Source organism: Eschscholzia californica, unplaced genomic scaffold, assembly GCF_041429995.1.
Source record: "Eschscholzia californica isolate CP2 unplaced genomic scaffold, dmEscCali1.0.p SCAF_6, whole genome shotgun sequence".
NCBI classification, from domain to species: domain Eukaryota; kingdom Viridiplantae; phylum Streptophyta; class Magnoliopsida; order Ranunculales; family Papaveraceae; genus Eschscholzia; species Eschscholzia californica.
In genome coordinates, this window is record NW_028238483.1 from 9,877,730 (window position 1) to 9,949,818 (window position 72,089).

At 40.0% G+C, this 72,089-nt stretch overlaps 1 protein-coding gene and 1 non-coding gene across 2 annotated transcripts; both read right to left on the reverse strand.

The window, feature by feature from the left end:
* Positions 1-24,626: 24,626 nt before the first annotated feature.
* LOC147531640 (choline monooxygenase, putative (CMO-like)) lies at positions 24,627-30,269 on the reverse strand. Its single transcript, XM_086648169.1, has 10 exons — positions 29,706-30,269; positions 28,034-28,079; positions 27,729-27,864; positions 27,202-27,276; positions 26,895-27,107; positions 26,273-26,368; positions 25,763-25,884; positions 25,557-25,650; positions 25,051-25,101; positions 24,627-24,954 (listed from the first exon to the last, which is right to left on the reverse strand). Exons 1-10 carry the CDS (start codon positions 30,025-30,027, stop codon positions 24,817-24,819), a joined length of 1,293 nt encoding a protein of 430 aa, XP_086504295.1. The 5' UTR covers positions 30,028-30,269; the 3' UTR covers positions 24,627-24,816.
* A 29,126-nt stretch (positions 30,270-59,395) lies between these two features.
* On the reverse strand, positions 59,396-59,502 carry LOC147531641 (small nucleolar RNA R71). Its single transcript, XR_015228482.1, has one exon. It is a non-coding gene; the product is annotated as a small nucleolar RNA R71 (small nucleolar RNA).
* Positions 59,503-72,089: the final 12,587 nt, after the last annotated feature.

The following is a 72,089-nucleotide window of genomic DNA, read 5'->3' on the forward strand; positions in this document are numbered from 1 at the left end:
CTGAGTGGTTTAGATCGGGATTTGGGCTTGAAGCAGGAGGTGACAGAGGTCTACTACGACAACCAGAGTGCTATTCATTTGACCAAAAATTAAATGTACCACGAGAGAACTAAACACATTGACGTTAGATATCACTTTATCAAGGACGTGATTGAACAAGGGAAGATCAATATGAATGTTATGCCCAATCGGGGTTAATGTTAAGAATACGAGTAATCCAAGAGTTTTACAGTCAATAGATGTACAGGGTGAAATATTTACCAAATACGCTGACGTGCTCACTGCTTCAGCCCAGAATACCTCCGGCAGCCATGCATTCAAAAGCATACAACGAGCTCGTTCCAATAAAGTTCTGTTCATACGTTCCGCCACCCCATTCTGCTGTGGGGTCTTTCTGACCGTATGGTGTCTCACTATCCCTTCGTCTACACAGAACCTATTAAACTCGTTTCCGCAAAATTCCATGCCATTGTCAACCTCAAGCGTTTGATCAATTTTCCAGTCTACTTCTCGATCAAGGTCTTCCACTGTTTGAACTTGACGAATGCCTCATCTCTGCGTTTCAGTATGTAGACCCATACTTTCTTAGAAAAATCATCTATCAAGGTTAGCATGTATCTACCCCCAATATGTGAGCTGACCCGAGAGGGACCCCCAAAGATCTGAATGGATGTAATCCAGAGTACCTTTGGTATTATGAAACGCTGTACTGAACTTTACCCGACATTGCTTCGCGAAGACACAATGTTCACAGAATTCCAGTTTTCCAACCTTCTGCCCACAGAGTAGACCCTGCTTGCGCAGTATAGCCATCCCCCTTTCACTCATATGCCCTAACCGCATATGCCATAGCTTGGTAGTCTCAACTTTCTTGTCTGATGATGACACCGCTACAGATCCGGTAACTATGTTACCCTGCAACACATATAGACTATTCTTTTTCAACCCCTTCATAACTGTAAGACTCCCCCTAGAAACCCGAAGAACACCACCTTCACTAACATATTTGCAACCATTATCATCCAGAGTTCCCAAAGAGATTAGATTCCTCTTCAAATCTGGAACATGTCTTATGTCTATTATAGTCCTCACAACACCATCGTGCATCTTGATCTGAATAGTACCAATTCCAACCACCATACAAGGAGCGTCGTTTCCCATTAGCACCTTACCGCCATTAATGACTGTGTAAGTGGAAAACCATTTCTTATGAGGACATACATGGAATGTACTGCTGATGTCAAAAATTGGCTCCCGGTTAAATCAGCATGGAAGAGGGAGTTGATGCATGACAACCTCCGTTATGATGGTATATTCTGTTTGGAGAGGAGAGATTCCTCTGTTCAGCTCTGGTTCTCTGTTCAGCTCTGGTTCTCTGCTCAGCTCTGGTTCTCTGCTCAGCTTCTCATCTCCTTGCTCCTTGCTCCAGCTCCTGACTCCTTGCTCCAACTACTGATTCCTTGCTCTTGTTCCTCTGTTCCCGAGGGGGAAAACCTGTAAAGGGTTCGAAAACCGCTCCGACGCTCAAGATAGTCAGGGTGCTCTTTGCAGTAAAAGAATGAGTGTTGATCGATCCTTTTGGGGGGGCGAGTTATGAGAACTCTGAGTATGGGGTGATCTTTTCTGGATTGAAGAGATCGTGTCCTGTCAAGGACGAAGTGGGGGGCCCTTTTATAGGCGAAGTTATGCCGACTGTGATTAGTGGTGGTGGTGAGGCGGTGGTCGTCAAACCGTAAGGGAAGTTACCTCTTTCGCGTATCTAGGGTTTCTCTTCGAGTCTATCCTAGATCTTTGATAAGTGAAAGTTCTTAAGTTCAAGGATACTTTGTATATATCTTGCCGGAGTGATAGACTTTAAAGGAGAAGTTTCTTCTTCTGGATACGTGGAGTCCAATCGGGCTTAAACACTTCAAGATGTGAAGCCGACTGAGATCTTTCTAGAAAATCCGGGATTAAGTCATTAGGTCGCGCAGCGCTGATATATCCCCAGACCCAGTTCTGGGCGTAAGATATGGGCCGAACCCGTGGACACCCCCTTATTTCTTTTAAGATCCCAGGGCTGATCTATTCATGCCAAGGGCGTTTAGTGCAGAGCTGATTTCTTCTGGCCGACCTCCTAGTTAGGGGAACGTATGTGGACCATTGTCAGTCAACTGCCGGTGGAACTAGTCAACATTGTCAATGCGGACTCTAGATGGACAGTGAGAATGAGGAAAGGGTGGGGCGAATGAAATGATGTAATTTGATTTCTTTGCTGTTTTATTTAGTTTTATATCATTGTATTCGGTTTGGGCTTCTCCCGCTTATCATTATAAAAAAAAAAACGTATGTGGACCATCAGGTGTTTAGTTGTGCTGCTGCCTTAAGCCGAGTTGTTCCAAGAGACTTTAGGTCTGATCTTGACTCTTAAAAACGTTAGTCAACGTCTGGACATTTTATGCATCATCATGAGTCCCGCCACTCCTTAGTTGAAAGTAAAGAGACTAAGGAGTAAAAGTAACTCGTGTGTGCTTTATTTGAAGGCCTGAAGTCGAGAGTATTACCTGTCCCAGAGCTGTATCGAGAAACTCTTTGGGTCTTACCTTGACCAGGGCTGGTTGGTGGAGCTCAGTATTGTGCTGATGCTCCAGAGTTGATTGGTATCTGCTAAGTGGAGATCCTTTCTCATGAAGCGCCGTTTTTGCCAGAGCCATCCCAGCTATATCTAGACATGTGGTTTGTTCCCCCGAGACAAGTTTCGTCTTCTGCTGGAGTAATTAATCTTTTCCATGCGTGATTTTTTTTTGACGTTATTGACTTGATTCTCTGATCATGTATCGCCGGCGCTGATCTTTTGGGTTACTTCACACGGTAACCTATTTCATCATGCGTGGACGCGTGGAGCGTCGCGACTAGCTAACGAAACACGTCCCCTACAACCCTGCTAAGATTTCATTGGTAATCGTTGTCCTCGAGACGTTCACTTCTCCTTCGTTATTATTCTGCTGACTATTTTTCGAGGTATGTTTGGTCCTCGCTTTTAATGGTCTTTCTTCATTCCCCGAGGGGTTCTTTGGCTATAAATAGCTTGCTTTGGCCTTTCGACTCTTTATCACCAAAAGTTTGAAAGGCGATTTGTGAGATATCCCTCTTCTGACGTTGCTCTACCACTTCCTTTTGCCTTCTTCAAGGATTCGAGATGAGGCCTCTGTTTGAGTTCATACCAAGTGCCTGCTTTGATGGATGCTTCTTCATAATGACCGTGATAAAGGATGGGTTTCTTCATAATGGTCGTGATAACCTCCCGTGCCATTTTGTTTGAAACCGAAGGGGGGTAAGAATTGCCAGTACTGCCTCCGACTTAGGTGTTCAGGACAAGGTGATGACGGCGAGGGGGTTATTTTTTCCCTCGGTTGTCTTTTTGCCTTGACTGCATCTCTGAATGGTGATTTCTGGTGGTCTTTGCTCTTTTTTCTCTTCCTGAATTTCGTGACGGCTCCTCTGGCCGTTCGAGTTCTTGAGTTTGTTTTCCTTTCCCTCGACAGTTGGGGGTGTTTTTTTGCAATTTCTTCTGTAATGGATCTGAATGGTCGTACTCTTCTTGATGTAGTTTGATTGCAATTTCTTCTCTGATAGACTCGAATGATTGTACTCTTCTTGATGTACCTTGATGTTCTTTGCAAAATTCCTAGTCTTACTAATGCATTCCTAGTCTTACTACACATGCTCCGAATGATCGCACCTGCAAGAGAAATAATTTCAGACCAAGTCTAGCAAACCCGTAGGCGAAAACGGAAATCAAATCGGAATTCGGATGAGTAAATTATAGCGAGTCAAAGTACGGGTCAAAATTGGTGGACCAAGAGTCAACTGGGCCACATTCGGACACAGCAGGAGTACACCTAGCTTTATCACGGCCATCATCATCTTCCTTCCTCTTCTCTGTTTCTAAAAAAAACAGAGTAGCCGACTTCCAAAAGCAAAAACCGAGACCGACAATGGCAACAACCGACTCGAAGATGAAGAAAAAAAGGAAAGAAGGAGAAGAAGCCGACTCATTCAAACCCTATAAAAAGAGTTAAAACCGAGAGGAAGAAATATCTCTCCATCCACCATTAAAGACGAGAGCTAGAGTGAGAAAGTGAGTGAAAGAGTTTTTTTTTGTTTTCTTTTTCTTCTTCTGTCATCCTTCTCTTTTTGAGAGAGAGGGGAATAGATTGAGAGAATTAAAGAGAGAGAGAATTACTGTTTTCTGTAGAGAGAGAAAGATTGAAATCATTTTATAAAACCGAGTTTGAATCATCTTTTTATTCTCATTCTTTTTCTGATTCTGTTAGAGAGAGAAATAGAAAGTTATTGGTTTGTACAGAGAGAGTTTAGAGTGAGAAAAAAAGAGATTATATTCTGTTAGAGAGAGAAAGTCGAGAGGTTGAAGAAGACTCTGTTTAAATTGCGCGAGAAAATAACTTTCCTTCCTGGAAAATTATTTTCCTTAAGGGTCTGTTTGGCTGCACAGAGTGAAATTTCAAGAAAAAAGGTATTTTCTTCTCCAATTCTTTTCCTTTCTTTAATGTTATTATTTTCCTTCTCTTTAATCATTATTATGCTCTCATCCATCATGAGTAACTAACTTTCCCGATCTAAAGTTAAGGTTAAGCTTTAGTTTTATGTGATTTTCTGATTTAATTACTTTTAAGTACTTAAATACTTGGATTTCTTCGTGTATCTTTTACGATAACCCCTTTCATTAGTTATTCTTATGTTTGATGGTTCATATTTAGGCTTTAGGTTTTTAATGTATCATGCTTACGTTTGACATCTAATAGTTAGAGTACCCGTGATTTTACGTATCGAAATTGAAAGTTTTAAAGTAAGTGTTCTGAAAAGTCAAAATCATCCAAGGTTGGTTATTCTTCCTTGAGTTATATAATAAGAAGATTTGAATTGCATAAGTTAGAAGTCATACTTGCTAAAGTGGATCCTGAAACCCTAGATTTTCTCTTCTCATAAGTTTCCCGATTATCAACTTTTTATTGTTTCTGTTTTAGTTATTTTACTTTTAAGACTATCTTTAAAAGAGGAAATTGCCATAGATACAAGTTTTAGAATAGATTATACTTAGTCCCTGAGGATTCGATTCCGATTTTACCGAGTTTTTACTACTTGACGCCCGTATACTTGCGGGTGTACCTTTTTGGACTCATCAAGTTTTTGGCGCCGCTGCCGGGGACTAATATCAATTTGTTCTACTCTTGTTTCTATTTTCAGTAATTTTTACTCTTTGAATTCTTTGACTTGCTTCTCAATTTTTGTCTGCAGAACACTAAGGATCAAAAGAGGAGGTGCAACAAGAAGGACTCAAAAGGAATTTTTCTAATACATATAAAAAACAAAAACTGAATCACTTAAGGGAGGTAATTTTTCTGATCACCCACGAATCTCCTGTAAGTGGGTAATTGTGTGAATTTGTTTGCCTCATTGTTTTGCCGAACTGTTTAGTGTAAGCATTTTTAGTAAGGGCACAAAACCCAATTACAAGATAGGAGTTCGGATTTCATCACCGTTCTCTTGCCAATTTAGGAAACAACATTCACGATCCTAAGCCTCGTTAATAATTAAAATCTGATTTAGACAGCAACCCTAGGGTATCGAGCTCATAGGACCTTCAAAAACAACTCGGGAACTCGATTTTTATCTAGGCATTCTCATAGGAAAGTGTGTGAGCAATTCTTGTCAAAAAGGCCGCCTCGAGAAGAGGAATCGTTTGCCAAAGGAAGACGGCTATCACAACGTTCATCGTTGGCTGTCTTCTTGGAGAATTGTTTACCGACTACTCTAATCGAGTAACCTTTATAACAGTGAGAGTTTAAGTGTTGTGGCGAAATAGGAGTTGTCTAGATTATTAGGCAAATCTGACAAGCCATTCACTAAATCTATATCTAATAACTTGTTGCTAGATTCTGTTTAGGTTGCTTGGTGGAGTCAGCTTGATTGTGTTTGTTTCCTTAGGATCTTCGTAGTGATTCCGTGGTTTTCAAGAAAAAAAAAGAAAAAAAACAGTCTATTTGTTTCCGTGGTCATTGGTCTCTAGTTTATGCCCGATAGATATCGTGATCAGAGAGGTCGTTTCATTAGTAGAGAAACCCATTTAAGTCTTCTAGAAAAACCCTCTGTGAGTGACAATATGGGTGAGAATCTGAACCAAGAACGGGAAGGAACCCAACCTATGACACTCAAGGATTACATGAACCCCACTAGAACGTGTCAGCCATCATGTATACGGTTGCCTCAGGCTACAACTCACTTCGAGTTAAAGCCGAGCATAATCCAAATGCTTCCTATCTTCCGTGGGGTTGAGAACGAGAATCCCTACTACCATATTAGGGATTTCGAAGAAATTTGTGGGACCATGAACTTCCAAAATATGTCTCCTGAAGTCCTGAGACTTAGGTTGTTCCCTTTCTCTTTGAAAGAGAAAGCAAAATCATGGTTGTACGCCTTACAACCTCACTCCATTATTACATGGGAAGAATTAAGCAGTTCGTTCCTTCTAAAATTCTTCCCTAAGCATAAAACTACCTTTTTAAGGCAAAGTCTTAATAGTTTAATGCAACAAGAAGGAGAATCTCTCTATAAATATCTTGAGAGATTTAAAGAACTTGTACTTCAATGTCCTCACCATGGGTTCGATCAAATGAGGTTAGTCTAGATTCTTTATGACGGACTAAACTATCCCACTACATCCATGGTCGAGTCATTCTGTGGTGGTAGCTTTACCCATAAGCCTGCCGATGAGTGCATGGCGTTTCTAGAAGATCTAGCTGAGAAATCCCAGCAATGGGAAACTTCCAGAGGACCCCCCCACTAGGACAAATCCTACTCCAAATCGAGGTGGCGTCTATAGAGTAGATGATTCAGAACTAAAACTGTCCACCCTAACCAAGAGGATAGAAGCCCTAGATCTTGGTCAGCCTAAAGCATTTAGGGAAGATCCCACTCAAGCCATGAGTGTTGGAAATGAACCCATTTCACGTCTGTGCTCCTTCTGTGGAGACCCATCTCATACAGGGGACAAGTGTCCCCTCTTCTGTGTTTCTGTTGAAAGAGAACAAGCTAATGCCCTTTATCAAAACTTTAGGCAAGAAAATCATCAGAAGTTTGACCCTTATTCAAACACTTACAATCCGGGATGGAGAAATCACCCTAATTTCTCATGGTCCAAAAATCAATATCAAGGTCAAAACCAGAGTCAGCCTAGCAGTTCTATGAACCCACCTGGTTTCAATGCTCCTAGGAATCCTTATGATCAAAATCAGGGCCAACCGAGTACCCAATACACTTCTCAGAATAAGGAATCTCTAGAGGAGACCGTGAATAAACTAGTTAAGACCCAAACAGAATTTATGCAAAAGACCACCCAGTCTATAGCTAGTTTAGAAACTCGGGTAGGTCAACTTGCAGAAGCTCTCAGCCAGAGAGAAAAAGGTATGTTTCCTAGTCAGCTTGAGCAAAATCCAAAAGGTACTCTAGGAAAACAATCAATAGGACAAGCTAATGCAGTAACCACCCTTACAAGTGGTAGGGTAGTTGACAATAAGGTAGAAGTGCCAGAAAATAGAGAATCAGATCCTGAAACCTCCTCCTTACCAACCAACATCCCTAGGGGAGAACTTGAGAAGGCCCCTGAGCCTGAGAACCCACCTGTGGTACCTGAGCCCTATGTCCCTAAAGCCCCGTATCCTCAACGACTGGTAGAGTCAAAGAAGAAGTCTCAGTTTGAGGAAATAATGGAATTATTAAAACAGGTTAGCATTAACATTCCATTACTAGATGCAATTAAACAAGTCCCAGCTTACGCTAAGTTTCTAAAAGACTTATGTACTAGGAAGCGTAAGATGAATGTGCATAAGAAAGTTTTCCTCACTGAGAAGGTTAGTTCAATCATTCAAGATAATATCCCACCAAAGTACAAGGACCCAGGAAGCCCTACACTACCTTGCACCATAGGAAATTTTAAAGTAGAACGTGCTTTACTAAATCTAGGTGCCAGCGTCAACATTCTTCCTTACTCCGTGTATTTACAGTTGGGATTAGGAGAAATCAAACCAACCCCTATGGTTCTTCAGTTAGCAGATCGCTCTATTAGACACCCACGTGGCGTTGTTGACGATGTTCTGATTAAGGTTGGGGAATTCATATTCCCTGTTGACTTCATTATCCTAGACACAGAACCTGTCCATAATTTTAATAGTCAAATCCTAGTGATACTAGGTCGGCCATTTTTAGCTACACCAAATGCTGTCATATATTGTAGAAGTGGTCTTCTAAGGTTGTCATTTGGAAATATGACTGTAGAGATGAACATTTTTAAAGTTGGACTTTACCCTGATGATGAAAACGAGTTTAATGAGTTGAACTTGATAGACTTATTAGTTCAGGATGCACTACCGACCACTCTGGTAAGGGACCCATTAGAGACTTTGTTAGAGTTGTCGGGTTTAGATATTGATGATGAGGGTAGTAGTAATGAGATAGATACTGCACTAGAGTCAGAGCCAATTGTTTGGCCAGCCACAGAGATACCACTTAAGTCTATTGCTGATTCTGAGATGACACTCGAGCCACTTCTAGAGGAACCAAGAGTTGAGTCTGTAGTATCTCCTGTGACTAAATCTTCTGCTCAACTAGCCCATGATATTATGTTGGAACAAAATGAATGGGAAGATGAACTATGGCTAAGGGAAATGAGTGACGACTCACTCGATGTAGGTGAAGCCTTAGAGTTCTTTAAGGACACTGATGACCCAATAATGAGAGAAATTTTAGAAGGTCTGTCTGAATCTTTACCTGAGTTAAAACCTAGGGAGCATGGACCCGTAGTGGCTAGTTCGATGGAAAAGCCCAATGATCCCATTTTAGAAACTCCCAATTTGAGTATAGATCCAAGTCTTATGGAGAGTCCTATAGGTTGTTTTGCAAACTTAGTGATTTTACAATCATCTAAGTTTGGGGATGGTATCTTCACCCTGAAAGTCTCTCTTGTTTTGTCATACTATTTCATAGAGGAGAATTTAGGCCTCACTGGTGATTTTGTATTCTGGGTTGATCCTCAAGTTTTTCGATTATTATTTTATGGAGAGTCAGTAACCCCTTATCCAGTAGGTTTTCATTAGCTTTTCTTCAAAATCCTCATCGTCTGGCTGAAGACGTTAAACTTAGCGCTTTTCGGGAGGAAACCCAAATATAGGACATTCGAATCTGGTAATATCTTTCCCTCATTTTATTATTTTTTCATAGTCTTCAGAACATTGAGGACAATGTTTGGTTTAAGTTTGGGGATGGGGATTGAATTTTTGTCCTTTCGTTTCAAAAATTAAAAAGGGTCAAATTTTTAATCTAGTTATTTTTGCTTGTTAATAGTTTAAAGTCTAGTTGGTTAGACTGCCTGCTTGCTAAGGGTTTGTTCATAAAAGTCGAGTCTTGAAATTTTCTGTGCACCAGCCATGTGAGTGTTAGATAGGTGAAGAGTAGACACTTCTGAGAAAACCTGATTAATCATTAGTGGAGACTTAACCCATGTGAGAATCTGAGCCTTTCTTTTAGCTTTGAGTGATCTCTACAGCATTAATTCTGAGTAGAATGAAGAGCTACTGAACCTCGTAATACTAAAAAGAACTCAGATGATCTCCTGAGTTTAAATTTCACAACCACTAAGGGTGTCATCAGGAATGCAAACCTTTCTCTTGTAGTCTGAGAAACTTGATAACCGTGTCAACTAGAGGAAAATAAGAACTCATCCATCAGTTAGAATTCTGAGAATAAGGCATGAAATTGAAAATAAAGAAAATTGAACTCGAGGAGGAAGTAGTCAAGTCAAAATCAAAATCAAAATCAAGGTCAAAGGCAAAGTCAAAGCAAAAAAAAAACAAAAAAAAAACAAAAAGTGGCTATCCCTTGAAGAAATAAAAAGAAGAGAAAAGTGTTTATTTGATTTCAGTAATTATCCCTTGAAAAAGTTCTTGAAGATTTGAAGAAGTCGAGTTCTCAGGAGTTCTAGTTCATCTTTATCGTCTGTTGACCTCTAGGAAATACGGTTAAGAAGTAGATCAGGTGAGAAGAGTAGGTTAGCTTCCCCATCCCGTATTAGTGGTTGTTTCCTTTCTATGAGATCAGTCGTCCATCAATAGTTCTAGTCCAGCTTTTGTAATGTGTTGAGTTTTCTTTCATACTCATACTCACACATTGAGTGAACCAATTCTGAGTGATTTAAATTTTTGAGTGTATGACCGTGAGGCAGCAGCCGACGCGAAATGTATTGAGACGGTAATCGAGGTCTTGTCTGTTCAGAACCGAAATGATATTCACAATGGCTGGTCACGTGCACTTAGAGTCTTGATTACTAGTAATGGATTTTTAGCTTTCGGACGGTTTGATTGACTTAGATTGCATTTCTATTAGCCTTCAAAAACCTCTTGGATAAACAAGTCCGGATCATGTATTTTTACACCCTTCTTGATTTTTGAAATGTTGAATTTTGTGGGTAGATTCACTGCAAACCCTCACGAGACCACACTCGTCCTCTAGGGGTAACTTAGGGGTTTAACGGCTTATTGCACGTGCTAAGTATAATCGTGATTCCCTAAGAAAGTGGTGAACTAAGTTTAGTTTTATTTTTCTGTTTTGCTCGAGGACTAGCAAAATCGAAGTTTGGGGATGTTGATGAGACATGAAAATGTCCCATCTGATTCTCTTAATTTGGACAAGTTAGTCTATCCAGGGCAGTTACTCTCATGAATTACTCCTTTTTCTACTCAGGTACCTTTTTCAGAGTTATGTGTGCAAAACAGATAAAAGTCAGAGAAAATGCAGACTAGGGGTATTTTGGTCATTTGTTGATTCGGATTTCATGGGCAAGATTAGTGTTTGGATGGATAGTAGAGTCCAAGACAAACCCGTAGGCGAAAACGGAAGTCAAATCGGAGTTCGGATGAGTAAATTATAGCGAGTCAAAGTTCGGGTCAAAATTGGTGGACCAAGAGTCAAGCGGGCCACATTCGGGCACATAAGGAGTACACCTAGCTTTATCTCGGCCATCATCATCTTCCTTCCTCTTCTCTGTTTCTAAAAAAACAGAGTAGCCGACTTCCAAAAACAAAAACCGAGTCCGACAATGGCAACAACCGACTCGAAGATGAAGAAAAAAAGGAAAGAAAGAGAAGAAGCCGACTCATTCAAACCCTATAAAAAGAGTTAAAACCGAGAGGAAGAGATATCTCTCCATCCACCATTAAAGCCGAGAGCTAGAGAGAGAAAGTGAGTGAAAGAGTTTTTTTGTTTTCTTTTTCTTCTTCTGTCATCTTTCTCTTTTTGAGAGAGAGAGGAATAGATTGAGAGAGTTAAAGAGAGAGAGAATTACTGTTTTCTGTAAAGAGATAAAGATTGAAATCAATTTATAAAACCGAGTTTGAATCATCTTTTCCTTCTCATTCTTTTTCTGATTCTATTAGAGAGAGAAAGAGAAAGTTATTGGTTTGTACAGAGAGAGTTTAGAGTGAGAAAAAGAGAGATTATATTCTGTTAGAGAGAGAAAGTCGAGAGGTTGAAGAAGACTCTGTTTGGATTGCGCGAGAAAATAATTTTCCTTCCTGGAAAATTATTTTCCTTAAGGGTCTGTTTGGTTGCACAGAGTGAAATTTCAAGAAAAAAGGTGTTTTCTTCTCCAATTCTTTTCCTTTCTTTAATTTTAATTATTATTTTCCTTCTCTTTAATCATAATTATGCTCTCATCCATCACGAGTAACTAACTTTCCCGATCTAGGGTTAAGGTTAAGCTTTAGTTTTATGTGATTTTCTGATTTAATTACTTTTATGTACTTAAATACTTGGATTTCTTCGCGTATCTTTTACGATAACCCCTTTCATTAGTTATACTTATGTTTGATGGTTCATATTTAGGCTTTAGGTTTTTAATGTTTCATGCTTACGTTTGACATCTAATAGTTAATGTACCCGTGATTTTACGTATCGAAATTGAAAGTTTTAAAGTAAGTGTTCTGAAAAGTCAAAATCATCCGAGGTTGGTTATTCTTCCTTGAGTTATATAATAAGAAGATTTGAATTGCATAAGTTAGAAGTCATATTGCTAAAGTGGATCCTGAAACCCTAGATTCCCTCTTCTCATAAGTTTCCCGATTATCAACTTTTTATTGTTTCTGTTTTAGTTATTTTACTTTTAAGACTATCTTTAAAAGTGGAAATTGCCATAGATACAAGTTTTAGAATAGATTATACTTAGTCCCTGAGGATTCGATTCCGGTTTTACCCAGTTTTTACTACTTGACGCCCGTATACTTGCGGGTGTACCTTTTTGGACTCATCAAGTTTTTGGCGCCGTTGCCGGGGACTAATATCAATTTGTTCTACTCCTTTTTCTTAAAGTAGTTCCTGAAAACAAGAAAGAGTCAGAAATTGCGAAGATACTAGCGATAGTTATTACATTGAGGACAGTGTTCGGTTTAAGTTTGGGGATGGGGATGGAATTTTTGTCCTTTCATTTCAAAAATTAAAAAGGGTCAAATTTTTAATCTAGTTATTTTTGCTTGTTAATAGTTATAAAGTCTAGTTGGTTAGACTGCCTGCTTGCTAAGGGTTTGTTCATAAAAGTCGAGTCTTGAAATTGTCTGTGCACCAGCCATGTGAGTGTTAGATAGGTGAAGAGTAGACACTTCTGAGAAAACCTGATTAATCATTAGTGGAGACTTAACCCATGTGAGAATCTGAGCCTTTCTTTTAGCTTTGAGTGATCTCTTCTGCATTAATTCTGAGTAGAATGAAGAGCTACTCAACCTCGTAATACTAAAAAGAACTCAGATGATCTCCTGAGTTTAAATTTCACAACCACTAGGGGTGTCATCAGGAATGCAAACCTTTCTCTTGTAGTCTGAGAAACTTGATAACCGTGTCAACTAGAGGAAAATAGGAACTCATCCATCAGTTAGAATTCTGAGAATAAGGCATGAAATTGAAAATAAAGAAAATTGAACTCGAGGAGGAAGTAGTCAAGTCAAAATCAAAATCAAAATCAAGGTCAAAGGCAAAGTCAAAGTCAAAGAAAAAAACAAAAAAAAAACAAAAAAAAACAAAAAGTGCTATCCCTTGAAGAAAGAAAAAGAAGAGAAAAGTGTTTATTTGATTTCAGTAATTATTCCTTGAAAAAGTTCTTGAAGATTTGAAGAAGTCGAGTTCTCAAGAGTTCTAGTTCATCTTTATCGTCTGTTGACCTCTAGGAAACACGGTTAAAAAGTAGATCAGGTGAGAAGAGTAGGTTAGCTTCCCCATCCCGTATTAGTGGTTGTTTCCTTTCTATGAGATAAGTCGTCCATCAAAACTTCTAGTCCAGCTTTTGTAATGTGTTGAGTTTTCTTTCATACTCATACTCACACATTGAGTGAACAATTTTTTGAGTGATTTAAATTTTTGACTGTATGACCGTGAGGCAGCAGTCGAGGCGAAATGTATTAAGACGGTAATCGAGGTCTTGTCTGTTCACAACCGAAATGATATTCACAATGGCTGGTCACGTGCACTTAGAGTCTTGATTACTAGTGAATGGATTTTTAGCTTTCGGATGGTTTGATTGACTTAGATTGCATTTCTATTAGCCTTCAAAAATCTCTTGGATAAACAAGTCAGGATCATGTATTTTTACACCCTTCTTGATTTTTGAAATGTTGAATTTTGTGGGTAGATTCACTGCAAACCCTCACGAGACCACACTCGTCCTCTATGGGTAACTTAGAAGTTTAACGGCTTGTTGCACGTGCTAAGTGCAATCGTGATTCCCTACGAAAGTGGTGAATTAGGTTTAGTTTTATTTTTCTGTTTTGCTCGAGGACTAGCAAAATCTAAGTTTGGGGTGTTGATGAGACATGAAAATGTCCCATCTGAGTCTCTTAATATAGAAAAGTTAGTCTATTTAGGGCAGTTACTCTCATGAATTATTCCTTTTTCTACTCAGGTACCTTTTTCAGAGTTATGTGTGCAAAACAGATAAAAGTCGGAGAAAATGCAGACTAGGGGTATTTTGGTCATTTGTTGATTCTGATTTCATGGCCAAGATTAGTGTTTGGATGGATAGTAGAGTCCAAGATAAACCCGTAGGTGAAAACGGAAGTCAAATCGGAGTTCGGATGAGTAAATTATAGCGAGTCAAAGTACGGGTCAAAATTGGTGGACCAAGAGTCAAGCGGGCCACATTCGGGCACAACAGGAGTACACCTAGCTTTATCTCGGCCATCATCATCTTCCTTCCTCTTCTCTGTTTCTAAAAAAACAGAGTAGCCGACTTCCAAAAACAAAAACCGAGACCGACAATGGCAACAACCGACTCGAAGATGAAGAAAAGAAGGAGAAGAAGCCGACTCATTCAAACCGAGAGGAAGAGATATCTCTCCATCCACCATTAAAGCAGAGAGCTAGAGAGAGAAAGTGAGTGAAAGAGTTTTTTTTGTTTTCTTTTTCTTCTTCTGTCATCCTTCTCTTTTTGAGAGAGGGAGGAATAGATTGAGAGAGTTAAAGAGAGAGAATTACTGTTTTCTGTAGAGAGAGAAAGATTGAAATCAATTCATAAAACCGAGTTTGAATCATCTTTTCCTTCTCATTCTTTTTCTGATTCTGTTAGAGAGAGAAAGAGAAAGTTATTGGCTTGTACAGAGAGAGTTTAAAGTGAGAAAAAGAGAGATTATATTCTGTTAGAGAGGGAAAGTCGAGAGGTCGAAGAAGACTCTGTTTGGATTGCGCGAGAAAATAATTTTCCTTCCTGGAAAATTATTTTCCTTAAGGGTCTGTTTGGCTGCACAAAGTGAAATTTCAAGAAAAAAGGTGTTTTCTTCTCCAATTCTTTTCCTTTCTTTAATGTTATTATTTTCCTTCTCTTTAATCATTATTATGCTCTCATCCATCATGAGTAACTAACTTTCCCAATCTAGGGTTAAGGTTAAGCTTTAGTTTTATGTGATTTTCTGATTTAATTACTTTTAAGTACTTGAATACTTGGATTTCTTCGCGTATCTTTTACGATAACCCCTTTCATTAGTTATACTTAGGGGTGTTCGTTGGTTCGGTATCCGGTATTTTGGAGTCATCCGTTACCAAACCACTCATGGTTTGGTTAGTGATTTTTCAAACCCTTACCAAACCGGTCAGAGTTTGGTTCATTTACTAACCAAACCATCATAAGCGGTTTGGATACTACTGGATACCAAACCATCCATAAAACACAATTTGTTCTCCATGAAAATCGGCGAATCGAGTTACTTTATTTATACATTGACGTATAAAATCAAGACAACACTCCTGAAAAACCTGGAGAAACAATCAAACTAACATAATGCATCGAAAAAACATTTGAAACATGAAAGACATGTGCAGGTCACTTGCCGAAATATTATATAGTAGCTAGTAACATTAATGATACATGAATTGTTTTAATCTAATACTAGCTAGTAACATTATATTGTAGTAGTGGTGTTGTTTTGTATGGGTAGTAGTTATTCTTATTTATAGCAACTTGATGAAAGATATGTATTTGTATGAAATTATAGAGATATGATAGATGTATTTTAGAAAAAATTATGTAAATATATAATTATATATTTTAATTGAACTTGGCTGGTTCGGTTTGGTTTTAATGGTTCCTAAAAAGTGCATCCACTTACCGAACCAAACCAGTTGGTTTTTGGAAATCTACAACCGTACCATACCACTCGTTGTTTGGTTTGGTTTGAAAACCGACTGGACCGGTTTGGATTGGTTTGGTTTGATTGGTTCGGTCTATTTTTGCACACCCCTAGTTATACTTATGTTTGATGGTTCATATTTAGGCTTTAGGTCTTTAATGTATCATGCTTACGTTTGATACCTAATAGTTAGAGTACCCGTGATTTTGCGTATCGAAATTAAAAGTTTTAAAGTAAGTGTTCTGAAAAGTCAAAATCATCCGAGGTTGGTTATTCTTCCTTGAGTTATATAATAAGAAGATTTGAATTGCATAAGTTAGAAGTCATACTTGCTAAAGTGGATCCTGAAACCCTAGTTTCCCTCTTCTCATAAGTTTCCCGATTATCAACTTTTTATTGTTTCTGTTTTAGTTATTTTACTTTTAAGACTATCTTTAAAAGAGGAAATTGCCATAGATACAAGTTTTAGAATAGATTATACTTAGTCCCTGAGGATTCAATTCCGGTTTTACCGAGTTTTTACTACTTGACGGTCGTATACTTGCGGGTGTACCTTTTAGGACTCATCACAAAGACTTCTCCTTATACCTCCGGTCACCTTCGCCAGGGCGGTAGTTTAACTAGGACTTCTCCTTGGGGATCCTCAGGGACCACGTTTTACTCGAGTAAAGAGTTTAAGTTTAACTAGGACTTCTCCTTGCGAGGCCTCGGATCGTAGCCGTAGCTACCTCATTTGCCGGCTTGAGCCGATCAGTTTGACTAAGACTTCTCATTGGGACCTTGGTGAAGGGTCAATTTTACTCGAGCAAAGTTCAGTTTAACTAGAACTGCTCCTTAGGGTCCTTGGGCGTTGCCGTAGCTACAGAGGCTGTCATGTCCCTGGTCGTGGCTTTCGCTAGCAGACTTGTTTTTAAATTAGGGCCCTTGGTCGTTCCTCTCGCTACCAAGGTTACCTTTAGGCGCCAACAACCCTTGGCTCAAGTGGTAAGAGGTAAGTCTTCCAACTTAAAGGTCAAGGGTTCGAGGCACACGCTTACCAATTCAAAAAAAAAAAGGTTACCTTTAGGTCCCCTGGTCGTGGCTTTCGCTATCAGGGTTACTTGCTCGATTCAGAGCGAGATGAGTTTAACTAGGACTCCTCCTTTGGGTTTCAGAGCTGGAGGTGGTTTACTAGTAAAAGCTTCTAAGTTTGCTAGGACGTAGTCAGACTCTTTATGGGTTCCTTATTTAGCATAGCGTCTTATATAAGTAAATCTATGTCTCAACTCCCTAAGTCTGGCCCATCGTTCCAGGGATGAGTGAGGATGTGCCCCAATGCATTCTCTAACCTGTAAGTGTCGGGTCTTACGACCTCTACTATCTTATAGAGCCCTTCCCATGTGAGAAAGACTTTGGCCGCTGATGGCTTCTGGGTGAATTTAGAGTTCCTCCATACCATGTCTCCGACGTCGAACTTTCTTATTCTCATGTGGGACCTATGTTGTTTGGTCATAGTGTCTTTGAAGGCAAGGTTCTGCAGCTCTGCTCGATCTCGGACCTCGTCGACCAAGTCTAGATGCTCTAACATTAGCTGTTCATTGGTTTCGGGATCGAAGTGTCTTACCCTTAGACTTGGCTTGCCTATTTCTATGGGTAGTACGGCGTCCCTGCCGTACACCATTCGAAAAGGCGTCTACCCCGTTGCCCTCCGTGGTGTGATGCGATATGTCCACAGTACGTCGGGGAGTTCGTCTACCCAGTTTTTGTTTTCATGGCGTTTGGTTTTAATGTATTTGACCAGAGTTTAGTTGGTTACCTCAACTTGTCCGTTTCCAGCAGGGTGTGCGGGGCTAACGTAAGCCGACTTGATTCCGTACTCTGCCAGAAATTGCTTCATAGCGTCATTGTTGAATTGAGGTCCGTTATCCATGACCAGGATCCTCGGGACTCCAAACCTGGTTATTATGTTCGTCCATAATATACTAACGATCTCTTGCGTGCGAGTCCTGGTTAATCTTACTGCTTCCGCCCACTTGGTGAAGTAATCCACCATGATTAGTAACATTTTCTTTCCTCCCGTGCCAGTTGTGAATGGTCCCACCAAAGTCGATTCCCCATTGTGCGAAGGGGCAGGGGCTTACGATAGGTGTCAGTTCTGTGGGATGCAAGCGATAATCGTTAGCGTATACCTGGCATGGCGTGCAATGTTTGGTATGGTTTAGGCAATCTTCCAACATCCCTGGCCAATAATACCCGACCAAGGTCAGCTGTCTGTTCAGTGTTCTTGGGCCTGCATGGTTCCCGGCTGCTCCTGCGCGCATCTCCTTCATGACGTATTCTTGTTCGTCCTTTGCTAGGCAACGCCGCAGAGGGTGAATCAGTGATTTTCGATACAGCAGTCCCCCCAGTAAGGTATACCTTGCAGCATTCCTGCGTATTCTTCGGGCCTCTCTAGCGTCTTCAGGTAGTTTCTGAGTCAGTAGGTATTCCCCCCTGGTTTATCCTGATTGCCATAATTTCATGTGCTCTGTCGATGCTCCTTTCCTCTAGAGTGTGAAATATTACTCCGGGGATCGTGGTTTGACCGCTAATCATCTTTGACAACGCGTCAGCCAGAGTGTTTTCCTCCCGGGTTATCCGGGTGATGGTGAACTTCTCAAAGAGCCCGATCAGTTCTTTTACCTTCTTTAAATATTTAATCATGTCCATACCTTTTGCCTCGTAGTCGTCGTTGACATGGTTGACCACCAATTGAGAGTCGTTGAAGACCTTGACGCCCGCAGCTCTGGCCTTCAGAGCTAGCTTAAGCCCCGCCAGCAGAGCTTCATATTCAGCTTCGTTGTTTGTTACCGCGAACTTAAACGAGGTGGTCTGGAACGTGTTTTCTTTCTCTGGGTTGATCAGTACCACCCCTGCTCCTTTTTTGGCTTCGCTTGAAGCTCCGTCTACAAAAAGAGTCCAGATCTGCTCTGGCTTAAGACTGGTTGCCGCGATGGAACATTCTGTTACAAAATCTGCCAGCGCTTGGCCCTTTGTCTCTGTTCGAGGCTCGTACCTGATGTCGAATTCACTCAGTTCTACTGCCCACTTCGTTAATCGCCCTGAGAGATCCATTTTCTGTAATATGTTCCTAAGTGGTTGATCTGTCTGGACAACAATGGTATGAGCCTGGAAGTATGGACGCAGCTTTCTCGCGGCCAACACAAGTGCATAAGCCAACTTTTCTATGGTCGGGTAATTCAGTTCTGCCCCGCTCAACACTTCGCTCACGAAGTATACCGGTTGCATTAATCCTTCTATTGTTTTGATCAGTACTGGTGAGGCTGCTTCTCCGGAGGTCGCGAGATAAACGATGAGTTCGTCTCCCGGGCTTGGGCTGACCAGTAGTGGCAGCTTCATAAGATGTGCCTTCAGTTCCTGAAACGCCTTCTCTGCTTCGTTCGTCCAGGCGAAATCAGGTATCTTTCGGAGAGTATTAAAGAAAGGGAGAGCCTTGTCCCCCATCTTGCTGAAGAACCTGGAGAGTGACGCTAATCTTCCTCTGTGGCTCACCATGAACCCTAGGAACTTTCCCGTCGTTACACCGAATGCGCACTTTTCGGGGTTTAGTTTCATGTTGTAAGTTTGGAGTTTGTCGAAGGCGATCTTGAGATTGGGTCTCTGCGAATTTTGCTCTTCACGATCATGTCATCTACATAACACTCGACCGTTTTCCCGAGCTGATCCCCAAATATTCCGTTGACTAAACGCTGGTATGTGGCTCCGGCATTCTTGAGACCGAAGGGCATTTGCTGATAGCAGTTCAAACCTCGATATGTTAGGAACGCAGTCTTCTCCTGGTCTGCCCAGTGCATGGGGATCTGATGGTACCCTGCAAAGCCGTCCATGAAGCTAAGCAGTTCATGGCCAGCTGTGGAGTCCACCAGCTGATCTATGGACGGCAGCGGGAAGCTATATCTTTTGGGCAAGCCTTGTTCAGGTCGGTGAAGTCTATACACATTCTCCACGTTCCATTCTTCTTTTTTACCAGAACCACGTTAGCCAACCATTCTGGGTATCGAGCTTCCCTAATTACTCCCGACGCTAGGAGTTTTTCGACTTGTTCGGCTATTTCAGCCTGCTTGTCTGCTGAGAAATTCTTTTTCTTTTGTTTTACTGGCTTGCTTCCTTCTCTGGTGTTCAGTTTGTGGGTGATGATCCCGAGGTCTATCCCGGGTACCTCATCAGTTCCGAAGGCAAAGACGTGGCGATGTGCCCTGAGGAAGGTGGTCAGCTTTGCCCTCTCGTTTTCGTTTAGGGTGCTTCCGACGTGGGTTACTTCGTTGGCCTTCTCCCCGATCTGCACGGGCATTGTCAGGTCTGATGTCCTCTCTTCTTCCTCTTTGATTTGTTCTTCCGCCGCTGCTTCGCCCCTGGTTGCCTGTTTTTCCAGAAGAAGCTCTTCTGGTGTGGGGTCGGTGACCGCTTCAGGTTCCGACATCGTGCTTTCCTGTGTGATATGGTTAGTTCTGAAAAAACGTTGAGTAAGGTACGGGTTACCGAATTTGATGATTTCCTGGAGAGATCCCCTCCTTCTAGCGCCAAATGTTGATGTCGAAAATTGGCTCCCGGTTAAATCAGCATGGAAAAGGGAGTTGATGCATGACAGCCTCCGTTATGATGGTATATTCTATTTGGAGAGGAAAGATTCCTCTGTTCAGCTCTGGTTCTCTGCTCTGCTCCTCTGCTCTGCTTCTCTGCTCCTTGCTCCAGCTCCTGATTCCTTGTTCCTATTCGTCTGTTCCCGAGGGGGAAAACCTGCAAAGGGTTCAAAAATCGCTCCGACGCTCAAGACAGTCAGGGTGCTCTTTGCAGTAAAAGAATGAGTGTTGATCAATCCTTTTGGGGGGCGAGTTATGAGAATTCTGAGTATGGGGTGATCTTTTCTGGAGTGAAGAGATCGTGTCCTGTGAAGGACGAAGTGGGGGGCCTTTTATAGGAGAAGTTAGGCCGACTGTGATTAGTAGCAGTGGCCGTCAAACCGTAAGGGAAGTTACCTCTTTCGCGTATCTAGGGTTTCTCTTTGAGTCTATCCCGGATTTTTGATAAGTGAAAATTCCTAAGTTCAAGGATACTTTGTATATAACTTGCCGGAGTGATAGACTTTAAAGGAGAAGTTTCTTCTTCTAGATACGTGGAGTCCAATCGGGCTTAAACACTTCAAAATGTGAAGCCGACTGAGATCTTTCTAGAATATCCGAGATTAAGTCATTAAGTCGCGCATTGCTGATATCTCCCCAGTTCTGGGCGTAAGATATGGGTTGAACCCGTGGAGACCCCCTTATTCCTTTTAAGATCCCAGGGTTGATCTATTCATCCCAAGGGCGGTTAGTACAGAGCTGATTTCTTCTGGCCGACCTCCCAGTTAGGGGAACGTATGGAGGACCATCAGGTGTTTAGCTGTCCTGCTGCCTTAAGCCGAGGTGTTCCAAGAGACTTTAGGTCTGATCTTGACTCTTCAGACGTTAGTCAACGTCTGGACATTTTATGCATCATCATGTACAACCAGTATCCAAAATCCACCTATCTTCTGCGAAGCAGGCATTGATCGCCAGAACCATAGCTTCATCACATTCTTCAATGATTGCCAAGACACTGCCATCATCTTCTTCGATGACTGCTGCCTCTGCTGGCTTCTTTCTAAGCTCAGGGCAATTCCTTTTGAAGTGCCCTTCCTTCTTACAATTAAAGCATTTGTACTTCATTTAGACCGAGAATGGCCCTTCCTATCGACCACACGCTGCGACCTTCCCTTTACCACCAAACCATCACCTGAGCTGCTTTCTTCCATTGACCTCCGTCTCAACTCCTTCGAATTCAATGCTGCTTTAACATCCTCAAAGGTTGTAGTTGTTTTTCCAGACATAAAAGAATCAACAAAGCTCTCATATGATGGTGGCAGGGATGCAAGCAATAGTACTGCCTTATCTTCTTCCTCGAATTTGACATCTATGTTTGTCAAATCTAAGAATACTCGGTTGAGTTCATCCATATGGTCTTTCAAAGATTCTCCTTCTGACATCTGTAAACTAAATAATTTCTTGTTTAGATACAAACGATTAGTTAGAGATTTCGTCATATACCTTGTCTCCAGCTTACTCCATAGCCCATCGGTTGTAGTTTCCGTCGCTACTTCCTGCAAGACCTCATTGCTCAAACAGAGTAGAACCTGACCATGAGCTCTCTCCACGAGATCTTCCTTCTTTGCTTCTGAAAGTGATTCAACGAGTGCAGTATTCCCATTCAACGTCTTCAACAGACCCTGTTGAACTAATACTGCTCGCATCTTAATCTTCCAAAGATTAAAATCGTTACTTCCATCGAACTTCTCTATCTCGTATTTCGCCATCACAGAGACCTCAAAGCCACAGCTCTGATACTAGTTTGTTATGCCCAATCGGGGTTAATGTGAAGAATACGAGTAATCCAAGACAAGCAATAAGAATAGTAAAGAACAATCAAGAACATAATACAGAGATTTACGTGGTTCGGTTGGTGAGACCTACTCCACGGCGACAACGGCGCGATGATTTCCACTATGATAAGCAAACAAGTTTACACAAGAGATTCGTGAGATTATGTCTACTGATATCTCCTTAGAGTTTAGTTTATATAGCCACTAAACCCTAATCCCACCGCCCCACCGACTCTCTACAACCGACATCATACACAGATAACACTAATCACCGACATAAGCCTAGCTTCCGCATCCCAGCTCTGTCTCGGAGTCCAGCTCTCTCTCACAGCCTTGCTTCGCATACCAGCTCTGTCTCAGTAATCAGCTCTGCTAACGGGTAAGCGGGTTGGCGGGTCGTAAACCTGGTTCGATACCAATCCATATTCGAGTCACTTCTAACAATGAAGAAGGTTTTTATATGGTAGAGAATCCAGCGGATATGCTGACCAAGGCAGTTACAACTTTCAAGTTTAAGCATTGCTTAGACTTGATTGGGTTTTCCAGATGTTAGCCCTAGCAGGGTTGGAGCGACGATGGCTCAGATGCGCTGAGCTATGATGGTGGAGATCTAAGTCAAGGGGAGCATATTCAAGTCAAGGTGGAGAATTGAAAGAAGTGACTCGAATATGGATTGGTATCGAACCCGGTTACGACCCGCCAACCTGCTTACAAGGCAATGGTAATTGCCTGCCGAGACTTCGGTCTTGGCGCCGAATTTTGGACCCGTTAGCGAAGCTGATTACTGAGACAGAGTTGGTATGCGAAGCAAGGCTGTGAGGCAGAGCTGGACTCCGAGACAGAGCTGGGATGCGGAAGCTAGGCTTATGTCGGTGATTAGTGTTATCTGTGTATAATGTCGGTTGTAGGAGAGTCGGTTGTAGAGAGTCGGTGAGGCGGTGGGATTAGGGTTTAGTGACTATATAAATTAAACCCTAAGGAGATATCATTAGCACAATCTAACGAATCTCTTGTGTAAACTTGTTTGCTTATCATAGTGGAAATCATCGCGCTGTTGTCGCCTTGGAGTAGGTCTCACCAACCGAACCACGTAAATCTCTGTGTTCTATTCTTAATTGTTCTTTACTATTCCTATTGCTTGTCTTGGATTACTCATGTTGATCACATTCAACCCCGATCACCATAACAGAAAGGGTGGGGCTAATGAAATGATGTAATTTTGATTTCTTTGCTGTTTTTTGGTTTCTTATTTATTTGTATTCGGTTCGGGCTTCTCCCGCTTATCATTATAAAAAAAACAATATTCAAACGTTATAACACAACATTGTGTGAACCAATTATGTAAGGAAAGCTATAGTTATTAAAGGGGTGATTGGATACGGTTGGAACAATCAAAACTAAGTTTGTCAATGAATATCCGAATATTCGACATCCGATCCGCATCCGCATTCGAAGTTTAAAAAAATATCCGAAATTTCGGATATCGGATAGGAATTTGGATATTCCTTATCTGATATCTGCTTATCGGATACGGATACACTAATATTCGATTCGATAAATATTCGTATCCGATAAGTAATATAAAAAATAATAAAAATTTAAATTTATTCATAATAATATATAAAATGTATGGTTAAGATTTATTATTTACATCTAATGATTAAAAATTTAAAAGAAAAAATTTGAAATTTTGTTAAAGTTTCGGATATCGAATATTATCCGATATCCCGTTAATATTATCTGATTCGGATATTGATTTATAATATCCGTCGGATAATTATCGGATACGGATATTCGGATAGCTTATCAGATTCGGATATGTCTATATCTGATCTGATAAGCTACAGTTTACAGGCCTAATCAAAACTTCACCAACCTGCCATTCCACTCCCCAAGCCAACCATTTTGTCTTTAGTACACGGCACTAGGCGGTAAGGTGGGGAGTAGGATATAGGGTAACTGTATCACGGTTGATTACTTTATCGACAACTGATTCGCTGAAAATTTTGTTTGTTTCGTCTCATGAGCATGACTGATATTATGAAGAGCTTTGCCCCAAATTGAACCTTCGGTGTTGACCGAAGTTCAATTTGTAAGAGGGTAATAGCGGTGATATCTGTGTGAAGGAGAGATTAGAAAGTTTCTACTTTGCGAATATCTTGTTTTCCTTTTTGTATACTCATACTTGTAAACTCTTGACGATATAGGAGGTATCAGATTATTCCCCTCACCCGAAACTTATTATTATTGATCTCTTTACTTAACGAATCGAGTCAGATAGTGGTGTCAATGGCTAGGTCGCCTTTGCCAACGCTAGTAGTGGACTCTCGAGCCACTTCCCAGCTATCTGGATGTAGGCTACCACAATTGTGGCATAGACCGTAAAGATTTTCACATTTGTGACATTGCTATAATTTTTAGTTTTAATTGAACTTAGGATGGAAGTCGGAATCATTTAAAAATCGGAACATACAACATTTAAAAAAGATAGTTAAAATACCCAAACCAGAATATATCCATTTACACCTTTACAAAGTCAAAGGAGTTCATAAACCATGACATAGTTTGCTGCCACCACAACAGGGGCATAACCTAACCCACAATACACAGCTAGTAGCAGGAACGTTTCTATATAAACACACATACACATATATATAGTTAAGGAGATCATTTGTTGAGGTTCTCATAAAGCATGCAATGGAAATGATGCATGGCTTTCTCCACAGATGGAGCGTACCTGCCACTGGAATATGCTGGGGACTCAAGTCCCTTTTGGACACCTTCACATAATGTTATGTCTTCAATCTACAAAATCATATTTTTCCCCCCTTCTTAGAGTTGCATTAGATACATATACGAATTAATACTGAATATAAAGGAGCATACGGAATAGTTTTTTACCTGAACTCTTTCACTTTCTTCTAAGCTTTGATTGATAAAAGATTTGTCATCCTGAATGTGCAGATTAACAACGGAAGCTCAGAAAAACTGTATAGATATAATGAGCAACTAAGTAATTTGGGATAAAGATTAACTCGCGTTTAGCTTGGGTAGACACCAGATAGGCAGACAGTTAATATAACTTAAGGAAAGAGATGCCCGAAATAGTTTATAAACAAGCACCAAAAGGTTCAATATTGTCGGTTCAGTAAAGAGGATTAAGATAATTGTTTCTCGGGTCAAACTAAAGGTCCTACTGTTATAGTTGAGTGTATACACTATAAAACATTGCCAAAGAATGAGAATAAAACTTAAGAGTCAAATTTTACTAATGCGATCTTTGGTACGAAAGTCAGACGTAGAACTCCATCATGTGACAAGTCAACATGTGAGGCTGCGAGTAACTTCACACTTAATACCAAAAACTGAAATAGAAAGTTGTACCTACAATACAGGGGTTTTATTACCTTAAGAGAAGCATCAAGGAAGTAATCAAATACGACCTGACATTTACTGGGTCCCAATGGAATAACTAGATTAGTATCCATCCATGGGCCATACCTGCAGGGAATCCACATATCTCCATATATCAAAAAAGTGAAAGTTTAAACCAAAAAATAATGAGAAAAACAGAGAAACCAGACACTAACAAATCTTTCAATCGAGTGAGTACCTATTAATCATGAAGTTTGGGTAGATGAAAGCATATATAGCTTTTGATCCAAGTCGATCGAAATCATCTCCTCCTTCATTTGTACCACTTCCACATTCTTGAATACTAACCTTATCAAATATCTGTTTCATCAACAAAAGTGTACCAAATAATGCACGATTGATTATAGAATATACTAACAATTGTTCTAAGAAGTACTCTTTGCAGAAACAGATCATGGTCCAGAAAGGTATCAACGTACTTATTATATATTGGACCATGACTAACACCCTTGTGCACATAAAGGGGTATAGACACCATCATATCAGGGTCATTTCACGGTGATATGCGATATATATTGAGATATGAATGACGACAGATCTGCCACAAGGATTCGCGAGAAGGTGTGCATTGTAGGTGTAATGCTATCATTTTCCTTATGTAATATGAGTTACGTTACAGAAATTATGATTTTATAAAGAGGACAATTGATAAACTAAATTACTAAAAAAGTGAGAGCAGTGAACACACTGTGGTGGAGTAGGAGTCCAGCTTAAGACCCAAAGCAAGACCAGGATGAGCATAAGGCACATGATAACCGCCATCTAAATAGTTGTCACAGAAAACCTGCAAAGGACATGGATCAAAAGATACTAGTACTCAAAACAAAGCTCAGCAAATCGAAGTATATATATCTATTATATAAAACAGAAGGGAAAACGATGACTGGGACAAACATCCTTTTTTAATAAAGGATATTGTCTAGAAGCCCTTCTCAAATTTTAAGATATAGTCCTTCGTAGAAATATAGTTACCTATTTAAAAAACAATAATCCTTTCCTTCTAAGAAATAAAAATTTTAATTTAAGAAAAAAAGAAACAAAATCAATTTCAAGAGTTAAAAAAAGAAATTAAAATCTCTCTCTCTCTCTCTCAATAAAATAATAATTAGTTTAAGAGAAAAGAAACAAAAAAACAATACAAAAAAATAATAACTAATAAAAATCTCTCTCTCTCAATAAAATATAACAATAAATTTCGTAACATTTGATGTCCGTGCCCTGGGGCACGGGATATACCCTAGTATATATATATATTTGTCATTTGAAAGGGAGTAGATGCATATTTAATAAATTCTGTACAAAAGACAAACCTTCCAGTTACATTTGATGGTATATTCACGTCTACAAACAAAACTTAATGATGAATCAATTCCATTTGTACTTAGTAATTCAGAGCAGTTACCAAGCCATTCGTTTTCCACACACTTGTTTTCTACTCTATGTAGAGGTTGCACATCTTCATCGAAATTTATAAGTACAAAAGGTCCCCAAGTATCTATTTGCAGCGGTATGAGCCCAAATTCCTGCTCCCCATGGCCAGGAGAAGAAAAAAAGATATCACTACAAAAGATGAGAGAGAGAGAGAGAGAGAGAGAGAGAGACGTCACTACCACATACATTGACTTTGAAGTTTTCTATTCCTGATATTCTTGTAGCCTTAACTAGTGCACCATCTAGACCATAAGTCCATCCCTACAAGAGTACAAGAGTAAGTTAAGAGGGAGAGATTATGCAAATCTCATGTAGTTAAAATATCCATCATTGGAACACAAAAAACATCCACAAATTTGTGATGATTGTGAACTACAACTTCATGGCTATGTATTTCAAATTTGCAGTATCTATGAGGTACATTTAGTAAAGTCATTACATTCATTGGATGGCATTGATTACATCATGAAGATACAATATTGAAATACAAAATGAGGAATGGATGAGCACATGCACGTTTGTATTTCTTTATGCACACATGCCGTGTTATTTACTATTTCTTCACTTACGGGATACACCCCGTACCTAAAGAATCAATTATATATCCAATAAATATCATACTTGTATACCAATAGTGGAAAAGGAGGGTAAATGATATTAGCAACTAACCGATGTTATCGTTTTGTTCGACTAGAAAATAGTTAGAAACTTACATGATAAGGGCATACAAAGCAAGACTTCTGCCCACTGCCAGATGCAAGAAGAGAAGCATGATGCCGGCACACATTGTGAAAGGCTTGAGTTTTTCCATTTGCATCTCGACATACAACAAACTCCACCTTTCCTAACCTATACAAATAACTTATTAGCAACCTTAAATGAAAGACAAATTTAAATGAGCAACTCCACACTAATAAATACACACACACACACACACACACATATATATATATATATATATATATATATATATATATTAGCATAAGAAAACTGATTGGTAGTAAAGCAATAGATGTACCTGCCAGTGAAGAAGTCATGGGGATTTTTTATTTGTGCAGTAAACCCTGACAATCAGGAGGCAGGAAGCACATAAATGAAATTAATAAAACACAAAACAATATGTAGCGCTGAGTTGGTACTGTTACAAATAAATAGGATCACCGAAGCATGTAACTGCAAACATAACAAGCTTACCTGCTCGGGTACAAAATTAACATACAAAAGAGATATTGTGTCACAACAGGGAAACCCAAACATTTTCTTCAAATATTTGGGATAACTGAAACTGATGTAGTCCCATTCAGTGGCAAAGTCATAAACTTTCGTCCCAGTGGCAGTTTTTAGCTAATACAAGAGAATATAATTGCGAGAGATATAACTGTCTCTATATTTTAGATCAGTACACATATTTGGTCACGCTAGGATGAGTTTTCATCATCATATTGACCTCATATTCTGTGTATTAGATCAATACAGTATCACTAACACAATTTTAAGCTTATGAAAGCATTACCATTTATCAATTCATCTCTCATGCGATTACATAATTTTTTTTACTAAGGTCGTAACAGAATAGACATTTTCGACCTCTCAGTTGCAATTGGTAGGACTAATGCCACACCATCAAGAGCATATAAAAAAATGATACACCTCATTGTCTCATTGATCTGTCTATTTTTGCAAAACCAGTAATGTCTTTCATCATCTGAATTTTATTGTTATACTGCATGGCTGTTCTATTAGTTTGAAGTTGATATTCAAGTACAACGTGATCAATATCATAAAAATCTTTCTAAACGTAACTGTAAAAAGTATTAAAGGAAAAATTATTCTTTTATAGTAGTAAATGTATGGATTTATTTTGATGAGGTGGGCTTTGGTGCCTCTAGCTTAGTTAGGCTTGGTATAAGAGTCTATTGGGCAGGGTTGGTTTATGCGACGTGTGAATTTGAGGTTAGAGTTAAATGGCTTACACGGGTCACTTTTTATCTTCTTGGGGTTGACAACTTGGTAGGGTTAGCTTTTTTTTTTAAACTTCAAGGCAAGGGGTTCACAACTTAATGGGAGTTAGGTCATTGGAGCTGTGGGAGCACGTGCCCCCGCAGGCCCCAACATGGCTTCACAACTGATTTCATTTGGGATATGCTGTGATACTACTTGTACACATACGACCTCAAATATGACTTTCTTCTAGCTGAACAGTCAAACATGTGTTTTTCATTGGGTGATGCACACAGTTGAACCTACAACGTGTTAATCTCATTTTGTAGCATATTATTGGGCAATTTACCAAATGTCTTCCTAGTGTTGAACAATCACATTTTAGCTCCCAAATATATCTGGTAGACTTAAAAAATGATTGTTCCGGTTATAGGCCGATAATTTTCTTTACTCTTTTCTGATTCTACCCGTACTAGTGTCTGTAGGATCTCAGTTAAGTTTGTTATCATCCAACTCAAACCAATTAACAATAAGCCGGGAGAACCTAGACATTATAATTTTGGTTGCTAGATAGCTCTTTTGCGGACTATTCTAATAATCTCAATTAATTGGGGGTTCCCATTTTTGTTTTTCATTTTACTAATAATTAAGCAGGATTGTTTTTTTTGGATAGTCATCCTTATCTTATAAAGTTATTACGTAAAAGAAGCAAATTAGATGATTAGAAGAAAGAGAAAATAGGAAATTACCTACTGCCTGCCATCCTCGAAAAAATATGCGATCAAATTCTAGAGAGAAAAAGGAAGGATGGGTATACCACGAACTGGGAGGAGTTAGGGCTTCTTCTATTGGAATTTTAGGGTTAAACTCTTCAACCAACTTTAGAGCTTCATCTAATGACGAAGAAGAATAATGATATCTGGAAGCAGAGCAATAAGTTTTACAGGTGGAGAATCTGGGTAAAACAATCTGATTAGACTGAAAGTAATTAGGCTCTGGTAATGGATTAAAATTTTTATGAATTTTTAGGGTTTTGGATGGGAGAGACGAGAGAGGTTTAAGCATTGCCATGGCTTCTAGAGTCCTCTGCGCCCACTATAGCTGAAACTTTCACCAAAATTTGCATTATTTTCTGCCCAAACTAAGTGGGTAATATTTTCTGCCCAAACTAATTGGTTAATGTTGTGGCAACAATCCCACATCCATGGTGAGAGGGAGGGTAGTGGATTGAGACTTTCACAAACATCTATATAATAAATGACATACGTTTTTGGTGTCATGTCATAATTTTGGTTTATAAATCTCGGTCGTTCAATTTCTTTTGTAAATCATGGCCCTTCATTTTAAAGAGACTTTGAAATGATAGATATTTAACCGTCAAAATAACTAGCCACTCCCTAAAAATTCTCTAACTCTTTTTCTCTCTTTCCTCTTTTCTCCCTTCAAACAACTCAATATAATCTCGGTTATTATATTAAATATATTTTTATTACTTCAATATTTGTGTAAGACCAAAATATTTGATAATTTCGTATTACATAAAGTTTATAGACAAAATGTCCCGTAGACAGGTGATTTATTATAGACAAAATGTCTTCATAGACAGTTTCAAGGCATTGAGTTTGTAGACAAAATATCTTTCTAGATATTTTAAGACATTTGATCCATGGACAAATTGTCCTAGAGACATTTCAAGATCTTGAATCCATATACAAAATGTGTTGGTGGATATTTATTATTTTAATATTATTATTATTGTTTAATGACATCAAATAATATATTTGTACTAACATTTTAAAAATATATGTTTTGACTTTCATACACATCTGTGAATATTTGTGGACATTGATGGACATTTGGTTGACATTTATTGTTTAATATTATTATTATTGTTTAATCACATTAAATCCAAATTTGTGGACATTGATAAACATTTGGTGGTCATTTAATATTTTAATATTATTATTGTTGTTTAATCACATGATGGACTCCAAATGTCTCTTTTTTTTAAACACATTTTGGGCTCCAAATTTGTCTCAAATCCTTCACAAAATCCATCAAATTATTAAATCTATCAAAGTCCGCGGACATTTGTCTATAATTGAATGCCACAGACATTCGAGGATTTGTGAATGTCTAGATTTGAATGCCTCAGACATTTCAGGATTTTCAAACGTCTGGATTTGAATACCTCAGACATTTCAGGATTTTCAAATGTCCGAATTTGCCTCAGACATTTCAGGATTCTCAAATGTCTGGATTTGAATGGCCCAGACATTTGAGAATCCTCAAATGTCTACAAATGTCTCAGTCCACTACCCACCCCCCCCCCCCCCCCCCCCCACCCCCCGGAGCGTGGTGCTTCTCTTAATAGGTTAAACACCCTTCCCTAGTGAGGCTTTTTAAAACCATGAGGTCCAGGTGCGCCAAAGCGGACAGTATCACTAACAACACACACGGCTAGTCCGCACCATCCTATAACACGTTATCAGCACGATTTGCTCTACTGTGATGTGATCTTGGAGGGTGTGTTGTGGCAACAGTACGACATTGATGGTGAGACGGCGTGTGGTGCTCCTCGTAAGAGGTTAAGCACCCTTCCCTAGTGAGGCCTTTTAAAACCGTGAGACCCAGGTGTGCGAAAGCGGACAGTATCACTAGCAGCCTAGAAAGTTGGTCCGCACCATCCTATAACACGTTATCAGCATGATTTCCTCTACTGTGATGTGGTCTTGGGAGGGCGTGTTGTGGCAACAATCCCACATTGTGAAGGATATATCCTTGCGGTCTGGAGATGTCCTTCCGAGGAAGTGTCATTCAACCAAGGTGGCAATGCGTTCAATTTGTCAGTTAGGATAACGATGACTTTATCCGAAAGATCATCTAGTTTGGTCTAATTAGGGGTCGTAATGCTTAGTTAGAAGCCGCTTACGATCGTCGGGTTACCAAAGAGTGGTAGCTTGATCGGAGAGAGTTTTACTAGTGGGAGTTTGCCTATAGATGGATATGATCTAGTCTGATAGTGCCAAAATATAGAAAGAATCGGGTTTGAAATAAAAGTCTGAAAAAGTGGAAAACCCACTTATGGGGTGTCCTGACCAAGCCCGGTAAGGGATTGATCAGGACCGACCATAGTGTTGGAGTGGGCCGGCCAGGCCAAGCCCATTAATGGGCTTAAGTGGCCGGCCACACTAAATTGGGGGAAACCCTTATTTCCAGACAGAAAGAATTCTGATAAGTCTATCTTTTCTGGGGCTCCTATTGAAACCTAATTTGAGTGAAACTCCTATTAGGGTTTCTCTATATAAGGTCATTAGAGTTCAGAAAAAAGGTTGGATTTTTCTCAAGAAAAAACAACTTATCTCTCTGTTCCTCAGCAAATTCAGAAACAGAGAACATAGCAACAGGTTCACCATTCACCATTAAAGGCTTTGTATACTCCAGTGGTGTTCTTCGAGACACTTTCTTACTCCCCAAGAATAGAGTAGCTCTAGGAAGTTCATGGTTTGAAGGTAGCTCGGAATCCAACTTTCCCTTCCCTCTAGTGCTCTGTTTTGAAGTTTCTTCATTCCCGGAAAGGTTTGAAGCTACTTTGCCAAAAGCAGGGAGGGGGAGCTGTTGCTCCCCAACCACCCGCATACCCTTCCAAAGGAAGCGCTACCAATAGGAAGGAGACAGTCCAATAAACTAACTACAAGAAATCAGACCAATTACCGAGGACCAAAGAAGATCGGAGCAGCCGCCGTCAAAATCAAGGACTGAGCACAAAACCCTAGAAAATCGCCCAGAGCTTCTCTCTCAAGTTTGGTTGTGACACGAACTTTTTCAATTTGGTGCAGTTTCATATTGCTGATGTCTCGTTTTTAATCTGAGGGGTCAAAATTGAAGTAAAACCCAAAACACATCAATTGGAATGGTGGTTTTTGGACATATGAAAGATATTGGATTGAAAAACTCATAACTTGTGCAAAATTGTTCGTGGCACAGTTTAGTGCAGTTCTTGAAACAGTTTGGTCCAGCGTTTCCAATTGCTGGCGTTTCCTATCTAATCTGAGAGGTCGAAATTGAAGTAAAACATAACGAAAATCATGTAAAATGGAGATTTTGGACATATGAAACATATTGGATGAAAAACTTAAAACTCGTCCGAAATAATTCGTGACACGGTTTTATGCGAATCTTGAAACAGTTTGGTGCAGTTTCCTGTTGCTGACGCTTCCTTTCTCATTTGAGGGGTCGAAATTGAAGTAAAACACGAAGAAAATCATATGGATTGGATTTTTTGAACATATGAAACATATTAGATGAATAACTCATAACTCGTGCGAAACAGTTCCTGACACAGTTTGGTGCAGTTCTTGAAACAGTTTGGTCCAGAGTTTTTTTTTTTTGAATTGTTAAGTGTGTGCCTCGAACTCTTGACCTCTAGGGTGAGAGATTATACCTCTTACCACTCCAACCAAGGGTTGTTGGCAGTTTGGTCCAGAGTTTCCTATTACTGACGTTTCGTTTCTAATCTGATGGGTCGAAATTGAAGAAAAACATAAAGCGAATCATGTCGAATGGAGTTTTAGGTTATATGAAACATATTGGATGAAAAAACTCATAACTCGTGCGAAACAGTTCGTGACACAGTTTGGTGCAGTTCTTGAAACAGTTTGATCTAGAGTTTCCTATTGCGGATGTTTCGTTTCTAATCTAAGGGGTCGAAATTGAAGTAAAACCCAAAGAAAATCATTAGGAATGGAGTTTTTTTCGACATATGAAAGATATTTGATGAAAAAACTCATAACTTGTGCAAAATTGTTCGTGACACCGTTTGGTGCAGTTCTTGAAACAGTTTGGTCTAGCGTTTCCAATTGCTGATGTTTTGTATCTAATCTGAGTGGTCGAAATTGAAGTAAAACACAAAGAAAATCATGTAGAATGGATATTTTGGACATATGAAACATATTGGATGAAAAAACTCAAAACTTGTTGGAAACAATTCGGACACAACTTGGTGCAGTTCTTGAAACAACTTGGTGTAGTTTCCTGTTGTTGACATTTCGTTTCGCATCTGAGGGGTCGAAATTGAAGTAAAATGCAAATAAAATCATGTGTAATAGAGTTTTTGGACATATGAAACATATTAGAGTAAAAAACTCATAACTAGTGCGAAACAGTTCGCGACACAGTTTGGTGTAGTTCTTTAAACAGTATGGTGCAGTTAAGTTGCCTATTGATGATGTTTCGTTTCTAATATGAGGGGTCGAAATTGAAGTAAAACCCTAAGTAAATCATGTGGAATGGAGTTTCCTATTGCATACGTTTTGTTTCTAATATGAGGGGACGAAATTGAAGTAAAACCTAAAGAAAATCATTAGTAATGGAGTTTTTGGACATATGAAAGATATTTGATGAAGAAACTCATAACTTGTGCAAAGCTGTTCGTGACACAGTTTGGTGCAGTTCTTGGAACCGTTTGGTTCAGCGTTTCCAATTGCTGACATTTCGTATCTAATCTGAGGGGTCGAAATTGAAGTAAAAAAGGAAAATCATGTAGAATGGAGATTTTGGACATATGAAACATATTGGATGAAAAACTTAAAACTCGTTCGAAACAATTCGTGACACAACCTTTGTGCGGTTATTGAAATAGTTTGGTGTAGTTTCCTGTTGCTGACATTTCGTTTCTCATTTGAGGGATCGAAATTGAAGTAAACCCCAAAGAAAATCATGTGGAATGGAATTTTTAGACATACGAAACATATTTAATGAAAAAACTCATAACTCGTGCGAAACGGTTCCTGACACAATTTGGTGCAGTTCTTGAAACAGTTTGGTGCAGAGTTTCCTTTTACTGACGTTTCGTTTCTACTTTGATGGGTCGAAATTGAAGAAAAACATAAAGCGAATCATGTGGAATGGAGTTTTAGGTTATATGAAACATATTGGATGAAAAAACTCATAACTCGTGCGGAACAGTTCGTGACACAGTTAGGTGCAGCAGTTCTTGAAACAGTTTGATCTAGAGTTTTTTGATAATGATAAGCGGGAGAAGCCCGAACCGAATACAAAGAAATAAGAAAGCAAAAAAAAAAAAAAAACAGCAAAGAAATCAAAATTACATCATTTCATTAGCCCCACCCTTTCCTCATTCTCACTGTCCCTCTAGAGTCTGCATTAACAATGTTGACTAATTCCGCCGGCAGTTGACTAACATTCAAGTGAATTATTCCCGGTCTGCGCTTCATCTTTGACAAGTAATCAGCAGCTTGGTTTGCTTCCCTATAGACATGAAAAACCCGAAAACTCTGAAATTGGCTCTTAAGCCTCTGAACTCTCTTCCATAAACGCCTCGCCCGCCATGGTAATTTCTGATGTGGTTTTGCAAGAAGTAACTTGATATTCATCGAATCATGACTAAGCTCAACTTCCTGCAGCCCGACACTAAGTGCTAACTCCAAACCCAACTCAACACCCTGCAGCTCATGTATAAAGATAGTATGTCCATCAACCTGGTCAGTGGCTGCTTTAGCAACAATTCCCTCCGAATCTCGAATAATGGCTCCATACCCAGCATCCACCTCGTTCAGAGCACCATCGGTATTAATCATATATCTCCCTGCCATCGGCTGAGTCCATTTATACATGAAGTATACACCAGCTTTTGGAGAGAGATGGAAAGATTCCAGCGATCGATGGTCCTCCTATTCTCCTCAGTATCTACAAACCGTTTGGTAACGGTATTCGGCTTGATCCTCACTTCATCACAAATAGTGTGTATAATCAGCCCCGGTGACATGACATTAGTTCTAAATACCCTGTTATTCTGTTCCTTCCAAATATGATAGACATAGGCATTTAGAAGCAAACGACCCACACGGGCTACAATAGAAAGCCCACCAAAGTGATTAATACACCACTGTGCTTCTCTTCCCAATCAGCAGCACAGACTCTCTGAAATCCCATCTTAAGTAGTAGCGATTCCAATATAATCTTTGTGACCGAACAACCAAAGAATTAGTGGAAATCCGTTTCTTCATCTCCCTCACAGAAAACACACGTAGTGTCTATAACCATACCCCAACTAGCCAGAAGAGATCTAGTTTTGAGGCGTCTTTGAAAGGCAAACCACGTGATGAAACAATGTTTTGGTATTCCACCCGGTGACCATACTAAGGGAGTCCTACTCAGTCGAGTTCCTCTGGGTCGAATTGCTTCATACGTCTCTTTGAGAGTAAACTCTCCATTATGGTTGGGCATCCAGATCACCTCATCTCTGAGAGTACTATCTACCACCACCTCTCTAGCCTCGACGGCGATTGACCCTAACATAGCTGCAATATGAGTAGGAAAAATCCAGCCCGACTGCCCAATAAACTGAGAGACCCGTGCATCTAAATGTAGGTGAGAATCATATCTATACCCATCCTAGAAAGCATCATAAAGCAGACCCCGAGGATGCCATAAGTCAGTCCAGAATGTTGTATCCTGGCCATCCCCAAAGATGTACACATGAGTCGCTGAGTCGTGGGCCTGTTGGCCAGAATCCGACGCCAACACCAAGAACTATTACTCGGGGCTGAAAGAGTCCAAAAATGCTGATTTTTTATAAGATAATTTCTCACCCAATCAGCCCACAAGGTCCTCTTTCCACTAATCAAATCCCATATATGGCGAAGGTTTGACGCCTCGAACAACACCTCGATATTACGAAAACCAAGTCCCCCTTCATCAATGGGGTAACAAAGGGTTTCCCAGCCAATGGGAGCTCTCTTACACCCCATATCCACACCAGACCACAAGAACTTACTAAAGATGGAGTTAATGTCATTTATTACTCTCTTGGGAATAACGAACACTACTGCCCAATATAGTAACATACTATTCAAAACCACCTTTACGAGGAGAACTCGCCCAGCGAACGATAAAAATCGACTCTTCCAAGATTGGATTCGTCCCTTGATTTTATCAATCAGAGAAATACAATGACTATAGGTGAGACGAGACGATAAGAGGTAAACCCAAGTAACGGATAGGCAGAGAACCAGTACCGAATTCCAGAATACTAGTAATATCACTCTGACCTTGGGCCGAAAGACCTGCAAAGAAAATCGTGCTCTTGAGCACATTGGCCTGCAACCCCGTCGCCCTATGAAAATCGTTAACACAACTTTTAGAGATTGAGCCGAACCCGCGTCTCCTCGAAAGAAGACCATAAGATCGTCGGCGAAACAAAGGTGAATAACTTCCGGAACTCGACACTTAGGGTGTAGCAGAAACCGACCTACTCTTTTCTCTCAATCAATAAGAACCGCGAATACCTCCATCATTAACACAAACAAATATGGAGAAAACGGGCAGCCTTGCCGTAGACCTCGCTTCCCATCAAAATAACCATGGGCTTCACCATTAACCATAATCGAGAACTTAGACGTAGTGACACAGGCCCGTATCCATTATATGAATATCCTTGGAAAGTGAAACTTACCAAGGACTGAGAATAGTGAAGACCAACGAACTGTGTCATACGCCTTCTTAAGGTAAATCTTAACCGTACACCTAGGCGAGACATCTGATCGGTGGTAATTCCGAACAATCTCATGGGCTAACATGATATTGTCCTGAATAGTACGGCCATAAATAAAGGCTGATTGGTTCGGGCTGATCATCGAATAAATAACTCCCTTCAGCCATATAGTAAAAATCTTGGTAATGCATTTATACAACATATTACAACAAGATATCGGTCTAAAATCTGGCACTGAAGAAGCATTATCTATTTTAGGAATAAGAGTCACAAAAGTAAAGTTTACCTCCTTGAGAAGTTTTCCTGAGCTGAAGAACCTCTGGATAGCTTCCACAAAATCATCTCCCACGATGTCGTAACACGCCTTAAAAAATGGGAGGAGAACCCATCCGGCCCCGTCGATCGATCCGAACCAATAGTCTGTAAGGCAGCAAAAGTCTCATCTCTAGTCACCCTCGTAATGGGATCTAATGCTTCATTATCCTCATCCTCTCGACCAAATAAGTCCTGATAGAAGTCCACACACATGTTAGCTAACTCCGCTGGATCCTCGGGCACCGAACCATCCTCCCAAGTGAGTCGAGTAATAGCATTCCTAAACTTCCGCTCTTTGATAGAGTTGTGAATGTAAGATGTATTGCTGTCATCAAGAGTGAGTCATTCAATTTTAGCACGTTGTCGGAGCATTGCCGTTTCAACCCGAACAACGTTTCTATAGTTTTCAGTAGCTTCTCTCTTGCCACCGGGTTTGCTGGATCTCCCTGCAATCGAACCTGCACTGAATGTAAAAAATCTCGATTAATGGTTACCTGATTCGTTACCCCATTGAACTGAACTTTCTTCTAATCATGCAACCGAGCTTTCGAAGCCTTGAGCTTTGTCACCATTTGAAAAATCGGGTTATCCCTTACTGACTCTTTCCATACATCAGCAACAAGAGCTCTAGACGTGGGAATCTCCGTCCAGGCATTAAAGAACCGAAACGGAGTTCGCCGGTGTATGTTAGGTGCAGAAAGGGTATAATAATAGGCGAGTGATCTGATTCCCCAGCCGGTAGAAAGTCTGCTTTAGCTAGAGGAAAATAGGTCAGCCACCCACTATTAATAAGTGCCCGATCAATCTTGGAACTGATGTTCGCAACTCCCATCTGCCTGTTAGACCAAGTATAAAAACAACCTGTATACGAGCAATCGAACATTACAAATCGGTTACACAGTCAAACATCTCATTTGAACCTTGAGATGGTGAGGTGTTACCACCTTTCTTCTCATTAGCTAATATCGTGGTGTTAAAGTCACCTAGCACCAACCAAGGAGCCTAGAACCCATCATAAGAAGCTCAAGGTCCCTCCAAAACTCCCGGCGATGAACACCACCTGCAATAACTTGCCCTCTAACATGGGACACAGTAAAATAGGCCCTAGAAGGGTCCCAACTAATCCAAATCTGGCCTCCCGAAACAGCCGCATAATTATCAGTAAAAGTCCAGTTGGGATTAAGACTTCGCTGAATACGAGTCTTATTAACCTCCTGAACATGAGTTTCTAACAATCCACACAAACCAAATCTATTCAATCTCATAAAATCACGCACACTCTTCGTACGGAGAGCGTCATTAAGACCTCTCACGTTCCAACATGCAAGATTAATCATAAAAACTACTGGGGAGGTGTTTCGACCTCTTCGGAGGTCTCGAGATGACTATCCATACACATAGTATTCTGATTTGGTTCAACTTCGTCCCTAGGCCTAGTCAATGGTGGTCGACCTTCCTCATGCTGATTTTGGTCTCTCATTATGGATAATCGTACCGGATCACTCTCATTATCATCAAGCAAACCATTTGAGCCAGATAGAGCCGAAAAAGAATTACCTGCAAGTAGCTCGGTTGAACCTGATTTGCTATTGTGAATAACTCCTTTCTTTGCCATCTTTCTTCTTTGGTGATCTGGTTTCTCCGGCTGACCTACTCCCACCACAAATTTGTTTGTTTTTTATACAACCAACCACCCACCATTGTTATTCCGATCATCCTCCGAGTTGTGATGGACAACATAACGATTTGGAACCATTGCTAGTCGTTTTCTCCCACCTCCTTGTCGATTAGTACCATAACTTCTAACATGATTAACACCCATTTTCTTACCTGAATTATGAATTTCGGTTGTCGCAATTCTCACTCCATTCTGTCCCAATCGAGTCTTGATTGTATTATCAAGTTGATTATCACCCCTTGGTTGCCTAGGCTCGGTTAGGTGGGTTGTACCTTGACTAGCTGGTTTCGACTTATTCAGACACGTCGAATCCACATGTCTGAACACCATATGATGGTTTCCATGAGTACTCCACTTGCACTTTCACCATATGCTCTGAGTTTCCATCTTTAATCTGGATGAGGACTTCATCGGGTAAACACTTATCCGCTCTAACTTCTACACAAACCCAAGCAAAAGCCATTCTCTCTTTCGATTTAGTACGACTAGCCTGCCTAAGAGGAACACTAAGTACACTCGCAATGTATGAAATACCTATCGAATTCCAAAAAATAAGAGGGATATTTCTCAAGCTTACCCGTATCGGAATAGTGTTCATTTCTTGTAATTCACATTCAATGTTGAGTTTCCAAGGTTGAACAATGAATGGACGACCAGCAATAAAAATGGGCTCATGTACCAAACTGTGAACTGTGAGTGCTGCTTGTGAGGGGAGAAAAAGTGACGTTTTTTCTAGGGTTTTTGTTGCTTGTCTTCTAGGGTTTCTGATCGACAAAGCTGCTGTTTTGGTCTGTTCTCCGGCCATGGAAGAGCCTCTTCACGGCAAAGAAACAAGTCTTAGGGATGAGGGAGAGATTGGTGAAGGTCGGTTCTTGTTAGCTAGAAACCGTTTGCCTAGTGAAGATGATGAGGACGAATGGAAGAAGCAACCTTGCTGCCTGTTCATGGGGATCAACTGAGTGATGTTCAATCATCTCTTGGGTCGGTTGGCATGAAGTTCCAAGCAACAACACAACCATCTAACCTAAGGGACGAGTATGCATCACGATCAAAAGGAAACCAATATCAAAAGTCTGGTCAAGTTAATGGAAGTGATGTTCGTGCAAAGGGAACCAATGTGTCTGCTGCAAAAAACAAAGTCCTGGGTAATAACCGTTTTGCTGATGCAATACGTGATAACTTGTTTGCTGGAGTTCTTCGTAGTCCAAGGGAAGAATTCAGCAAGAACAACGTCCAAACTGCTGACTCAAGCTCGTCGGAGATGGTGAGACGACCCGGAAAAGAAATTAGGGTTTCGACAGGTGAAAGGGGAGTGGTTGGACACGGCCAAACAGTACATGGCCCCATTGGTGGGTGCTCCTAAACTAGGTAACTGGACAACACTCTTCCACTCGCAACAAGAAGAATATCCAGATGCATTAACCTATATTCGACCAAGAGAAAGGGAGGGTAGTGTAATAGCGGAATTTGATGTTTCAGACTTTGCAACCGAAATCACATCGTTTGAGGACGTGATCATAGGGAGCTTTGTTGGTGAGAGATTAGCATATGGCCTGGTTTATAGTGTGCTCTCGAACAAGTGGACCCCGAAGGAGATATGAAGATTACGGTACATGGAACCTCAGCCTACGTAATCAAGTTCTCTTCTCACGATGATAGACGACGAGCGCTTGAACACGAGCCCATCTTCATTGCTGGTCGACATTTTTTTAGTAAGACCTTGGCGCCTAAACGTGGAAGAAGAGTTACGAGAAATGAAATCAATACCAATCTGGGTTAACTTGATAAACATATCCCTCCTTCTCTGGAATTCTAAAGGTATTTCTCGAATAGCTAGTATGTTGGGTATGCCTTTAAGGCAGGATAGTCGTACGAAATCGAAAGAGCGAATGGCGTTTGCACAAGTATGCGTGGAAGTTAGTGTTGAAAAGGAATTACCGGATGAGATAGATATTGAAGTTAAGGATGGTACGTCAGAATACAAGGCAAAGGTACAGGTGGAGTATTCGTGGAAACCGGCTAAGTGTGGGGTATGCAAAGTGTTTGGGGACGAGGGGTCCATTTGCCCTAAACAATCGAAACCTACTGCCCCTATAGGAACTGAACCAGTCCGTGTTATGCGACCAAATAACACCCACTTAGAGGCCATCGAAACTCGGTGATGACTAAACCGGGCAGCAACAACATCGGGAAGCAAACCAATAACCAACCTGATCGAAGAAATGGTATGGGAAAAAAAGACCAGCCACGGTTAGTGGTCGAGATCAAAATCAGCACAACCGAGATGAGAATCAAGAGAAGGACGAGGGGTGGTCAATGGTGATTTCGAAAACTAATAAGTTCAATGTAGGAGCTAGTCAACCCGATAAGCCCGATCAATCGCGTCGAAAAATGGCAAGGATGAATGTTCCTATCCATGGTCGAGAAAGGCAGCATACTCCCGTTTCAGGTAACTTTTTTTCGCTTCTCTCACAACCAGATGGTTCAGACTCTTTAAACCCTATTCGGGAGTCTGAAGAGGTGCCAGGGAGTGGTACAAATCATATTGAATCACGGACAGATCACACTCCTACTTTGCATACTATGAGTACAAATGGTAATCGAGATACCTCCGAGGAGGTCGAAATACAAACACAATAGATTTAATGATTAATTTAGCATGTTAGAACGTGAGAGGTCTAAATGATGCTCTCCGTACGAAGAGTGTGCGTGATTTTATGAGATTGAATAGAATTGGTTTGTGTGGATTGTTAGAAACTCATGTTCAGGAGGTTAATAAGATTCTTGTTCAGCGAAATCTTAATTCCAACTGGACTTTTAATGATAACTATGTGGTTGTTTCGGGGGGTCGGATCTGGATTGGTTGGGACCCTAGTAGGGTTGATTATACTGTGTCCCATGTTGGGGGCAAGTTATTGCAGGTGGTGTTCAGTTTACAGATGGCTCGGGTTTTCATTTGGCAGTGGTGTATGGAAGTAATAGTATTGTTCATCGCCAAGAGCTTTGGAGGGACCTTGAATTCCTTATGACGGGTTATGAGGCTCCGTGGCTGGTGCTAGGTGACTTCATCACCACGATGCTAGCCAATGAGAAGAGGGGTTAACTCACCATCTCAAGGTTCAAATGAGATGTTTGACTGTGTTACCGATTTGGGAGATCCAGGGAATCTGATGTTACGGAGGCAAGAGATAATAGCTACTGAAAACTATAGTAACGTTGTTCGGGCTGAAACGATTATGCTCCGACAACGTGCTAAAGTTGACTGGCTTACTCTCGATGACAGCAATACAGCTTACTTCCACAATTCTATCAATGAGCGGAAGTCTCGGAACGCTATTACTCGACTCACTAGGGAGGATGGTTCGGTGGTCGAGGATCCAGCGGAGATAGCTAATATGTGTGTGGACTTCTATCGGGACTTATTTGGTCGGGAGGATGAGGATAATGAAGCATTAGATCCCATATCTAATGTAGAGTTCTCACGCCCGCTTACGAATGTTGAAGGAGATATTCTCACTACGAGGGTGACTCGAGATGAGATTTTTGCTGCCTTACAGACTATTGGTTCTGATCGATCGCCGGGCCCGGATGGGTTCTCTTCCCATTTTTTTAAGGCGTGTTGGAAGATCGTGGGAGATGACTTTGTGGAGGCTATTCAGAGATTCTTCAGCACAGGAAAACTTCTTAAAAAGGTAAACTCTACCTTTGTTACTCTTATTCCTAAAATAGATAATGCTTCTTCAGTGTCAGATTTCAGACCGATATCTTGTTGTAATGTGTTGTATAAATGCATTACCGATATCAGTCCGAATCAATCAACCTTCATTTCTAGCCGTACTATTCAGGACAATATCATGCTAGCCCATGAGATTGTTCGGAATTACCACCGACCAGACGTCTCGGCTAGGTGTACGGTTAAGATTTACCTTAAAAAGGCATATGACATAGTCCGTCGGTCTTCACTATTCTCACTCCTTGGTAAGTTTCATTTTCCAAGGATATTCATAGAATGGATACGGGCCTGTGTCACTACGACCAAGTTCTCGATTATGGTTAATGGGGAAGCCCATGGTTATTTTGATGGTAAGCGAGGCCTACGGCAAGGTTGTCCGATTTCTCCATATTTGTTCGTGTTAATGATGGAGGTATTCGCGATTCTTATTGATCGAGAGGAAAGAACAGGTCGGTTTCTGCTACACCCTAAGTGTCGAGTTCCAAAAGTTACTCACCTTTGTTTCGCCGACGATCTCATGGTCTTCTTCCGAGGAGACGCGGGTTCGGCTCAATCTCTAAAAGGTGTGTTAACTAGTTTTCATCGGGCGACGGTGCTGCAGGCCAATGTGTTCAAGAGCACGGTTTTCTTTGCTGGTCTTTCGACCCAAGGTCAGAGTGATATTACTAGTATTTTGGAATTCAGTACTGGTTCTCTTCCTATCCGATACTTGGGTTTGCCTCTTATATCGTCTCGTCTTACCTGTAGTCACTGTATTCCGTTGATCGATAAAATCAAAGGACGAATCTAATCTTGGAAGAGTCGATTTTTATCGTTCGCGGGGCGAGTTCTCCTCGTAAAGGTGGTTTTGAACAGTATGCTACTATTTTGGGCAGCAGTGTTCGTTATTCCCAAGAGAGTAATAAATGACATCAACTCCATCTTCAACAAGTTCTTGTGGTCTGGTGTGGATATGGGGTGTAAGAGAGCTCCCATTGGCTGGGAAAGCCTATGTTACCCCACTTATGAAGGGGGACTTGGTTTTCGTAATATTGAAGTGTTGTTCGGGGCATCAAATCTTTGTCATATATGGGACCTGGTTAGTGGTAAGACGACTTTCTGGGCTGAGTGGGTAAGAAATAATCTCATCAAAGATCCGCACTTCTGGATTTTATCGACTTCGAGTAGGAGTTCTTGGTGTTGGCGTCGGATTCTAGCCAGCAAGCCGACGACTCAGCGACTCATTTGCACTTCTCTGGGGGATGGTCATGATACTAATTTCTGGACTGATTTATTGCATCCTCGTGGTCTTCTATTTGATGCATTTGAGGAGACACATATATACAATTCTCACCTTCACTTAAATGCACGGGTTTCTCAGTTTATTGGGCAGTCAAGATGGGTTTTTCCTACTCATATAGCAGCTATGTTGGGGACTATCGAGGTTGAGACTAGAGAGGTGGTGGTAGATAGTACTATCAGACACGAGGTGATCTGGATGCCCAGTCAGAATGGAGAGTTTACTCTCAAAGAGACGTACGAAGCAGAACTCGGTTGAGCTGGACTTCCTTAGTATGGTCACCGGGTGGTATACCCAAACATTGCTTCATCATGTGGCTTGCCTTTCGAAGACGCCTCAAAACCAGATCTCTTCTGGCTAGTTGGGGTATGGTTATAGACACTAACTGTGTATTCTGTGGTGTAGATGAAGAAACGAATTTCCACCTATTCTTTGGTTGTTCGGCAACAAAGAATATTTGGAAATCGCTATTATTCGATGGGATTTCAGAGAGTATGTGTTGTTGATTGGGCAGAGGAGTTACAGTGGTGTCTCAATCACTTTGGCGGGCTTTCTATTGCTGCCCGAGTGGGCCGTTTGCTTTTAAATGTCTATGTTTATCATATTTGAAAGGAGCAGAATAACAGGGTATTTAGAAGCAATGTCATGCCACCGAGGCTGATTATCCACACTATTTGTGATGAAGTGCGAATCAAGCTGAATACTGATGTGACACTAAAATGTCACATTTGGAGAGCCTAACTTAGACTAATTATTCCTTTTCGAGTGTTATCAATAATATTTTATGTGTTTTTCATGTTAGGTACCTATTTTGGAGATAGACATGAAAATCGGAATAAAGGGAACAAATTGTCACTATCATTTCATGTGTCGAAAATGAGAGAAAATGACTTCAAGCAAATCAAATTACAAATGAAGGCAATGATGAGTCCGATGGTGAAAACGGAAGTCAATTCCGAGTTCAGACGGAAAAGATATGAAAGAAAGAAGCCAAGGTCTTTATTTGAAGGCACTCTCCTTTGTTTCTAATTTGAAGTCAAGTCAAGCCCAAAGACAAGCCAAAAGCCCACAAAGAAAAAGAAGAAGAAAGAAAGATGTAGAGATTTTATGGGCACCCTTCTTTATGGTCCAAGTCAAAATAGCCTTATGGGTTTGACTAAGTCAAGGGACCATAGGGTTTGAGTAGTAAACACAAGTGGGGAGGAGACACTATTCATCATCTTCAACCTTGGAACCAAGAAAGGAAAGGGGAGAGACTAGAGGCTAGGGTTTGGTGTTCTTGGTAGGAGTTCTTGAAGCTTGGTTTTGGTAGGGAGAAAAAGAGAGAGGAAGGTGAAGGAGGCCGGCCAAGCTAGGCCGGCCAGCACTAAGGCCGACCTAAGCTTGGCCGGAACAGCAGCTCGGGAGCCAAAGGAAAACTGAGAGGAGCAACAAGACCGGAACAGCAAGCAGCAGGCTAGCACGGGCCGTTCTTCACAGCAGCTCCAGACGCAAGGCAGCAGCCCGAGCTCCATTGGAGCAGCTCGGGATTTCTTCTCCCAAGATGGGATGCGACCAGCTCGGGACGGATAGCACGGGACAGAAACAGCTCGGAACAAGAAGAAGCAGCTCGGGACAGTAGCTTGGGATCCGGCAAGACCTCAATCTTGGCCGGAATCTTCAACTCTCGGCCGGAATTTTCTAGGGTTTCCGGCCACTTTCTTGGCCGGAAACTTTAGGGCTTTTGTTCCCCATCATCTTGGCTTGCTTCTCATGTGGTTTGATTTGGTTTTGGACTTGAAATTGCTAGAGAGAGAAAGCTAGGGTTTAGCTTTAATGGAGGTTGTGTTCTAAATGGAGAAGATGATGGTGGTCGCTATGGGGAACCCAGAATTTGCTAAGGGGAGATCGGCTGAACCTTAAAGACTCATATTTTCCGACGATCTTAGCCTCGAACCACATCGAAAAAGGGGGATTCTCTCATCATTTTCTTTTCATTTCTTATTCAATCACCATCTTTAGCTAACTTTAGTGTATCGATTATATGAGATGAAATGTGATGAATTCGTGATTATGTTTAATATGATTTGATGTTTTGATTATGAATTGATGTTCACTTAATTCGATTATCGTTTTGATCGTATTTTCATGTGTCTTGTCAAGCAATTCGCATAGTTAATAGACGAAACGAAGTATTCGATATCGATCGTAGTCAAAGTCATATTTTCATGTGTCTTGTCATGCACTTCACATAGTTAGGCGACTAGACAACACTTTCGTTGACTCGGGATTAACCGATTATGATGTTTGTTTGACTAAGTATGATCTCCGGATATACGTAGTGCTTATAGACATCACCTTAGGAGTTGAACATCGGTTATACTTTGAACATTAGATCGGACCATACATAGTTGTAGGTTTATCATTATCGGATTCTCGGTTCGACACCTCTCTCACTTATTTAGCACCCGACTCTTGTTGCCTCCCGACTCTTACTCCTCCGACACTTCTCTCGAATCTCTCTTGCCCATTTACGTTGATTGTTTAGTGTAATTTTGCTTGTTTTCTTCTTTATTGCTTGCTTATTCATCAAAAACCTCCCACTTTTATCTTGTTTCTTTCCTTTTTAGTCTAAGTTAGCTTGTAATATCTAGACCGAGAGATAAGACCCTTCGATATCCAAACTACCTTCTTATCCTTGGATCGATCCCGGCTTTGCCGGATTAGTACTTGATACCTCCGCTTGGGTGTGCAACCTTTTCGGGTGCATCAAGTTTTTGGCGCCGCTGCCGGGGATAGGTTTAGTAGTTAGATATCGTTTACGTGTTTTGTTCATTAGTTTAGTGTTGTTTGCTTACTTGGACGTTTATTTTCTTTGTTTTTTTAGTTTCTTTTTAATTCTTGTTTTCTTTGAGGTACTTATCCAAGGAGCTTTAAAGGACGAAAGCAAACAAGTTTGGGGATAAAAGGGTAGAGACAAGAAAAGGGAAGAGGATCCAATTGTGGTAACAAACGCCACCTCTAGTATCGTTCTCTAACCTTTACCTATTTGAGCAGCTTAAGTGCATTTGCATCTTGTCTATTATTGATAGTTGTAGTCGAATTGAACACTTGTGATTGCTTGCATTTTTTTAATTGTGCTTCAATGGATGTTAATGGGAATGGTAGTTGGAATGATGGGTATGAGGTTCATCGACCGCTTAGAAGTCTTAGGGACTACCTTGAACCTAATATGGCTAGCATACCTTCATGCATCATATTTCCGAGTAACGTGTGTAATTTAGACATAGACCCTGAGATTATTCCATTACTTCCTATATTTCGAGGCTTAGAGAATGAAGATCCATATTTTCATTTGAGAGAGTTCGATGAGATTTGCTCGATACTCCCAATCAATGGAGAACTTGAGGGAATCGCTAAGCTCAAATTATTTCCGTTTTCATTAAAAGAAAAGTCGAAGATATGGTTTCATTCTTTAAGGCCTAGGACTATAAGAAGTTGGGATGAGATGACTAGGGTGTTTTTGAAAAAGTTCTTTCCCGCTCATCGAACCACCACCTTAAGAAGAGAAATTATGAACTTTGAGCAAGACAAAGGGGAGACCTTCTTTAGGTGTTGGGAGAGATTTAAAGACCTCCTTCTCGCATGTCCACATCATAACTACGAAACATGGAGGGTCATCGGATTCTTTTACGATGGCTTGACTTCCAAAATGAAACACTTCGTGGAAGTTATGTGCAACGGAGAGTTTATGAGTAAAAGTCCTAATGAGGCTTGGGAGTATCTCGACCTCTTAGCGGACAAGGCCCAAGATTGGGACACACCCGTTAAGAGTGACGAAGATATAGCCGAAGGAGACCATTACTCAAAAGGAGGCATATGCTTTTTCAAGGAAAATGGGGAAATACATGATAAAATTTTCAACGTGTCTCGGAAAGAATTTACAGATATGCATGATGGTGATTTAGTGATTGATAGTGTTTGTAGCATTTGTGCAAGTCGAGAACACCTAACGGGTGAATGCCCTCCTATTTCTCTTTGTCGAGATGTCTCATTAGGATGCACAAATGTCGTAGACACGTATATGAAGCCCGTAGGTTCAAGGAGTGATGCCTTTACAAATGATTATGAGAATCTTCAAGAGCCCTTAGTTGGTTTCACTAATGCATCTCATCATGAGAGGACTCTTGAAGATGTTTCGAAATCATTTTATGAGGTAGAAACTCGGATTAGCCAAAACACCTTGCACGCCCTTAAAGAGATGGAAGCAAAATTGAAAGACATCGAAAAAGGGGTTTCACAACCCCAAACTCCAACAAATCCTAAGGGTACAGGTGAGGGTAATACACCTAGTGCTAATGTTAAGTCCAATTCCATTCTCGAAAGTGATGAAATGATTAACTTAGAGACTCCCATGACGGTAGACATACCCGAGGATCGTACGATTTTTGAGAATGGTGGTGGGCATAACGAGGTTTTTCAGTCGAAATCTGAGTCTAAACCAGTTGATAGACCTAAACCCTCATTCTCTCAACAATTATTGCCTACCTGTGATATATATACGCTTGCACCGGTAGTTCAAAGGGACAATACTATTAATGCTCAGGAGGACCATAACAACATGACTAGTTTGATTCCTGAGACCTTTGTAGATCATTTTGGTGAAATGCATGCCCCCTCTGTTATTTTATCAAACTTTGTTGCCTTGTCATCATCCAAGTTTGGGGATTACCTCTTATTTTTTGCCGTCTCACGTATAAACCCATACCATTACATTGTTGTGAGACGGTTCTTACCAGTTAAAACTTTCGTATGGGTAGACCCCCAAATATTTCGTCTTTTGTTATATGATTGGTTGGTCTATTGAGATGGGTTTGATGTTTGTGGGTATCATCTCTGAAAACCCTCCACGAGACCTAACTCGTGCTCTTGTGAAAGCAAGAGAATCAATGACTAATTGCATGGTTCGATGCAATCGAGTGATACTGCGTTAGTGGTCATTTTTATGTTGTCATGCTTATGCTTCATTCTTATGTTTTATATTGATGTGTTAGGAGTGTTTCTCACTTTGTATACTTTTGGGACGTGGTTCGTTCCAAGTTTGGGGATGGCGATGGGCTTATCATCAACTTGGAACTCGAATACACAAGTCTTGGTAGTATCACTTTTTATCTCCTTCGGCTATGGTAATATCCTTCCACTCTTCTCTTTAACTTATTCTACCTCTTATGTTTGGTGAGTATATGCTTAGAACATTGAGGACAATGTTAGTTTTAAGTTTGGGGATGGGGATACGACCATTTAGTCGCATGACATCATGACCTTAGATTTCAAAAGACAAGAGGGTTCAACAAATTGACCAAATTTGAAAATTTTTGGGTAGATTTGGTATGACTCTAGTGGTATTTTTAAGTATGTTGATACATGTGGTTCTTTCTTGATAAATCTTATGCATGCTCTTAGTCTTTTCATGAATGTTAAGTCCTTTGGTGTTGGTGTCTTATCATGTGAGTATCATCTTAAGGAAGAAGGAACACTTCTAAGTGACCTAAAATAGTCATTCGTGGAGACTTAAACCCATGTGAGATATCTGAGCTTTTTTATTGCTTTTGAGTGTACTCTTCCGCGCTAACTCCGAGTAGAATGAAGAGCTACTCAACTTCGCAACTTTCAATAGAGCTTAGACGATCTCATGAGCTCAACTTCCTTAGCCACTAGGAGTGACATCAGGATAGCGAATAAACCTTACTCTTGTAGTCCATGAAACCCGATAATGGTGTAAACTTTAGGGAAACGGATACTCCACCATCCATTCATCATACTACTCTCGAGAATGAAGGCATGAAAAGTAAAGAAGAAAGAATGCGAAAGCAAAATGTGAAAGTAAAGGTGATCTGTTGAGAATACTAGTTGTATTTTTACTTTGGTGTTTGGATATGTGTGCAAAAAAATAAAAGAAAAAGTGAAAAAGTGAAAAAGTGAAAAAGAAAGAAAAAAAAAGAAAAAAAAGAGAAAAGAAAGGAGAAAAAGAAAAAAAAAAGTTAGGTTATATGTGTTATTTTGTGTTTGTGTAAGTGTTATGAAAATAAAGTATTCAAGGCAAAAAAAGTCAAGTTTAAAGGTTGTTTGAGTATTCTTTTATCATTGAAGGCGTCGACATTCTCGGGATTCCATCATCTTCCATTCCATCACTTGTTTCCGTTGACCTTTAGGAGACATTATTAGATGGTAGAGTGGGTGAGAAGAGTGAGTGAGCTTCCCCATTTCGTTAGTGGTTATTTCCATTCCTAAGAGATCATTTCGTTTTATAACTTGTTATCCTCATTTAATTTTGTATGTGTTGAGTTTACTTCATTCCATACTCACACATGAGAGTAAACCATCATGATTCGTTTTTGAGTGATTTCATGTTTAAGAGCGTATGATCGTGAGGCCAAAGTCGAGGCGAAATGTGCTATGATAGGAAACAAGGTTTTGTTACTTTAACCTTGGATGATACTCATGACGATGGGATACTTACATTTGAGTATAAAACTATTAGTGAGGAGATTCTTAGCATGCGTTTGTATTTATTGGTTTGATTCATATGTTTGACATACTTTAGTCTCTCACTTGTTGATCATCACCTTATTTGCATCGATAGTTGAACACTTTTGTCCCTTAGAATCTAGAACTTTGTGGGTGTATTCACTGGAAACCCTCACGAGATAAAACTCGTCCTTTAGGGGTAACCTAAGGGTTTAAAGGCTTGTTGCATACGCTAAATGCAACCGGGATGCCTCCGAAAGTGAGTTAGGCTTTTATTTTGTTTTATTTGCTCGAGGACTAGCAAAGTTTAAGTTTGGAGATCTTGATGTGACACTAAAATGTCACATTTGGAGAGCCTAACTTAGACTAATTATTCCTTTTCGAGTGTTATCAATAATATTTTATGTGTTTTTCATGTTAGGTACCTATTTTGGAGATAGACATGAAAATCGGAATAAAGGGAACAAATTGTCACTATCATTTCATGTGTCGAAAATGAGAGAAAATGACTTCAAGCAAATCAAATGACAAATGAAGGCAATGATGAGTCCGACGGTGAAAACGGAAGTCAATTCCGAGTTCAGACGGAAAAGATATGAAAGAAAGAAGCCAAGGTCTTTATTTGAAGGCACTCTCCTTTGTTTCTAATTTGAAGTCAAGTCAAGCCCAAAGACAAGCCAAAAGCCCACAAAGAAAAAGAAGAAGAAAGAAAGATGTAGAGATTTTATGGGCACCCTTCTTTATGGTCCAAGTCAAAATAGCCTTATGGGTTTGACTAAGTCAAGGGACCATAGGGTTTGAGTAGTAAACACAAGTGGGGAGGAGACACTATTCATCATCTTCAACCTTGGAACCAAGAAAGGAAAGGGGAGAGACTAGAGGCTAGGGTTTGGTGTTCTTGGTAGGAGTTCTTGAAGCTTGGTTTTGGTAGGGAGAAAAAGAGAGAGGAAGGTGAAGGAGGCCGGCCAAGCTAGGCCGGCCAGCACTAAGGCCGACCTAAGCTTGGCCGGAACAGCAGCTCGGGAGCCAAAGGAAAACTGAGAGGAGCAACAAGACCGGAACAGCAAGCAGCAGGCTAGCACGGGCCGTTCTTCACAGCAGCTCCAGACGCAAGGCAGCAGCCCGAGCTCCATTGGAGCAGCTCGGGATTTCTTCTCCCAAGATGGGATGCGACCAGCTCGGGACGGATAGCACGGGACAGAAACAGCTCGGAACAAGAAGAAGCAGCTCGGGACAGTAGCTTGGGATCCGGCAAGACCTCAATCTTGGCCGGAATCTTCAACTCTCGGCCGGAATTTTCTAGGGTTTCCGGCCACTTTCTTGGCCGGAAACTTTAGGGCTTTTGTTCCCCATCATCTTGGCTTGCTTCTCATGTGGTTTGATTTGGTTTTGGACTTGAAATTGCTAGAGAGAGAAAGCTAGGGTTTAGCTTTAATGGAGGTTGTGTTCTAAATGGAGAAGATGATGGTGGTCGCTATGGGGAACCCAGAATTTGCTAAGGGGAGATCGGCTGAACCTTAAAGACTCATATTTTCCGACGATCTTAGCCTCGAACCACATCGAAAAAGGGGGATTCTCTCATCATTTTCTTTTCATTTCTTATTCAATCACCATCTTTAGCTAACTTTAGTGTATCGATTATATGAGATGAAATGTGATGAATTCGTGATTATGTTTAATATGATTTGATGTTTTGATTATGAATTGATGTTCACTTAATTCGATTATCGTTTTGATCGTATTTTCATGTGTCTTGTCAAGCACTTCGCATAGTTAATAGACGAAACGAAGTATTCGATATCGATCGTAGTCAAAGTCATATTTTCATGTGTCTTGTCATGCACTTCACATAGTTAGGCGACTAGACAACACTTTCGTTGACTCGGGATTAACCGATTATGATGTTTGTTTGACTAAGTATGATCTCCGGATATACGTAGTGCTTATAGACATCACCTTAGGAGTTGAACATCGGTTATACTTTGAACATTAGATCGGACCATACATAGTTGTAGGTTTATCATTATCGGATTCTCGGTTCGACACCTCTCTCACTTATTTAGCACCCGACTCTTGTTGCCTCCCGACTCTTACTCCTCCGACACTTCTCTCGAATCTCTCTTGCCCATTTACGTTGATTGTTTAGTGTAATTTTGCTTGTTTTCTTCTTTATTGCTTGCTTATTCATCAAAAACCTCCCACTTTTATCTTGTTTCTTTCCTTTTTAGTCTAAGTTAGCTTGTAATATCTAGACCGAGAGATAAGACCCTTCGATATCCAAACTACCTTCCTATCCTTGGATCGATCCCGGCTTTGCCGGATTACTACTTGATACCTCCGCTTGGGTGTGCAACCTTTTCGGGTGCATCAAATACCGTAACCAGACGGTTTGAAGATACCGAGGAGAATCGGAGGTCCATTGATCGCTGGCGAATAGGATCTTAATGACCTTACTCGGAAGATCATTAGTCCGGTCCAATTAGGGGTCGTAATGCTTAGCTAGAAGCCAACTACGATCGTCAGATAACTTCAGTAATCCGCGGCTAACATAGACCGGATCCTACAAGGGTTACACATAAGAGTAATGATTTGAACGGAGATAATTGACTAGAAAGAGAATGACAAATAAGTGGATTGGATCCATTATTGGTAAGTCCAATTAGTTCGGAGAAGTCCGAAGAAAGATAAACATGTCCGGGCCCGAAAGGGAGGCCCAAAAAGGCTTTAGGTGGGCCGGCCATGTGATGGCCGACCAAGGCAAGGGGCCGATCATTACATGGCCGGTTAGGCCCTAAGTGGGCCGGCCACTCAAGGGAACCCTAAAGAGGGTAATTTTGGAAGTTACCTTATAATTAGGTTTTAGGAATCCTAGTTTGGGTCTAATACCTTTTCTAGGAATTTCTATATATACCTAAGTAGACAACCTAAAGAAGGGACTCTAGAGATAGAATTTTCTCAGAGAGACAATTCTCAAGAGGAGAAATTGTCAACTGAAAGAGTTTTAGAATATACATCTCAGAGAAAGAAAAGGAGTTTTCTCAAGTATCTAGTCAAGAAGAAGGAGTTCTTCATCTCAACCTTCAAGAAGGTCCTAGCTGACTGAAAGGAGGGAGTTCAAGTTATATACTCGGTGTCTCAAGTAGAGGAGCTACACTTGGAGCTCTTATCTTCCGAATACTGGTCGGGATTTAGTTCGTGGGAAAGCGATTAAGAGGTAATCTTCTTTCCATTCTAGTTCATTGATATGTTCATGTATAGATCCTGGAAACTAGTGTTAAACATAGAGATGTTTGAGATTCCGCTAACAACACTAGACAATTAGGTGTATTAGATACCCCTATAACCCTGCAGTGGCATCACGAGCCGTTTGCATGAACTATCTTTGACTAGACGAATTAGATCCAAACTTGAACAACTAGATAATAGTGTTAATGGTGTTTGAAAGGAGATTCAAGCATATTTTGATTAGATCAAATAGGGTTTTTGAATGTAATTCAATGTCCTAAAACACTAAACACATAGTTTTATGGAAAGGGTTTTCATAAACAAGCTTTAGGTTTTAAGTATTTTGATAAAAATCATCAAAACCATGAAGATTGGTTGATGAATTTGTCAAAAACAGTACCTAACAGCAGCTGGAACAGTGAAAAACAGAAAAGAAATCAGTTGGAACACTAGGGTTTCCAAAAATTTTGGAAACCCAGCTGGCTGGACCGGCTAGGATGCGTCCAGGACGCGTCCAGGACGCGTCCGGGCCGGACCAGCACGTCTCGGACAGCTAGTCCGAGATCGGGTGGGACACGGACTGGAAATCTCAGTCCGTGAAGGACCGGGAATCCTAGTCCGAGCTGGACCAGGAGTCCGAGACTCTCGGAACTCGGACATCCCAGAGCGTCTAGGACGCGTCTGGGATATCCCCGTCCAACACGGACTAGGAGTCCGAGACTCTCGGGGCTCGGGCGTCCCAGCGCGCAAGAAGCGTCTGGGATATCCCAGTCCGAGACGGAGTAGGAGTCCGAGACAGACGCATCTCGGACATCCCTCACGCGCTCATGGGAAACCTATTAAGTCTCGGTCTAGGACCGGGACACTGGACAGAGGTCCGGACGCATCCAGAATGCGTCTGGAGCGACCGGACGCATCTAGGATGCGACTGGAAGCTTCCAGACGTGCCTGGGATGCGACCGGAGCATCCAGAAGCGTCTACGACGCATCTGGACGCGTCCAGAAGGCATCCCGTGCAGAATACCCGTGTTGTCCGTGCACAGAAGCGTCTGGGGCGCGACTGTGATGCACAAGTGCATCTTGGACCGAGCATCCGAGATGGCCTATGTGCTGTCCCAACCCGAGACACGTATGGGACGCGTCTAGATGTTCCAACACCTCTCGGATGAGCATCCGAGAGAAGATATACCTGACTCGATGGTCTGGACGCGTCTAAGCCGCGTCCAGGACGCACCCTAGACATCTCACCTGAGATGCCTATGGTCTGTCCGAGGCCAGAAGCGTCTAGCTAGGCTAGGACGCGTCTGCCCGAGAGACTGAGCACAACAGGAACGTGCTGTCTCATGGTCCGGACCTTGACTAGGCTAAGTCAAGGGTTGACCCGAGACCAGTCAAAGGACTTTGACCAGGGTTGACTTAGGTCTTTTTGAGTATGACTCTAGGGCTTTTTGGGCCTTGACCTTAGTGGGAGTTTTTCAGACTTTTTCTCCCGGTTGCAAGCATATTTTTCCGACATTGACCCGGGTTATAGGAGAGCCCGAAAGGAGTTTTTCCTTATATTGATTTAGGAAACAATTAAGGAAGAAACATAAGGTGCTTCTAGTTTGAGTTTTGTGAAAACTAACTTTAGAGCCCATTAGACATAGAGATGTCACATATTCGCACAATTAGCTATACGAGACATAGCAAACCTAGAAACGAATCTAGGATACATACTTTGTTTATTATGAATGTCATATTATTGTATGTATGGATGTGTGTGATTGCGTAGAATAGTATACCTTTAGATAAGATTATCGTTTCTTGTTTCTAAGCACAAATGGTTGTGCCCGAATAATACTTAGAGTATAGGGTCTTAGAATCTATTAACGAACCGAACGATGAGATCATGGTTCAAGTGGGAGTAATCAATAGAGGTTCAAGGATACGAATCCAAACGAACCATAGGCGAACAAGAAATAAACTTAAAAGATGAGATCTTTTAAGGGGTAATACTAAGATTTAACAGATCATTACGCAAACCTACATAAACTTTTACGTAATAAATCATGAATGGTTATGCTAAAGTTCACAGTAACGCAACTTGATAAATGACGTAATAAGTCCCAAAAAAATTTTGAGTAAAGTGATGAGACATGAAAATGCCCCATTTTAGTCTCTTAAATTGGATGAGTTAGTCTATGTAGGGCAAGTTACTCTCATGAATTACCTCTTTTTCTACTCAGGCACCTTTTTCAGAGTTATGTGTGCAAAACGGATAAAAGTCGAGAAGAATGCGGACTAGGGGTATTTTGGTCATTTTTTTAATTCTGATTTCATGATCAGTATTAGTGCTCGGATGGAAAGTAGAATCCAAGACGAACCCGTAGGCGAAAACGGAAGTCAAATCGGAGTCCGGATGAATAAAATAGAGCGAGTCAAAGTTCGAGTCAAAATTGGTGGACCAAGAGTCAAGAAGGACACGTGGTGCGCATCCAACAAAGTAATCGAGGGACCAGAAACGACGCGGGCTACTTTCGGTCAAGCAAAGCGGTACACCAAGCTATTCAACGACTATCTTCTTCTCCAATTTTCGGTCTCTAAAAGATGAAACAGAGACCGACTTCCATTGATGATTAACCGACTTGATGATTCACCAACTCGAATCAGAAGAAAAAAAAAGGAAAGAAGGAAAGAAGGAAAGAGAGACCGACTCTTTCAAACCTATATAAAGGAGAGAAACCGAGAGGAGAAGATATCTCTCCGTCCACCATTAAAGCCGAGAGCTAGAGAGAGAGGGAAATTTGTAGTTTCTGTTTCTGTTCTTATTCTTCTTCTTCTTCTGATTCTTCTCTTTGTGAGAGAGAGAAGATTAGATAGAAAGAGTTAAGAGAGAGAGAGAGATACTATAGAGAGAGAGAGATTGAATTAATATTAACTCCATTAAAATTTCTTTATCTTCTTCTTTCTTTACTATTTCGGTTAGAGAGAGAAAGAAAAGTGTTACTGGTTTGTTTTAGAGAGAGAAAGAGAAAGTTTAGAAAGAGAAAGAAGGAGAAAACAGTAGAGAGAGAGAAAAAACCAGAGAAGGAAAATAATTTTCCCACAGAGAAGTATTTTTCGAGAAGACGAGAAAACTATTTTCCCTAAGGATCTGTTTGGCTGCGCAGAAGGAAAAAAGTGAAAAAAAGGTGTTTTCTCTGCAATTCTTTTTCTCTTATCATTAATTGAACCATGTCTTTGATATTCATGGGTTTCTAACTCTCCCACTAGGATAAAGGATGAAACCCTAACATGAGTATTTCAAATCTAATATCATATTTATTTTATTATCTCGTTTAAAGTGCTTAAAGTTTTGAATTAATCGTACTTCGGTTAGTCTAATAAACTAACAACTTGGATTTAAATTGTAATATATTTTAAGTGAAGTGGGTTATGGGTTTTGATTATTATTAAAGTGTTTTATTGTCTTATTTTCCGAAAATTGAAGATTCATTTCTAACAATTTTTGAGTTATCAAAAGAGGGATAATAGTTTGAATTAGATATTAGATTCGAATATGATTGTTAGTGGTGAATTCCGATATCCTAGATTTACCAACTTACAGTTTTCCACTACAACTTTGTTTTGTTTTCTAAATTTCAAATGTTAGTTTCCCAAATTATCCTCAAAATCAATTATCTACTTTCCTAGTTTGTTAGTTAATCTTAGGTTTAGGTTTAAATCCAAACAAATCTTCGTGGGATCGACCTCGTAATTCTTGCCATATTTACATACGGTTCGTACACTTGTGAGTTTTAATTTGATCTAATTAGCCTAGTATTTAGGTTCACTAGATTTCACATCAAGTTTTTGGCGCCGCTGCCGGGGATTTATTTTTAGGAATTGTTTCTAAATTTAGAATTGACTTTTAGACTAGTTAATTTAGGAATTTATTTGCTTTCAAAAATATATATATATATATATAAATAAAATTTACAAAAATACTTTCTTTCTTGCCTATTTTTTGGGAACTTTCTAAATTCGGGTTATTTCTGATTGTTTTACAGATTTTAGCAAGAGTGGTTCGGGATATTTGCAAAGGTCGTCGCCCGTCTGGAACGGGAGGTAACTTTTTATGATATCCCCCGAATCTCCTGTCAGTGGGTAATTGTGTGAATTCGTGTGCCTATTTGTTTTGCCGAACTGTTTAATGTAAGCATTATAGTAAGGGCACAAACCCAGTTACAAGATAGGAGTTCGGATTTCATCACCGTTCTCTTGCCCATTTAAGAAACAACATTCACGATCCTAAGCCTCGTTAATAATTAAAATCTGATTTAGACAGTGACCCTAGGGTATCGAGCTCATAGGACCTTCATAAACAACTCGGGAACTTGATTGTTATCTAGGCATTCTCAGAGGAAAGTGTGTGAGCAATTCTTGTCAAAAAGGCCGCCTCGAGAAGAGGAAGCGTTTGCCGAAGGAAGACGGCTATCACAACATTCATCGTTGGCTGTCTTCCTGGAGAATTGTTTACCGACTACTATGATCGAGTAACCTTTATAACAGTCAAAGTTCAAGTGTTGTGGCGAAATAGGAGCTGTCTAGATTACTAGGCAAATCTGACAAGCCATTCACCAAATCTACGTTTAATAACTTGTTGCTAGATTCTGTTTAGGTTGCTTGGTTGAGTCAGCTTGATTGTGATTTTCCTTCTTCCTAGGGTCTTCGTAGTTTCTTTCGTCCGTGTTAGTTTATGCCACCTAAAACCTCGTGATCACTTAGGTCGTTTCATTAGAAGAGATCAAGGAGGTGAAATTGCTGAAGAAATGGGTGAGAACATAGATCAACGTAGGATTGAGAATGCTCCGCTAACCCTAAGAGAGTACATGTACCCCCACAAGGACTAGTCGTCCGTCGTGTATTCAGTTACCTGGCTCCACAGCTCATTTTGAGCTAAAATCGGGTATGATCCAAATGTTGCCTATTTTCCGTGGTGCGGAAAATGAGAACCCCTATCACCATATTAGGGAATTTGAGGAGATTTGTTCGACCATGAAATATAGAGATATGTCTGAGGATGAGTTAAAACTGAGGGTGTTCCCCTTCTCTTTGAAAGAGAAAGCTAAATCTTGGTTGCACGCTTTGCAACCCGAGTCGATCAGTCGTTGGGAAGAGTTAACTACAACTTTTCTTCAAAAGTTCTTCCCTAAACACAAAACCGCTACCATTAGGCAAAATCTTGCAGGTTTTGTGCAGCAAGATGGAGAGTCCCTTAGTAGTTACTTGGAGAGGTTTAACGATCTCCTCTTACAATGCCCTCACCATGGTTTAGAGAAAATGCGATTAGTCCAGATTCTCTATGATGGACTAGATTATCAAACTAAAACCATGGTTGAGTCATTCTGCAATGGTGGATTTGTGAATAAAACAGCAGAAGAGGCAATGAAGTACCTCTATGATGTGGCAGAGAAATCTCACCAATGGGAACCCTTTAAAGAGCCTAGGAGGACTGTAGGTAACAAGGGGAGCATATACCATATAGAATCCCATCCAGCTTTTGTTGATTTAGCAAAAAGATTAGAGGCCGTTGAAATAGATAAACAAAAGTCTTCGGTCGAGTCTAAGGGCACACCAAATCCGGTTGCGGGTGTAGGAAATGAACCAGTAAGTTACCCATGTTCGGTTTGTGGAGATCCTACACATACGGGTAACCGATGCACCTTATTCTTTAGTGAACATGAACAAGCCAATGCTCTTTATCAGAACCAAAGGTATGAGAACAAACAAAGGTTTGATCCATTCTCTAACACCTACAACCCAGGGTGGAGAAAGCATCCTAATTTCTCATGGTCCAACGAACAAACTCATATCACTTAATCTGAGAATATTCTTACTCCTCCCGGTTTTCCTAAAGAACCAACTGTACAAAACCCTCCTACTCAACAAAAGTTGTTGTCTTTAGAGGAATCTCTATCATTACTCGCCCAGAGTAATGCTCGGTTCCAAGAAACAACAACTCAGATGATGAACTCCCAAGCTCAGTTCATTAAAAAATTAGAGGCACAAATAGGTCAATTGGCAAATACACTAAGTGCGAGGGAACCAGGTAAATTCTCTAGCCAACCTCAACCAAACCCAAAAGGTACTCTAGGAAAACAGCCAATGGGACAAGCTAATGCTGTAACCACCCTTAGAAGTGGTAGGGTAGTTGACAATAAGGTAGGAGTGCCTGAAAATAGTGAATCAGGTCTTGAAACCTCCTCCTTGCCAACCAACATCCCTAGGGGGGAATCTGAGAAGGTACCTGAGCCTGAAAACCAACCGGTGGTACCTGAGTCCTATGTCCCTAGAGCCCCATATCCTCAGCGACTGGTAGAGCCAAAGAAGAAATCTCAGTTTGAGGAAATAATGGAATTATTTAAACAGGTTAGCATTAACATTCCATTACTAGATGCAATTAAACAAGTCCCAGCTTACGCTAAATTTCTAAAAGATCTATGCACTAGGAAGCGTAAGATGAATGTACATAAGAAAGTTTTCCTCTCTGAGAAGGTTAGTTCAATTATGCAAGAGAATATTCCACCAAAGTACAAGGACCCAGGAAGCCCTACACTACCTTGCACCATAGGAAATTTTAAAGTAGAACGTGCTTTACTGGATCTAGGTGCTAGCGTCAACATTCTTCCGTACTCCATGTATTTACAATTGGGATTAGGAGAGATCAAACCAACCTCTATGGTTCTTCAGTTAGCAGATCGCTCTACTAGACACCCACGTGGCGTTGTTGAGGATGTCCTGATTAAGGTTGGGGAATTCATATTCCCTGTTGACTTCATTATCCTAGACACGGAACCTGTCCATAACTCTAATAGTCAAATCCCAGTGATACTAGGTCGGCAAAATTTTAGCTACATCAAATGCTGTCATATATTGTAGAAGTGGTCTTCTAAAGTTGTCATTTGGAAATTTGACAGTAGAGATGAACAGTTTTTAAGCTGGACTTCACCCTGATGATGAAAACGAGTTTAATGAGTTGAACTTGATAGACTTATTAGTTCAGGATGCATTACCGACCACTCTGGTAAGGGACCCATTAGAGACTCTGTTAGAGTCGTTGGGCTTAGATGTTTATGATGAGGGTAGTAGTAATGAGATAGATAATGCACTAGAGTCAGAGCCAATTGTTTGGCCAGCCACAGAGACACCACTTAAGTCTATTGCTGATTCTGAGATGACACTCGAGCAACTTCTAGAGGAACCAAGAGTTGAGTCTGTAGTATCTCATGTGCCTAAATCTTCTGTTCCACTTACCCATGATATTATTTTGGAGCAAAATGAAGAGGAAGATGAACTATGGCTAAGGGAAATGAGTGACGACTCACTCGATGTAAGTGAAGCCCTAGAGTTCTTTAAGGACACTGATGACCCGATAATGAGAGAAATTTTAGAAGGTCTGTCCGAATCTTTACCAGAGTTAAAACCTAAGGAGCATGGACCCAATGTAGTGTCTAGTTCGATGGAAAAACCAATGATCCCATTTTATAAACTCCCAGTTTGAGTATAGATCTAAGTCTTATGAAGAATCCTATAGGTTGTTTTGCAAACTTAGTGATTTTACAATCATCTAAGTTTGGGGATGGTACCTTCACCCTGAAAGTCTCTCTTGTTTTGTCATACTACTTCATAGAGGAGAATTTAGGCCTCACTGGTGATTTTGTATTCTGGGTCGATCCTCAAGTTTTTCGATTATTATTTTATGGAGAGTCAGTAGCCCCTCTTCCAATAGGTTTTCATTAGCTTTTCTTCAGAATCCTCATCGTCTGGCTAAAGACGTTAAACTTAGCGCTTTTTGGGAGGCAACCCAAATATAGGACACTCGAATCTGGTAATATCCTTCCCTCATTTCATTATTTTTGCATAGTCTTCAGAACATTGAGGACAATGTTTGGTTTAAGTTTGGGGATGGGGATTGAATTTTTGTCCTTCATTTCAAAAAATTAAAAAGCGTCAAATTTTTAATTTTCTAGATTTGTGAATCTAGTTATTTTTGCTTGTTAATAGTTATAAAGTCTAGTTGGTTAGACTGCCTGCTTGCTAAGGGTTTGTACATGAAAGTTGAGTCTTCTGCATTAATTAATCATTAGTGGAGACTTAACCCGTGTGAGATTTTGAGCCTTTTTTTTAGCTTTTGAGTGATCTCTTCTGCATTAATTCCGAGTAGAAAGAAGAGCTACTCAACCTCGCAATACTAAAAAAGAACTCAGATGATCTCCTGAGTTTAAATTTCACAACCACTAGAGGTGTCATCAGGAATGCGAACATTTCTCTTGTAGTCTGAGAAACTTGATAACCGTGTCAACTAGAGGAAAATAGGAAATCCATCCATCAGTTAGAATTCTGAGAATAAGGCATTAAAGTGAAAATAAAGATAATTGAACTCAAGGAGGAAGTAATCAAAGTCAAAATCAAGTCAAAGTCAAAGTCAAAAAAAAAAAAAAAAAAGAGAAAAAAGTGGTTATCCCTTGAAGAAAGAAAAAGAAGGGAAAAGTGTTTGTTCGATTTAAGTATTTATCCCCTAAAAGTTTTTGAAGATTTGAAGAAGTCGAGTTCTCAGGAGCTTTAGTTCATTTTTAGTGTCTATTGAACTCTAGGAAACACGGTTAGAAAGTAGATCAGGTGAGAAGAGTAGGTTAGCTTCTGCATCCCATATTAGTGGTTGTTTCCTTTCCATGAGATCAGTCGTCCATCAAAAATTCTAGTCCAGGTTTTGTAATGTGTTGAGTTTTCTTTCATACTCATACTCACACATTGAGTGAACCAATTCAGAGTGATTTGAATTTTTGAGTGTATGACCGTGAGGCAGCAGTCGAGGCGAAATGTATTAAGACGGTAATCGAAGTCTTGTCTGTTCAAAACCGAAATGATATTCACAATGGCTGGTCACATGCACTTAGAGTCTTGATTACTAGTGAATGTATTTTTAGCTTTTGGATGGTTTGATTGAGCATTTCTATTAGCCCTCAAAACTCTCTTGGATAAACAAGTCCGGATCATGTATTTTTACACCTGATGTAGATTGTTGCGGAAGCGTAAAAGTAATGGAATCCACCATTGTTAATAAACTAAACTAACGAAATAAAACTGATAAAATAACGATAAATAATAAACTTGATTAATAATAAACTTGGTTGATAATATTCTCTGATCTGAATGACCAAGACAAACTGGACTTCCTTTTATAGGAATTAAGACACTTCTAGATAGACTCAAACTAGGATTCCTAAATATCAAAGATACTCAAACATAGAAACTTCTAAACCTGACACTCTCAAATTTAACCCTAATGGACTCGGCCTTGAGGCCCAATGACTTGAACGTGAGGCCCATGATGATGGCCTCCATCATACTCCCCGTCCGAGAACGAACTTGCCCTCAAGTGAGACTTAACAATGCGATCCTTAATTCCCACTTTGCACGAAAGTTGGCGAAAATCTGAAGAAGACAATGATGGACCAAATCACTGACATAAATCTCATATTGCAAAGAATCTCGCAAAAACAAATGTAGGAAAGAAACTTCTAACAAATTGCGACATCTCCTGTCGTCTTTTAGTTTGATGAAGAAGACCACGGACACCACATAATTCACTATGAAAAAATTAACTATGAATTTCATCGTCCACTTCATCACTTTCTCTGTTTCGTCCTTCTCAATAATAACTTGAATTATCTTCCCTCGTTCATCTTCGTGAAGTTTGTAAACTCTAAGAAACCTAATATCGAACAGATGATGGGCATCAACTTCTACACCTATGTTCATTGTTTCTTTGAGAAAAGAGACTCCTACAAGAGGGATCATGAACTTCTTTGTACTAATGTATCGTGAAGGAAACACTTTCGTCTTCTTCCTCGGTCATTGATAGAATTTTGTTCCGTTTGTCAAGAACTTCTTCAATATCATCGATCCCGGTGACCAAAGTAACGTTGGAGAACTGTCTACTTGATTCAATCATTGTTTCAGCATATGACAAATATTCATCCAAGGGTAGAAAAACAAACCTGAAGATACTTTTCAATGTCGTCCAATCGTCTATGAATTTTCTTCCTTCGTCAATGAGTCTCCATTGCATTGCATTGAATTGTTCATAGATTCTTTCGGACATATGTTGTTCCACGACAAAAACCTTATCTTCGACATGTACATCTTGATTTATGAACCAATCCTCCATCTGTTGAATCCAAAAATCTATGTGGTATTGACCGTCGAAGAGAGGAATTTTGGAAACGTTATTAATTTTTTCTTGATCTTTTCGATCAACGTAGAATTGTTTAGAATCTCGAAAGGGATCCCAACCTAAACGTGGAAAAGATTTCTAGCATTCAAGGAGAGATGTATCCATGAAAAAAATTCATCTGTTCCCAGATTCTTCAGGCTATGAATACCAGCTGATGTAGATTGTTGCGGAAGCGTAAAAGTAATGGAATCCACCATTGTTAATAAACTAAACTAACGAAATAAAACTGATAAAATAACGATAAACAATAAACTTGATTAATAATAAACTTGGTTGATAATATTCTCTGATCTGAATGACCAAGACAAACTGGACTTCCTTTTATAGGAACTAAGACACTTCTAGATAGACTCAAACTAAGATTCCTAAATATCAAAGATAATCAAACATAGAAACTTCTAAACCTGGCACTCTCAAATCTAACCCTAATGGACTCGGCCGTGAGGCCCAATGACTTGAACGTGAGGCCCATGATGATGGCCTCCATCAACACCCTTCTTGATTTTTGAAATGTTGAATTTTGTGGGTATATTCACTGCAAACCCTCACGAGACCACACTCGTCCTCTAGGGTAACTTAGGGGTTTAACGGCTTGTTGCACGTGTTAAGTGCAATTGTGATTCCCTACGAAAGTGGTGAATTAGGTTTAGTTTTATTTTTCTGTTTTGCTCGAGGACTAGCAAAATCTAAGTTTGGGGATGTTTGATGAGACATGAAAATGCCCCATTTTAGTCTCTTAAATTGGATGAATTATTCTATCTAGGGAAAGTTACTCTCATGAATTACCTCTTTTTCTACTCAGGCACCTTTTTCAGAGTTATGTGTGCAAAACGGATAAAAGTCGGGAAGAATGCGGACTAGGGGTATTTTGGTCATTTTTTAATTCTGATTTCATGATCAATATTAGTGCTCGGATGGAAAGTAGAATCCAAGACGAACCCGTAGGCGAAAACGGAAGTCAAATCGGAGTTCGGATGAATAAAATAGAGCGAGTCAAAGTTCGGGTCAAAATTGGTGGACCAAGAGTCAAGAAGGACACGTGGTGCGCATCCAGCAAAGTAATCGGAGGGACCAGAAACGACGCGGGTTTCGGTCAAGCAAAGCGGTACACCAAGCTATTCACCGACTATCTTCTTCTCCAATTTCCGGTCTCTAAAAGATGAAACAGAGACCGACTTCCATTGATGATTAACTGACTTGATGATTCACCAACTCGAATCAGAAGAAAAAAAGGAAAGAGAGACCGACTCTTTCAAACCTATATAAAGGAGAGAAACCGAGTGGAGAAGATATCTTTCCATCCACCATTAAAGCCGAGAGCTAGAGAGAGAGGGAAATTTGTAGTTTTTGTTTCTGTTCTTATTCTTCTTCTTCTTCTGATTCTTCTCTTTGTGAGAGAGAGAAGATTAGATAGAAAGAGTTAAGAGAGAGAGAGAAAGATACTGTAGAGGGAGAGAGATTGAATTAATATAAACTCCATTAAAATTTCTTTATCTACTTCTTTCTTTACTATTTCGGTTAGAGAGAGAAAGAGAAGTGTTACTGGTTTGTTTTAGAGAGAGAAAGAGAAAGTTTAGAAAGAGAAAGAAGGAGAAAATAGTAGAGAGAGAGAGAGAAAAAAAACAGAGAAGGAAAATAATTTTCTCACAGAGAAGTATTTTCCGAGAAGACGAGAAAACTATTTTCCGTAAGGGTCTGTTTGCCTGCGCAGAAGGAAAAAAGTGAAAAAAGGTGTTTTCTCTCCAATTCTTTTTCTCTTATCATTAATTGAACCATGTCTTTGATATTCATGGGTTTCTAACTCTCCCACTAGGATAAAGGATGAAACCCTAACATGAGTATTTGAAATCTAATATCATATTTATTTTATTATCTCGTTTAAAGTGCTTAAAGTTTTGAATTAATCGTACTTCGGTTAGTCTAATAAACTAACAACTTGGATTTAAATTGCAATATATTTTAAGTGAAGTGGGTTATGGGTTTTGATTATTATTAAAGTGTTTTATTGTCTTATTTTCCGAAAATTGAAGATTGATTTCTAACAATTTTTGAGTTATCAAAAGAGGGATAATAGTTTGAATTAGATATTAGATTCGAATATGATTGTTAGTGGTGAATTCCGATATCCTAGATTTACCAACTTACAGTTTTCCACTACAACTTTGTTTTGTTTTCTAAATTTCAAATGTTAGTTTCCCAAATTATCCTCAAAATCAATTATCTACTTTCCTAGTTTGTTAGTTAATCTTAGGTTTAGGTTTAATTCCAAACAAATCTTTGTGGGATCGACCTCGTAATTCTTGCCATATTTACATACGGTTCGTACACTTGCGAGTTTTAATTTGATCTAATTAGCCTAGTATTTAGGTTCACTAGATTTCACAGCATAAAGCCTACCAAGATTAAGACACCTGTTGAGCCCTTGTACATCGATGGTGGGTCATGCCATAGCAGGGTGCCATCTTTTACCTCGGGACAATACGGGTAGATCTATGAAGAGGTCTACATGTCTAAAGAGTTACTCACCCAGGACGACGAATTAAGGGCAGTGCCAAAGTACGCTTAATTTCGAAGGAATGGGATCTTGGAATTATATTATTCTTAGGGGACAACAAATATAGAATAATATAGGCAAATTAAGAAAATTGCCAGGATAACAAGTTTAATCACTTTCGCATTTCTACATGTAGTTTAATTATGACGACAAAAGACTCCAGCAGCATACGTTGGCTTTTGGAGAAAGAAAAGTTGAATGGTGACAACTTTATGGCATGGGAACGGAATCTGGGACTTGTCCTAAGATCCGAACATAAGGCAAACGTGTTAGACACACCTATACCTGTTCTCAATGAAGATTCGACTGAACAAGAAAGGGAGCAAGAAAGAAATATTCGGAAAAGGTCCGAACCCATAACATGCCTCATGTTGGCAACCATGGAACCTAATCCTCAAGATAAGTTCATAGAAATGGATGCCTATACCATGATTCGACAACTTAGGAATTTGTTCCAAAAGAAGTCAAGAATGGAGAGGTATGAGACTTCAAGGACGATATTGGATATGCGTCTTGAAAAGGAAAGCTTGTAGGGCCACATGTTTTCAAAATGATTAGTCTTTTTGAAAAACTGAATCGACTAGGAGTCGACAATGGCCGAGATTTCGCCACTGATATTATCCTGCATTCACTTCATAATGGGTTCAGTCAATTCAGAATGCACTACAATATGAATGGATGGGATAAATCTTTGGAAGAACTACACGCTATGCTCCAGACAGCCGAAGAGAACATCGCAATAGTTGAACCTAAGAAAGAAGTTCTGATGGTTCATAAAGAAAGGGGATTTAAGAAGGACGGGAAGCAGAAATTCAAAAAGAAGAAAATGGGCAAAGGGAAAGGCAAACAAGTTGTCACGAACAAAGGTACCCATTCTGATTCCAAGTGTTTCTATTGCGATGGCACAGGCCATTGGAAAAGAAATTGTCCAAAATTCCTGGAAGACAAAAGGAACGGAACTGGGAGTTCCGGACAAGGTAAAAATTATTAAAAGTTGATTCAATTAAATACTATTTCCTCAAGGTATGTGATACCTAAAAGACTCTTATCATTATGAATGACAAGAGCAAGTGGGAGCTGAGTATTTATTGAAGAGGAGATGAACCTGTCAAAAGCTAAGAAGGCAAGAGTTGCTGGAAAAGCTCAAGAAGGATCATAGACTCAATAGGCATTACTTTAAATCAGTTTTAGTATTCCTTTTCTTTTAGAACATTGACTCTGTAATGAGATTATGGGAGTGAATAAAATATTTGGTATTTTATGATGTTCTTAAAAGAGCCTATTTAACTTTTAAAGAATTATACCAAGCGATCCGACTTAGTCATTCTAATCTAGTCAAATAAACTTGAAAGAACATGAATGAAACTAAAGTTGTTTGGTCACGTATCTCTCAACAATAGTTAATCATGGTTTGGACAAATAAATTTGACAAGATCTCTTATGACAAAACAGGGGTCAGTTAATCATAGAAACTCATGTTAGACATAAAAACCTACGATTAATGTGACTAGAATGGACTAAGAACTAGATTTTGGAAAAGTTTTAGAAACATATCCTAAATCAAGAAAAGGGTCGAAGTGACTAAAGAATATGATGAGATCATAAGTTCAAAAGTCATCAACCTTCCAAAAGCATAAAAGTCTAATACGAATCTGCCAACCCACTAAAACCTAAAATAAGCTATAGTGAATAATTGAGTTTATACGGATATGGATTTTTTTAGAAGGAGTTTTAAAAACTAGTCATTTATTCAAGTGTCTACAGCATGATAGACAAAAGTTCTTCAAGAGGAAGAACGGGGTTTTCTCACAAATCATCGAAACACAATGGGATTGTTGCTCTCGATGGTGTCTTATTGAAAGGAAGGGTCCTTCAATTAAGACAAGTGGGAAGAAAATATTCGAATTGAAGATAAGAGCAACAAAAGGGAGTAAGGAGTTACTCGCCTTACTAGGGATGTCGCCTTGGGAATAAGGGACCAATCGCCTAGAAACTTCTTAAGGAGTTAAGAAAGTTTGTCAAATTTGCTCACAAACCCCAATGAGTCTTGGGAAGATTCAAACAGACTATAGTGGAACCACTTTGAAATTGGACCGGAAATCCAAAGAGATAAGTGTAAGAATGGTTAAGTCTTGTTCGACAAGAAGGTAAGTGGGAGTGAAACAAGCTAGCTTCAAGTCCTGTATGTAGGAGACATACTCGAAAGGACAATAGACGAGGGTAAATTAATTATGGGCATCGAAATCTATGGCGATAGATCAAAAGATGATAAAGACTCGTTCAAAAGGAGTTTTGAAGAGATCAGAATAGAGATCTCTTAGAGAGAGATTCTACCCATCTCCCGTGATAAACTTTCAAGCAAATTCGGAACTTGGAAATTCTGATAAGCGAAAACAAACACGAGAGAGACACTTATGTTTGAAAACATAAGAATGATCATGAGATGATTGTTGTTTACCCGAACATCTGAGAAATACTTGGAGTACAAAAGATGTCGTCACCCATACAAGTCAGAAGATTGAAGAAAGTCATAAAAGTAATCTTCCGAAAATAAAGATAGGAATCTTTTATGAAGGGCAAACAGATGGAAAAGAGTTTTTCATGCTGGGAGTCGTTACTAACTCTACTAGATAAGAGAATAAAATTAGAACTTGGGAAGTACTGATTTCAGTGGGAGAAACTGATATTATCATAAAAGCTTACGAAGGCGTTTGAAAGCAAGATAATGACAAAGCGAAGTGAAAATGAAACTAAACGACACCTTAGAACGATCATGGAGATGAACGATTCTAAGGGATTAGGATCAAGGTATAAGTATCCTAAGAAGACTTGTAAAATTGAGAACGTGAAGGGGTTCACGCAGGTGCTCAAATTTTACAGACTCTTGTTATCCGAAATAAACTTAGTTTATTTCGTCATCTAAATTATGGTTTAGAATTTAGACCACAGTCCAAAATGATGGAGTGTTCCAAGTAGGTTTATTAAATACGTGATCTAATGAAAGAAACCCTACTAAGTGAACATGGAAGCACACCATCATACTATCCCTAGTCCAGGTCATTAATTGGACAAAAATGACTTAATAAGACTAGCATGAGTGATTGACAAGATAACGTTGTTTCTTGGGCTATGGGAATAGGAGTATTTCAAAGGTCAGCTTCATGGGTGTATAGATGATACACTGGAAACCCACCAATGAGAGTACTTCAAGAGTTGAAGTTGTGAGCTGTCATAACTCTCATTTAAGCAAATTGGAGAGATTCCTCAAAACATGAGTACTCGCTCAGTTTATGGAAGGAATGTCGAACTTTGGTACCGTCAAACGACGTGCCGTAAAAGGAGGTTATAAAGACGAATTACAGGGGGAGACAGGATAGACATGAAATTGAGTGGGAGTACAAGAATGGAATATGTTTTCCTGACTAAAATCAGGACAAAGTATCTCCGGGCAACTTGATGAGAAACAACTGAAAAATGCATGGCCGTGCTCAAATGGATTAAGAGTTAATCATTTGGATTGGAAGTTGTTCTCGGGATCAAGATAGTCTGATATATATGACATATCAGATGAGATACGAAAAACATGGGAATCGAGCATTGCACTTGTTCTAAGTACAAGTGGGAGACTGAAGGATATATTGCCTCGGTCTGAAGGAATGGTATCCTTCCGAAGGAGTGTCCTTTGACCAAGGTTGCAATGCGTATGATTTGGCGAATAGGATCTTAATGACCTTACTCGGAAGATCATTAGTCCGGTCTAATTAGGGGTCGTAATGCTTAGCTAGAAGCCAACTACGATCGTTAGATAACTTCGGTAATCCGCGGCTAACATAGACCGGATCCTACAAGGGTTACACATAAGAGTTATGATTTGAACGGAGAGAATTGACTAGAAAGAGAATGGCAAATAAGTGGATTGGATCCATTATTGGTAAGTCCAATTAGTTCGGAGAAGTCCGAAGAAAGATAAATGAGAGTTATGACAGCTCACAACTTCAACTAAGTGGAGGCCCGAAAAGGCTTTAGGTGGGCCGCCCATGTGATGGCCGACCAAGGCAAGGGGACGGCCATTACATGGCCGGTTAGGCCCTAAGTGGGCCGGCCAAGGAAGCCCATAAAGGGCTATGTTGGCCGGCCACTCAAGGGAACCCTAAAGAGGGTAATTTTGGAAGTTACCTTATAATTAGGTTTTAGGAATCCTAGTTTGGGTCTAATAACTTTTCTAGGGATTTCTATATATATACCTAATTAGACAACCTAAAGAAGGGACTCTAGAGATAGAATTTTCTTAGAGAGACAATTCTCAAGAGGAGAAACTGTCAACTGAAAGAGTTTCAGAATATACATCTCAGAGAGAGAGAGAGAGAAAAAGGAGTTTTCTCAAGTATTCAGTCAAGAAGAAGGAGTTCTTCATCTCAACCTTCAATAAGGTCCTAGCTGACTGAAAGGAGGGAGTTCAAGTTATATACTCGGTGTCTCAAGTAGAGGAGCTACACTTGGAGCTCTTATCTTCCGAATACTGGTCGGGATTTAGTTCGTGGGAAAACAATTAAGAGGTAATCTTCTTTCCATTCTAGTTCATTGATATGTTCATTTGTAGATCCTGGAAACTACTGTTAAAATAGAGATGTTTGAGAATCCGCTAACAACACTAGACAATTAGGTGTATTAGATACCCTTATAACCCTACATCCGTGACTTAGTTTGGTGCAGTTCTTGAAACAGTTTGATCTAGAGTTTTTTTTTTTTGTAATATTGAGCGGGAAAAAAACGGCCCGACCCTAACAAGCAACAAGCTAAGCAAGCTTAGCAGAACAAAAAGCTATCCAAAAAAAACAACAAAAAATACATCAAACATTATGTCCAACATTTCCTGAGTCTAATTCTTCCTTTGGCATCATCATGCAAGATCTTGCTCAAATCAGGTGGAATCTCCTTTGGGTTCATGATAGTCTCATTTCTCGGCCTCAGTTTTGCAAGGAAGTCAGCTGCTTGATTAACTTCACGCACCACATGCTTGACTTTACAATGTTGGAAACCTGCCCATAATCTTTTAATACTAGCCCACA

Excerpts from the sequence above, each read along its gene's own strand:
- LOC147531640 (XM_086648169.1), bottom strand. The coding sequence starts at position 30,027 with ATGGCAATGCTTAAACCTCTCTCGTCTCTCCCATCCAAAACCCTAAAA. Across the intron at positions 25,885-26,272 it reads TGGACTCCTACTCCACCACA|ATATTTGATAAGGTTAGTAT; the intron begins GTGTGTTCACTG and ends TTGATGAAACAG. Across the intron at positions 25,651-25,762 it reads CCAAACTTCATGATTAATAG|GTATGGCCCATGGATGGATA; the intron begins GTACTCACTCGA and ends GATTCCCTGCAG.